Source organism: Parasteatoda tepidariorum, chromosome 10 (genome assembly GCF_982258835.1).
Source record: "Parasteatoda tepidariorum strain Cologne lab strain chromosome 10, Ptep-v5.0, whole genome shotgun sequence".
In the NCBI taxonomy this organism is placed as follows: domain Eukaryota; kingdom Metazoa; phylum Arthropoda; class Arachnida; order Araneae; family Theridiidae; genus Parasteatoda; species Parasteatoda tepidariorum.
Genome location: NC_141764.1, coordinates 24,268,741 through 24,340,829, shown reverse-complemented (window position 1 = coordinate 24,340,829; position 72,089 = coordinate 24,268,741). Strand labels below are relative to the sequence as shown.

The window sequence follows — 72,089 nt, the reverse complement described above, 5'->3', positions numbered from 1 at the left end:
GATCATGAAATGATCCTATAAAAAAGCTGTCAAAAAACAACGAGTAAGGGTTAGCGACCTCTAGTACATATTTAAAGTTTGTAGAAAATTATGATTAAAAACTGTACTCTAGAATTGTAAACTGTACTCTGGATTTTAGTAACATTATGTAACATTGTTTTGTTCACTATAAATTAAACAAATGTCTAAAAGACCTAATGCTCATGCATTGTTAATTTTAGGTACTAGTTTAGTTAGCTGGCATAAATATCAGTTTAACGAATGCCAGCCCAATTGTTATTTTAATTCCAGTTGAAACAGCATCCTTCGTGGAAAGTAAAATGTTCATCATTATGACACAATATTTTAATGAGCATAATCTAAACTATACGGGCTTAGTAACATTAAAAAAATTTCTTATTTAATCATATATTTTTGTTATCCTTTGTGATATGTGAGTATTTTCTAAGTTCTCGTATATGTAGTACTATAAAATGTCTTTCTCTGAAAAATAATTACGGACGTAATACAAAATTTAAAACTTCATACTTGCACTTTTGTTTAAAGTAAATACAGAAATTTGCACTAAAAAGCTAATAAAATAAATGAAGCAAAAAGTTAAGCTAGAATTCCTTAAAGCGTTTTTCTTTCTCTTCGTTTTTTTTTTTTTTTTTTTTGTTAATTCTCAAGGGCAATTTATTTTTTATGCCAAAGATATTGAAAAAGAAAAGATAGTACAGACCAAAAATAGCCACTAACTGTTTAAAAAGGTTCGAAAGCGCTTCATTACTAATGTGCTAACACGTAATTCTGCATTTTTTTTTTTTATTTAAGTTGAATTATTCTTTTTTGTTTCTGTTCATGTGACGGCAACATCCTTATATCCTGCCTGCATAAAAATGCTTAATTGCTACATGAAATAGGTTTTTAAAATGTCTAACGATGATTAAAGAACTTTTTAATGAAAATAAATATACATTCGTTTTTTCCTTTGGAAAACTATCCAGCCTGGGAAAAAAATCGATCGAAATTCATTCACTAATAATTACTCATGCGCTAATATTACAAGGATACATCTTAATAGAGCTACTCTTGAAAAGCAGAGGAGGCACTTTTTAACTTCCTATGTATTGCGTTGAGTAAAAAATCATCTCTTTTTATTCTTTATTTTTCAAAGTTATGTATTTATATGGAAGGTTAAAAGTTAGTAAATAATATATGTTCCCTTTTTTCGATGACCTTTTGCCATCATTTTACGACCTTCGTTCGTTAGTCGTTCATAAAAGAACCTGTAAAGTACCCGTTTTTATTTTCGTAAAACTGAACAAGGCGCTGATTTACAGCCTCATCTGAATTTAACGTTATTCCACGCAAGGAGCTTTGAAATGAACAAAACATGTTGAAGTCTGACGGTGTAAGATCAGGTGAGTATGGTGGGTGGAACACAATATCCCACCCATGTCCCAACAATTTTCGACCGGTCTCCAGATATGTATGTGGTCTCGCGTCGTCACGAGGTAACACTACTCCTTCAAAATTAATGAGCTCGGCTCCTTTCTGGATGACAGATTCGTACAAGATGTCCGATAGCCAACAGTTCACATCTAAATTTATTGTTCCGTTTCTTGGTTTGTTTTTTTTAAAAAAACACCACATCTTCCAATCTCACAACGCTAAGAATATTAACTTCCTCTCATGTTCTGGTGTTGAAGTCGTTGGTGGCGAATCTTCAACTCAGGACTAAAACCATATTCGCACCACATTGTTGTAAACAATCCACTTCTCACCAGTTATCATTCGTTTCAAAAAAGGTTTCTTCGTTCGTGAAAGGTCGATTTTTTTTCGTTTCATGAATCTATCGCAGATGTCTATTCATGCTGTCTAATGAACATCGTCGAATGCTTGAGAAACCAAATTTCGAGCTTGCTTAAGTATCCCAGTTTCTTTAAATGGACGCGTGCACTTTTTTTAACTGATCTTCAATGTGTTATCTCTCTGTCGTGTAATGTGGGTTTCAGTGGATCAATGTCTTTATTTTGTCTTCATCAATCCGTGTATGCATTCTTAAACGAAGAGCATCCTTCAATCAAAATAACTAGCTCTGAATTTCTGTCAGGTCGGTTTTTTTGCGTTTCATGAATCTATCGCAGATGTCTATTCATGCTGTCTAATGAACATCGTTGAATGCATGAGAAAACAAATTTCGAGCTTGCTTAAGTATCCCAGTTTCTTTAAATGGACGTGTACACTTTTTTTTAACTGATCTTCAATGTGTTATCTCTCTGTCGTGTAATGTGGGTTTCAGTGGATCAATGTCTTTATTTTGTCTTCATCAATCCGTGTATGCATTCTTAAACGAAGAGCATCCTTCAATCAAAATAACTAGCTCTGAATTTCTGTCAGGTCGATTTTTTTGCGTTTCATGAATCTATCGCAGATGTCTATTCATGCTGTCTAATGAACATCGTTGAATGCATGAGAAAACAAATTTCGAACTAGCTTAAGTATCCCAGTTTCTTTAAATGGACGTGTACACTTTTTTTTAACTGATCTTCAATGTGTTATATCTCTGTCGTGTAATGTGGGTTTCAGTGGATCAATGTCTTTATTTTGTCTTCATCAATCCGTGTATGCATTCTTAAACGAGGAGCATCCTTCAATCAAAATAACTAGCTCTGAATTTCTGTCAGGTCGATTTTTTTGCGTTTCATAAATCTATCGCAGATGTCTATTCATGCTGTCTAATGAACATCGTTGAATGCATGAGAAAACAAATTTCGAGCTTGCTTAAGTATCCCAGTTTCTTTAAATGGACGTGTACACTTTTTTTTAACTGATCTTCAATGTGTTATCTCTCTGTCGTGTAATGTGGGTTTCAGTGGATCAATGTCTTTATTTTGTCTTCATCAATCCGTGTATGCATTCTTAAACGAGGAGCATCCTTCAATCAAAATAACTAGCTTTGAATTTCTGTCAGGTCGATTTTTTTGCGTTTCATAAATCTATCGCAGATGTCTATTCATACTATCTAATGAACATCGTTGAATGCATGAGAAAACAAATTTCGAGCTTGCTTAAGTATCCCAGTTTCTTTAAATGGACGTGTACACTTTTTTTTAACTGATCTTCAATGTGTTATCTCTCTGTCGTGTAATGTGGGTTTCAGTGGATCAATGTCTTTATTTTGTCTTCATCAATCCGTGTATGCATTCTTAAACGAGGAGCATCCTTCAATCAAAATAACTAGCTCTGAATTTCTGTCAGGTCGATTTTTTTGCGTTTCATAAATCTATCGCAGATGTCTATTCATGCTGTCTAATGAACATCGTTGAATGCATGAGAAAACAAATTTCGAGCTTGCTTAAGTATCCCAGTTTCTTTAAATGGACGTGTACACTTTTTTTTAACTGATCTTCAATGTGTTATCTCTCTGTCGTGTAATGTGGGTTTCAGTGGATCAATGTCTTTATTTTGTCTTCATCAATCCGTGTATGCATTCTTAAACGAGGAGCATCCTTCAATCAAAATAACTAGCTCTGAATTTCTGTCAGGTCGATTTTTTTGCGTTTCATAAATCTATCGCAGATGTCTATTCATGCTGTCTAATGAACATCGTTGAATGCATGAGAAAACAAATTTCGAGCTTGCTTAAGTATCCCAGTTTCTTTAAATGGACGTGTACACTTTTTTTTAACTGATCTTCAATGTGTTATCTCTCTGTCGTGTAATGTGGGTTTCAGTGGATCAATGTCTTTATTTTGTCTTCATCAATCCGTGTATGCATTCTTAAACGAGGAGCATCCTTCAATCAAAATAACTAGCTCTGAATTTCTGTCAGGTCGATTTTTTTGCGTTTCATAAATCTATCGCAGATGTCTATTCATGCTGTTTAATGAACATCGTTGAATGCATGAGAAAACAAATTTCGAGCTTGCTTAAGTATCCCAGTTTCTTTAAATGGACGTGTACACTTTTTTTTAACTGATCTTCAATGTGTTATCTCTCTGTCGTGTAATGTGGGTTTCAGTGGATCAATGTCTTTATTTTGTCTTCATCAATCCGTGTATGCATTCTTAAACGAGGAGCATCCTTCAATCAAAATAACTAGCTCTGAATTTCTGTCAGGTCGATTTTTTTGCGTTTCATAAATCTATCGCAGATGTCTATTCATGCTGTCTAATGAACATCGTTGAATGCATGAGAAAACAAATTTCGAGCTTGCTTAAGTATCCCAGTTTCTTTAAATGGACGTGTACACTTTTTTTTAACTGATCTTCAATGTGTTATCTCTCTGTCGTGTAATGTGGGTTTCAGTGGATCAATGTCTTTATTTTGTCTTCATCAATCCGTGTATGCATTCTTAAACGAGGAGCATCCTTCAATCAAAATAACTAGCTCTGAATTTCTGTCAGGTCGATTTTTTTGCGTTTCATAAATCTATCGCAGATGTCTATTCATGCTGTCTAATGAACATCGTTGAATGCATGAGAAAACAAATTTCGAGCTTGCTTAAGTATCCCAGTTTCTTTAAATGGACGTGTACACTTTTTTTTAACTGATCTTCAATGTGTTATCTCTCTGTCGTGTAATGTGGGTTTCAGTGGATCAATGTCTTTATTTTGTCTTCATCAATCCGTGTATGCATTCTTAAACGAGGAGCATCCTTCAATCAAAATAACTAGCTCTGAATTTCTGTCAGGTCGATTTTTTTGCGTTTCATAAATCTATCGCAGATGTCTATTCATACTATCTAATGAACATCGTTGAATGCATGAGAAAACAAATTTCGAGCTTGCTTAAGTATCCCAGTTTCTTTAAATGGACGTGTACACTTTTTTAAACTGATCTTCAATGTGCTATTTCTCTGTCGTGTAATGTGGGTTTCAGTGGATCAATGTCTTTATTTTGTCTTCATCAATCCGTGTATGCATTCTTAAACGAAGAGCATCCTTCAATCAAAATAACTAGCTCTGAATTTCTGTCAGGTCGATTTTTTTGCGTTTCATAAATCTATCGCAGATGTCTATTCATACTGTCTAATGAACATCGTTGAATGCATGAGAAAACAAATTTCGAGCTTGCTTAAGTATCCCAGTTTCTTTAAATGGACGTGTACACTTTTTTAAACTGATCTTCAATGTGCTATTTCTCTGTCGTGTAATGTGGGTTTCAGTGGATCAATGTCTTTATTTTGTCTTCATCAATCCGTGTATGCATTCTTAAACGAGGAGCATCTTTCAATCAAAATAACTAGCTCTGAATTTCTGAAACCAGTTTTGGTATTGATATTCTTCTTGAGCATCGTCTATATGAACTTTACTCAATTTTTCATAAGATTGAAGCGCATTTTTCCCTTTACGGAAGTAAAATAGTAAAATGTGGCGAAAATGAACACTTCTATGTTCAACGTGTGCTGTTAGAACTCAACAAAATATCTTAATTTGTTTGTTTTTTACAATGAAGCTTAAACTGCCAGCTATCAATGACATAACAACTATTACTGCTGATGCTTCAAGTATTTCAGAAACTGCACAAACTGTTACCAAAAAGAAAGGAATGACTTTTTACTCAACTCAATAAAATTTGACCAAATTTTCGAGCGGTTTAATTGATTGTTATCAAATTTCAATTTATGACTGGATTAATTCGCGTATTTGAAGTATTGCCATACCTATCAGGAATGTTTTTTTTTACTATGACATTCTCTCCATGCTCAGCACAAAAGTCACGAGAAGCTCTTACGACCTTGGAACCTTGATTACAAACAAAAAGGAAAGAGGTATTGAAAATGGCCATTTTCCTCAACGTAATATTCCATTTTAATTGTGTGTATAATAACATAAATTTACTCGGGAAAAAAACAGATTCAAGTAGAGCAAAAACTTTTTATTCGAGTGATCTAAAACATTATTCAAAAAAAATTTCATGATATGCGGAATATTTTAATTTTTAAGAAAAACTGAGTGTTCTTGGTTGCCTGCAAAATAAGTACATACATTGTTAAAATTTTAATTCCAAAATTACGGGGAAATAAACGGCAGCAGTTTGTCCATTCAATTTACCATAATGTTTAGGCAAGAAACTTGTCTTTACCTTTACGATTTTTAAACCGTTTACAACTGGTGTGATCAAATACTATTTTCAACTTTTTTAACAGTAAAAATAAAATTTCGATGGACTTAGGAGTTAGGTTATCTGTTAGGTAATGGACATAAGAGTTACGTTCTGCTTGAAGTGTGTTTCCTCAAATGAATTATGGAATTTGCCTTAATTAGTTTTAATACTGGTGCTATCTGTAGAGATATTAGTTAAGTAGCTCTGTGATGCTGTAATCTATGCTTGAAAGAAAGTTTCGTGTTCCAATTGCCAAGGGTTACCAATTAACAGTAAATGAAGGAAGTATTGTTTTGTCAACGCTGTCATAAGATTGAGAGATTAAACCTCTTGGCAAAAGTATGAACCCAGCTCGAAGGAATTTAATGGCTTCATAAGGTTTTCATCACCCCCTTATTACTATAAGATTATTAAGCATCCCGATAATGGAAAATAAGAAAATAAGAATAGGAATTCCTAATCCTTTTCGCATGGTTTAGCTTCCAACTTCAATAGAACGTACGCTCAATTCTGATTGACGGTGGGCTTAGTTAGCACGGATAAAATTTTGGTTGTTATTGTTGTATAAACTGTTTATTGACTGTTTTCACCCAATACGGACATTATTAGGTGAAAACAGTGAATAAATAGTTTTTCCAGTTAATAGTTGGAAAACCATTATTTTTATTACTATTTGACGAATTTAGTTGAATATGGTAAGCTGACATTTAAATAAATTGTTTTTTAACCATTTTTTCCTAAAAATTTTAAAGAGTGTATAGTGAAGTTAATTTAGACAATTTCCAAGTAAATTTTGTAGCTCATGTGAAGGCGTGATGCTGTGGTAACTTATTTATAGTGGTTGATCTTCATGCAGTGCTACTGAGTTGTCTTGTAGCTCATTCAAGTTTTAATACCCCTTGCACTTCACCCACTAACTAGTTTTTTTTTCTTTTCATCATCTGTATATCCTCCTCATATTCTTAAAACTGCAGTTATTAATATTCTAGGATCATTACGTCTTGATTTCTTTAAATATTACAAAATTATCAATCATTTAAACAAAGATTAGAATATAAATGCTTGAAATTATCAGACCAGATCTTTTATGGTCTTTCATTGATCTTTTATACAATTCTACATCTTTTTTCAACTTTTTACTATTTGATGAAGACTGCCTACAGCGAATTATAACAAATTCTACTGAATGACAAAATGCGCCTTTTTAGTTGAGGCAAAATACATTTAAATTAGTTATTAATTTTCCAAAGAGAAATGCATTTAATTTTTCTATCAAGTCTGTTAAAAAATACTATGGGAATGAATATGCTATAAATGCAACCGGTCACTTTGTTTAGACTAAATATCTAAAAAGTCATCTGCTAAAGAACAGAATAACTATCTAAAAAAGTGTAGATTAATCATCCAAAAAAAATTTTAATAAATATCGTAAAACGAATATAGTTAATCATCTAAATAATAAAAGAATTAATACTATAAAAATTATTAGATTAATTATCTAAAAAGAAAATAATAATCATTCAAAAAAGAATAGAACTAATCATCCAAAAAAGAATAGAATTAATCGTTAAAAAAGAATAGAATAATCATCTAAAAAACAATAGATCAATCATCTAAAAAATAATATATTATCTATCTAAGGAAGACTAGAACTAATCATCGAAGAGAGAATAGAATTAATCATCTAAAGAAAAATAGAATTATTCATCGAAAAAGAAATAAATTAATCATCTAAAAAAGAATAGAATTATTCATCTAAAAGGAAATAAATGAACTATCTAAAAAAGACTAGATCAATTATCTGAAAAAGAATAGAACTAATCATCTAAAAAAGAAAAGAATTAATCGTCTAAAAATAACACATTAATGATCGAAGAAAGAATAGATTCGAAATGTATAGTACTATCAAAATACGACCTTTAACATTTTTCTTTTGTTAGTCAACTTGACAACAATTTAGCTTGACAACAATTTTATGAAAACTCTTAGCTGGCGGATTGAACCAATACCTCCTAGAAAGGAATCAAGCCTCACGACGGGTTACTATAGGCGATGATGACGTAGTAGAGTTAGGCCCAGAGGGAAACCAGTCAGGGTAGCTATTTTTACGAAAAACTCCGAATCTGATCAAACGAGCCATTGGCGATATTCTCAAGTATTATAACCTGTGTCGGCATTCAGCCAATTGGCGAATATTTTTGATTTGAATTTGTAAACAACCGTGTGTGTTCTGGTGTCAACGTTCTTCGTAAAATTTATATTTATTCAACAAATGTTGTAAATGTCAGCATTAATTTAATTCTTAGTGTTATGGATAATTGCCAATGAGTGCTGTGTACCAAACTGCAGAGGATTTTACAAAGTTGATGGTACAAAAGCATTAAATTTTGGATTTCCCAATACGTAAGAAATGGCTTGCCGCCATGCCAAGAGATTTTGAAGTTGCAAAGAATTCTAAAGTGAGTAATATTTGTTCTTATTTTTAAAAATTTAATTATGCTTCTTTATTATATTTTTACTAAGAGTAAATTATTTTAAATTGTGGATAAATTATTTATAATAATTAAGTTGTTCTTATCAATCATATCGCAAACTATTGTAATATATAGTTATTTTTATAGAGTTTTATTTTATAAAAATATTAATAATTTTAGTATTTTATTAAATTTTTGCTCAAACTTTAAACATTTTTGTTTGACCATAATATATTGTAATTTATTTGATTATGAAATTTAAATCTATTAATTTTTCTACAAAAATCTATTAATTTTTCATACATGAATATAGTATGTACTATTTATTTTAAATGCACATTTAAATATTGTATTCATTTTGTTATAGGTATGTGAGATGCATTTCAAGGAAAATGACATTAGAAAAGAGATATTAAATGACATTAGAATTATTTTTAAATGCTACTGAAAGTTAAACATATATCAGTAAAATTTATGTTTACATTTTATTTATCATTTTTTGAATTTGCTATTTAATAAAATATTTATTATCTAAGGTTGCTTACTTTATTTTAGTTTATCAGTGTGACGGGTAAAAATTATACTTTTTTAAATGTTACTGAAAGTTTAACATATTTCAGTAAAATTTGTGTTTACATTTTATTTATCGTTTTTTGAATTTGCTATTTAATAAAATATTTGTTATCTAAGGTTGCTTACTTTATTTTAGTTTATCAGTGTGATGGTAAAAATTATACTTTTTTAAATGTTACTGAAAGTTTTAACATATTTCAGTAAAATTTGTGTTTACATTTTATTTATCGTTTTTTGAATTTGCTATTTAATAAAATATTTGTTATCTACGGTTGCTTACTTTATTTTAGTTTATCAGTGTGATGGTAAAAATTATACTTTTTTAAATGTTACTGAAAGTTTTAACATATTTCAGTAAAATTTGTGTTTACATTTTATTTATCGTTTTTTGAATTTGCTATTTAATAAAATATTTGTTATCTACGGTTGCTTACTTTATTTTAGTTTATCAGTGTGATGGTAAAAATTATACTTTTTTAAATGTTACTGAAAGTTTTAACATATTTCAGTAAAATTTGTGTTTACATTTTATTTATCGTTTTTTGAATTTGCTATTTAATAAAATATTTGTTATCTAAGGTTGCTTACTTTAATTTTAGTTTATCACTTCTAACAATCACACTTCCACAGGAAAAAAATACAAATTATAATCATGCTTTTGATATGTTTTTTTTTACTATCTAAACCTTGTTTGAAGACTGCATTTGATTTTCTAAATTTTTTTAAGCTCATTTTATGTCATTGTTTATAAACAATTTCTATTTTATTTCGTATGCTCTAGTTCTAATAACATGCAAAACATAATCATTAAAATCCAAAATAATCATCTACTAAAAATGTAAGTATCATATTATAAAAATTAGACCCCTTTCTTAGTTTTATGTCAAAACTATAATAATAATAAATGTGTAAAATCCCTTTAAAAATATATTTCTTTGTTTTTAATCCATACATTTTATAACAAAAAGTTAGATAAAATTTTCCAATTTATAAAATAAAACTGATATTTAATGCTTAAAAATATATTTTTTTTCATTCACACAACAGTTATTTTTGTTAGAATTGATTTATTGTTAATCATTTCTGAAAACAAATAAATATATTAAGCATTTTTACACAATTTAAGAACATTTAATCTAGACAAAAAAAATAATAATAATAATTTGTAGAAAGTAAAAAATTAGTAGAAGAGTAACGAAAAAGTGTCGAGAAACAGAAGGGAAAAAGAGAAGCTTCGTCAGAAGTGATCAGCAAATCTGGGCCTAACTGTATGAGTCATCGTTTTCCGTCCTTTGGCTTTCTTCAATCTAGGAGGTATTGATTGAACGGCTTCTACTAGAACGACAAATTGAAACAAAACTCATTAAAATGAGTTAGTTTTAAATTAAAGAGTAATATATTCAAGTTTGGAAACAAATCTGGTGCAGATACTAAGTACTACAAACAAAGATATTTTATACAAGTTTTAAAGTGCTTAGTTATCTTAATGACTGCCCATTTTTAGAAATTAGAAACAAAATGGTTGAGTGCTTTCATTCTTTGCAAAAGAGAAATGGATTAACATGTGAATAAGAAGAAAGATTCTGACTAAAGAATGAATGAAATAATGAGAAAATAGGGAATTATCTATTCAAGCACTTTACGAACAACAACATCTACAAATCTTAAAGTTTAAATTTTCCTAACATAACAATCTGAATCTAGTATAATTGAATTTGTAAGTTATTAAAAACGTTAATTGGTCATAAGCACACAATAAAAGTATTTCCTTCCAATGATAAAGCATACCAAAAAGCATCGTCACCCCTTCTCCTCAAAGCGGAGATAAGCTATCATGCTTCTTCTAGCCCTAACAAATACAACTCCCCTCTGCGGCAGTAAATATAACTACTAGTTGGGCAAAATTGTTGTCTTTTCGTTTAATTTATATTTTAATTAAACTTATGTAAATCGTTGAAAATGTTTGGTTATTTTTTCCATATTAATTATAATGTATGTTTGAATGTTTTTCTTTTAGCCTTTTGCAGACGGTTGGTACAACATGTGGACCATTATGATGGTACAACATAAACTGTAACCGGTATACTGTAAGCAAAGGGTTAAAAATATCAAGTGTAAAAAAAATAACTTTTATTCTCATTGATGAATTTATCTAAATTATGTTTCTTAAATACAAAAAACACCACTCGCTCTGCAACATGCTGAAATGCAAAGTTTTTTGGAGAAAAAAATTCCTATTTTTTCAATAGTTATCGCGGTTTTTTTTAAAGCTCTAAATAATGGCTGTTTACTGTTTTAAGAAAATTTATTTATCTCACTCGAGATCTTTATTTTATAATATCGCGTTTGAAGTCGTCAAAAGTAGCAAAAAAAGATTAGAGAGAAATTAGAAGCTACAGATGTAAATTTTCTTCTAACAACATCTCTTCTGAACCTTTGACAATGACAAAATTGGAGGAAAATTGTATCGCAATATTTGAGAGGAAGATTTTGCGGGGTATACTTGGTGGTGTAAATGAAAACAATAACTCGAGAAGGAGATTTAACTTTGAACTGTACAAGATTTATAAACAACCTGATATTATTAAATACATAAAAATAAATTGAATGAATTGGATCGCCAAGGTGATTCGAATGAGTGAAAACAACACAATAAAAAAGATACTGCTTTTTAGACCCACTGGAAAAAGAAAGCGGGGAAGGCCTCTGTCGAGATGGGCTGATTCAGTGGAGTCTGATTTTCTCGCAATTAATGAAAAAAAATTGGAGATCAAAGATAAGTCGTCATGGAGAAATCTTCAGAGGAAGGCATTGGGCTGTCTAACCAACTATGATGATGATGATGAGATATAAATTTTAACAGTTATTTTCAAATTTTGCCGACCGGCCTGTGAAGGGGTTAGGGAACTGCCCTTGCATCAGAAAGGTTCTGGGTTCGAATCCCGGGCAAGGCATGGATGTTCTTTAACTTTCTCTCTCTGAGTTCTATATCCTTTTTTCTGTGTGAGTGTGTGAATGTGACCCGCCTTATAAACGGGTTGTGGCTGTATGACGTTTGCGACGCTGCTCCACTACAGTGGCTTAGCCACAGGTAAACACCGGGTAACGATAAGAGAGTAGATATTCTGGCATTTCTGAGGCCAATGGGAAATAGACTTAAGTGTCCACCATTGAAAAAAAATATTCACATTTTTAAAGACGTACGTAAACAAAGTTCATTAGAAGTTGCGAATGTGCTATTCAAAAATGAGTATTATCTATGTATATATATATATTTCTCTTACACGGCGACTAAAAAAGCCTCATTACAACTCCCCGAATGGTAACGCTAGAAAATTGACCAATGATTGCCGCTAAAAATGTCACATGCCAAATCTAGCTGAGGTGGCTCAACATATAGCGCTTTTAAAAACGGAAACTAAAATAACCAGAGAGAGCATTCTTACCAAATGTGATCTCTTCCGAAATTCACGCTATCAGCTTCGGCAATCTCATACTATTTAGCTAGGCAGAAGTGAATAGTCTTTGTCGATAGATCTCTATTTTAGTATTTTGTCGAAAGCGCTTTTTTTCGCGAATTTATATATTACGAATTTATTTGACGATTTTTGATTTATATCACGATTTATATAGCACATTTCTAATAGGTTTAACGAATTACATGTCATTTATTTGAATTCAAATTTATTTTAATGACTTAGTATTTACTAAAAAGATGTTTTTTTTTTAAAAAAAAAAAAGTTGTTATATGGATTTGAATGATTGTTTTGAATTCTTAGAATTTTGTGCATTTGCAATGTACCTAAATAGTAGCGAGCTTGGTTGGCGAAGCAAACCATATAAGATTGCGTAGCAATTTTCGGGGGTTGGCGAGCGTTAGCGAGCACTGGGCGCATCCCACTAGTATGATAAATATATCATGTAAACTAGCGGTTCCAATTTTTTTCGACTACGGAACCCTAAAGGATCAACCTTCTCTTTAAAAACCCCGACTATGTAAATAAAGATCATTAACAGTCGTGAATATGAAATTCAAAAAATAGTTTACTAAGTATTTTAAAAATATCTAAAATGTAAATAATGAACATTATCATCATTTTATGAACATTAAAAGTGAATAAAATTAGCTGAATGACTGTTTTTAAACAGAATTGTTGTAAACTTTAAAAATTAAAAGATTAAAAAAAACCTTCGAAAAGCTAAAAAGAAGCAAAAATTTTAATAATTCAAAGAAAACTAATTTTAAATTTTTTTTAAAAAAAAAAGAAGAGCTAATCAGACATTAGAATTCGTTGCCATTATATCTCCTCTCTAAATTACGGGAGGTAGGAACTCCTTTATTGCCAGGGTCCTGCAGTGGATTGATCGGAAAGACACGGTTCCCAGTAGAGCACCGAAGTCAAGCATGACTGGCTGCGGTAAGTAAGCGGGTGGGTGATCTCTTTGATCAGCCTGCGTAGGGACCGAGGGTAAGCGACATCTGTACTTATTAAACTGTTTTACCGTAAAGTGCTCGACTTTGCGTCCAGGTAGTCGGACTACCAACCAAAGCAAGGAAGCCATCCCCTCAGCAGAGAATCAAAATTGCGATGGCAGATCATCGAATCATCCTCGGGAATGTTTCCCAGATCGTCAGCGATAACCCATTGTACAGCTCTAGTGCGACGTAAATAAAGTGCCTACCTTCCTTTAATGCCAGGAAAGGAATAAAACTCTTAATTTGTTTTAGGAACATGGTAAAACCAGACGTACTCTTTACTTTCTTACATTGTACAACTGTGCGTTATTTTTGTTGTACTTTTGTTTCCAGCTCGTCAACTTTTTCGATTTTTTTCAATGTTTTATCACTCTGGTGACACCTTTGCTTGACAGTTGTCATATTTGTAGAACACTGTCGAGCAATGTCTCTTTGTTACTTTTACCCCAGTTATACTGGTGGTCAGGGTATGTATTATTTTGTACCTTCCTGTAACTGTCGCTATCCTTGCCAAGGGCAAAATGCTATGTAAAATAGGACAACTTTTTAAGGCTATAAGGGTCTGTTGACCTGTCATATAAGGGTCTGTTGACCTGATATTTTTAAACATTTTATTACTATGTTAATTTATGTAAATGGCCTGTTGCCATCCCGATTCCTCTGTACTTGTTGTCTCGTGGTTAATTGGCTATCGACACCGTGTTCCTGTGGTTTGCTAAATCTTGGTTCAGGTATATTTCTTGTATTTTATATTTAAGGGTATGTTGATCTATTTTAATGTTCCGTTGATCCAATGCATTTGGCGTATGGGGCTATTGGCCTAGGCCGCTGTAAAATTTTCAATACTCTTTATTGGAAAGCAAAAGGGAACAACGCAACGGAATGGAATAAACTCTTCTGACAAGATGAATGGCGACTTTTAGACATTAAAAAGCATTGATTAGTTATATCAAAAGCATTTTATGACTTTAATTCATTTACGTTCCGAACATTTTTTAATCATTTATTTTGTTAGCACATTTAATTTTCTATGTACAGGGTAACAAAAAAATATAGGGATCATTTTTGAATGCTTATATTTCCAAAATTTATTACATAAATTCAGTGATGCTTCTCAATATGTCGACCTCCGGCATAATAAATTTGTCTACAACGCTTCGGCTAGGATTTTAAAGTCCGCAAAATGATTTCCTGGGGGATTTTCTTCACCTCTTCTCTAATAGCTCTTTGAAGGCCTCTCAATGTAGAAATTCTTCGCTTATTCAGTTTGCTTTTCAGATGTCCCCATAGGAAATAGTCGCATGGTGCAGCATCAGGACTGTTTGGAATCCATTGTTCTGGTCTCAGGAATTGCACTTGCTGATCTGTTAGGAATTTCTGGGTGACCTTAGATGCATGCGATGGGGCAGAGTCCTGATGGAACACAGCATCACCATTAGGGTACAATATGCAGTAATCATCCTTAAGAAAGGGCTTTAATATCTTCTGTATATAATACTCAGAATTTATTTTGTCCCCAGGTTTCACAAACCGAGGTTTGGTCACACCATGGGCGGATATGCCCATCCAAACCATTACGCCTTTGGGATGAGGCACCGTGGATGATGGTGTCAAGTCTCGCCTGTTCTGCCCGCGACTAAGGTATTGAACTTTAGATTTAGTATTGGTATCAGATAGATAGATCCAAGCTTCATCAGTTGTAATGAACTTTCGCCATCTGTCCTTACGGAGAGGCTTGTAGAGGGGCCATGAACGATGTCTCCTAATCTGCACCGATCTCTCACTTAAACGATGACATTTAGGTTTTTTATGGCATTTTTTCTTCAACTTTTGTTTTAGTTGATAGCTTACAACTTGCTGACTCACGTTAAGAGCTTTAGCCATGCTTGTCTGTGTTGGTGGATACGGTTTTGATGTCATCTTATCAAGCTTCTGCAAATCTGATTTCTTCAGTTTGCTTGGCGTCCACTTCTTTTGGGTTTTGCATTATTTTGCATCGATTCGAGTTTTGAATTCTTGATGCGACTGATATGGCTGAGTGAAATCGCAATACCTTTCCTTTAAAAATGGGTTTGTATAATCCTGTGGCTCCAGCGAAGTTCTAAAAATGCTTGTATTTGACCAATTAGCTTTTTGTCAAATTTCTTCAAAGGCATTTTTGTGATTTTATGAAATAGTATTGGAATTGAAAGTCTAATAGCAGAGCTTTAGATCAGTAAGCTATATATGCAAAAAGGTTTTAAAACTTAAGTGGTAGATAGCCACAAAAGTGATCCCTATACTTTTTTGTTACCCTGTACAGCTGTTTTTAGAAATAATAAAGAATTATGTACTTTTTTTAATTGTTCTAGCGACGGAAATGTTTGGATTGTTTCTCTTGTTAGCTTCAGTTACTTATACAATTGCTTATACAATACTTCATATAACTGTACAAGCAATATTCAAAAAACAGCATCCAGTCTTCCCCTTTACTAAACTCTCTCCCTTAGAAGATTTTTTTCGCAACGAATTTCACACTAATGGTAGATTAGGAAAAAAAACCTTAATCTTTGAAAAGAAGAAGAAGAAAACACTTTAGTGTGGGAAATACCGATTAACAGCCCTTAAGGGTGTTTTTTGAATCTCCATCGCCAAGGAAAATAGAAAAGCCGTAGTTTAGGTGCCTTACATTTGAAGCAATGCGATCATTTTTAACTACGTGCATCTGACACAACTAAACTCCCCCGGAAAGCCTGGACGGACTGATGTTGTCCATGACAGCTATGATTATTCAGGAAGTGATTCAAAAAGAAATTCCCTGTGACTTTCCCGTTCTGAACTTTCAGGAGGAGCTGGAAGGTGTGCCTCTCCATTGTAAAATTGCCACTCCATCTCTCCTGCCATGCAATCAATTTTTGGCGTTCCAAAGTTCTTGCAGTCCGCCTGTTGGGATCTTCAAACAGGTCGACTGCCGATCTCTTACAGGCTAATTTTGTAAACTTATCATCCTCCTCCTTACCCATTATGGCCTGCATGTGCTTTTATCCAATAAAAAACGATATTGCTCGTGAATTCTTGTTTCATTAAGTGGACTAAATATTCTTTAGAGTTGCATGCAGACTAGACGGGGCGGTATAAATTAAAATTTTATCTGTAATTTTTTTTTCTTTAAGCCAACGAATCGAATGGAGGATGACCCATAATACAGCCTCGTACACGGACACGTGATTGGTAATACGAAAGATAGACCACGGAAGGGCATCCCATCTTAAATTCATTGTTAACTAAAAGTTTCGATCCATCTGTGAGTAATTCTAATCCTTTACAAGTAGGTAGTTGTGGTTGATATTTAAGTATTTACGACTACTAATGTTGAGCTCCGTAGCCTTGTAATTTCAAACCCATTTTAGAAGACAACTAAGACGTATTTGCGTTACATGGAGAGGAAAACCAAGAAAACCTTTCACGGTTAGCCTGATAGCAAGAGGACTCTTTAATACCTACTGGCAAAATCTGATTAAAAAAAATCAGTTACAAGTAGCTAATAATGATCGCCCTGTTCTTCGATCCCGGAATGAGAGATTTGGCACGAATTATAGACTAATTATCTTATCACTTTCTCTCCCTTTCAACACTGTGAGTGTGAAAACACAAGCATTGATTGTGGTTGGAATGGGCTTACCTAAATATCTTTACTTGTCTCATAGTTCTGGAAAGGAAAGCGAATTTTTGGATGATAATGCACTTTCTGATAATTATGAAATTGTTTTCTCATAAAATATTTGTTTTCTCGATGAATTCTGCCCGTCAAACAGGAAAAACCAAAACCAAAACCAAAAAAATTAAATGAGATTTGATGGTATAAACCATTTTTTTGGAAGTGAATATAAACAAACGAGATACAATAATTAATTTTACATTTAAAATTGGATACTTTAAAATAATGTGAAAGATAGTACATTTTACAATTTAAAATCTTTCCGGCTATTATTAAATAAAATAATAGAGGAATAGTAATAGTTGAAGTCACTCCTTCAAACTATTAAGACTAAGTCCTAGAACGCGGAGACCCGATCATTAAATTAAAAGTTATTCAGAGAAATCCCTTTTTTTTTCTTTTTTTTTTTTGGTGAACTGTACATAATAGTGCAGGATTTTTCAACCCACAGCTGAAAAATCGAAGGGGTTAGGAGAAAAATCTGACTATGTTTACGTACCAATCGGAGACAAAGTTTCCGTTTTCAAAAACAAAAAAAATTTTTATATATATATATATATATATATATATATATATATATATATATATATATATATATATATATATATATATATATATATATATAATTAAATTAATTTATTTTTAGTGCGAAATCTTTTATTCTGCTTTACATTACCAAATGCAATAATTCTGAATAGTTCAAAAATAATATTGTCATTTGACAAAATCTAGTGGGTAGATCTGAAAATAACAACTAGCCACGTGGCGAGTCTACAAAAATATATGGCGACATAAATAAAATACGCAATTTGACACTAATTGCGATCTTTTTCTTCTTGGAAAAATATTTCTGTATTTCGTATCGAATTTTCTTGGACGGTGAAGCCAAGTCAGTATGTTTAACTAAATATTGTCATATATTTATATTGTTTATGCTGTTGAATTAATTTCTAATAACCTTAGATTATTTGTAATATGAATTTTTTAAAAAAAAACATATAGTTCAATCCAAGCAAAAAAGTGGGCTAAAGGACCTATCAGCATTGGTAATCGGTGCAGTAGGTTCGAGGAGAAAGTGGTTACTAAGTTATTAGAGTCTACCGGACACTGGTTACTAACTGAAAATTTAAATGGGTTTAGGAAAAAAAATTGTTGCTTATAACTATAATTTCTGACTTGAAATAATGACAGTTAAATATTTGTTTTAACATAAGCATATATTCAAACCTACATTACTTTAATATTTTAAATTTAACATAAAAAACTTCAAACGGATTATCTAATATTCACATTTAAATTTTTGATAGTTCTTAATGTTTTCATAAGTTTTTGACGATTGTCATGCCAAAAACCGAAAATCGGTTTCAGTGGAATCTAATCTTAGATTAGATGGAAAATCGCAGTACAATTGCACGCCCTATTAAAATAGCTATTAAATTTTAGCTGTTACTGGCTTCAGGCACAGAACTCCAGCTAAAATTAATTTCCATTAAAAAATTTCTAAATATCTTTAATTAAATCTGTTTACAGTTCCCAATCCCAACAATTAAAAATAGATATATGTCAACAATGATGTGTTTACTAAAAGAAAACAATTGACGATATATAATTGTTAACAATGGTAATGGTTTTTATTCATTCTAACAATGCTAACAAATAACATCAATTGTTACAATAGTTATGTTCCAAAAAAAAAGTATCATTCTTGATTGAACTGCTATAAAAAAAGGTTTGATTAAGTGCTTTGAGATATTTCAAAATGCCTTTTGGTGTGAAAAAGTGGATAAGAAAACAAATGTAAGTCAACTTACTTCATACTTAAACATTTTTTAATATATTAATTTGAATTAAAGTCAAATAAGTAAATAATAAAAAATAAACAAATATTATAAAGTTAAACAGTACATGTTTTATGAGTGTTTAGTACCTATTATAGTTAACATAATTTTGCTCTACAATATTACATCTGTGATTTGGATTTCGAGTTACCTTTATTTTGCAACTAAAAGCAAAGTATAAAAAATGGTTTAATTTAAATATGTTTTCTTATAAAAATTATTTTCGAAAATTTGCGTATTAACTCTCCAAAAATAATTAAATTACGATCATATTAATGAAATTTATTTTTAATCGCAGTATCTGATTTTCATAAATGTAGCAGCGAAATAACAATGGTTAAGGTGTAAAGTCAGGGACTGTTTAATTAAGTGTCAAATTTTGGTAATAGTTTACAATCGTTTTTGGCGATTTGCAAATAAACGAATATATATGTAAATCACATAAAGATTAACAAAAGTTGAGTTAAGCCGTAAGCGACGTCATTAAAAGCAAAGATTGCGAAGTATATGTGGTAACAAGAAATGTGATTTCAGCAAAACTGAATGAAAATTATCGCCAAACCAAGGAGCCTCCGATTCTACACTACAGCTCAATTTTCGTTCAATTTTAGTGAAGCCCCTTTTTCTGGTTACTATGATATTCTTTGCTGTCTTTACTTTCCCTGACGTCACCATCGGGTTTCCGCTTGTTTTATTTACCGTTATGTGATTGGTTCTTGTTCTATTTTTATTGGTTTATTTTTATTCACAAAATATAAGGTATTTGAAAATATTGAATAGTGAGTAATCCTTAAAACTCGGCTCAGTTGTTAAATGTTTTTTCAATTTTTTTTCTTTGGATTATTCTTATACTCTCTGCGTAAAATTTATTTTAGATAGGACGGAGTGAAATCATAGTTTTATCGGATAAAACGGATGATAAAAGCCCGTTTTTAGCCATTTTAATTTTCCTTTTAGAGTCAACGTCAAAAGATCTGGCGTCAAAAAGTATGACTATTTGAAGGAGGATGGCGTGGTTGAAAAAAAGAAGGGAAAGCCCTTCAACCACAAATCTTTTTTTAAAGATGTTGTGTTGGACAACTATGATGTGATTAAACCCTTCGTGGGTAGAATTGGATCAGAATACCTGGATCTCAATTTGGCTCAGGTAATTTAATATTGCTTGCTTGTATCATTAATGCTTATTTTATAAGTAATTTATTTTTATTTCTCGATTCTATTTTTATAAATCCAAATAAATAATGGCAAATTTTTCTTATTCTACTCTAAGTAATGTAACCAACCATCTCTAAGCCAGCTTAAATCGTATCATTAGGCATTAAAAAACATAAGTCTTCTTGGGACTAGTGTCAAAACATGGTAATGAGGCTTGTGTGGATTGTTTGATTTAAATGTTAGAAACTTCGGCTTTTTTTTCTTTTTTTTTTTTCATTTTCAAATCGCAATGATACCAGATTGATATAAATGAATTGAAGGTTCTTGATAACACTGACTAAGAGTTAGATTTTGTGCTAGTCAATTTTAGGCAGTCTAGAAGTTTTTTTAATAAATTTTGAGGTTATGATGTTAAATTTTTAAGCAATAGAAGAGGATGTAGCTTTTCTAATCATAAATCTTTCATTTTCATTCAGAAAAACGTGTTTTTCAAATCTCAAGAGATAAAATAGTTCCAAAATTTTTTCGTCAGTATCTAGCTTAACTACCTGGACTACATTTCACTACATATCTAAAGCTGACATTTCTATTTTCAAAAAAAAAATTAAAAATAAAATTCAAAAAAATTATCAAATAAACCAAAATGAGTATCAAACGTATCAAAATCATGCACTCAAAATGGCCTTTTTGGTATAGTGAAGTAGTACACTTTTAAAACATTCTTCTATTACAATTTAGAATTTTATTTAGTGTATGTCAATATTTATTCTTCCATAAGGCTTATACAGAAATTAATTTCATTTCAGCCAACCTTTTATTAATAATTCAGTTAAAAGTTTAATATAGATTTTTTTAGAGGAAATAGTATAAATATTGTTAGCCTGACCTATGGGGGGGTCAACACAAAATTCTTTTAAAATTCCTCACTAGCAAAATGATTTTCAGAAAAATTAGTTGAAATTTCATAACTATTTACAATTCCCTCAACACTAAAAATCAAGTTTTAAAGCAATGATAAAGTGCCTATTTCTATTCTATAAATAGACCAATAGGTAAAGAGAGTCTATTGGAAATATACAGACAAAAACTATTGAGTTTTAAAAAATTTTCTTTTTTTGAATTTGCTTACATAGTTTTTGCATTTTAAAAATCTACTATTAACTGAATTTAATTTTTTTAATTAACGTAGATCTACTTCGAACTGAATTTTATTTCTTTCTAAATTTATGCAGATGTACTTAGATTTATATTTTTGTGACAACTAGGCTATATTCAGAGAATACGAAAATGTTATATGCTGTTACATTTTGTTTTGTTTTCAATGTCTTGTTTCGGAGCTTCTTCATTTCAGTCATTTTTTCATTATATTAGTAATATATGATCTGTGAATTGACGTTCAGCAATTTTATTTTATTATTTATTTTTTGACAGTCAGAAAATCTGGATGCAGCCTTCTCCGGTGATCCTAATGACACTGGCAATTCCGAGATCAGAAATGATCCAAATAATTGTAAGGACTAAAGTGTCCATACTTTGAGCGTCTCTACTTTCTGGACATTTTCAACAGAAATGTGAAGAATTTGACGCATAATTTTTGAGTGACATGAGCCCCTTAGTGAATGGACTCTCTATTTGAAATGAAAAACTTTCCCGACTGTGCCAGAAAAACTTAAAGTTATTGAAGGACTGGTGATTACAGTGTGAAATGAGCCCCTGAAAGGGTGGACTCTCTGTGTGATATGAGCCCCTGAAAGGGTGGACTCTTTGTGTGATATGAGCCCCTGAAAGGGTGGACTCTTAGTGTGATATGAGCCCCTAAAAGGGTGGACTCTTTGTGTGATATGAGCCCCTAAAAGGGTGGACTCTTTTTGTGTGATATGAGCCCCTAAAAGGGTGGACTCCTCTTTGTGTGACATGAGCCCCTTAAAGAGTGGACTCTTTTTGTGTGACATGAGCCCCTAAAAGGGTGGACTCTTTTTTTTTAAACTGAAAACTTTCCCGACTATGTCATAAAAACTCAAAGATATTGTACGACTATTGACCATTATGTGATATGAGCCCTGAAAGGATGGACTCTTTTTTCGAAACTGAGAACTTTCCCGACTATGTCATAAAAACTCAAAGATATTGTACGACTATTGATTATAATGTGATATAAACATAATAATGATAAGAAAAAAATTTTAAAAAAAATAAAAACAAAAAAAAACAAAAACAATGTTTCATTATTGATCTGCTTTATGTATTGCTTCACATAACATAAAACCCTAATATTTTCCTTAGACATTCTTTTAAAGTAAAAAAAAATTACTCCAGTATTTAATACTTGTGTTGAATTCTCAAAATTATATCTTTAAAATTGTATAAAAACAATTGCAAGCATTTTAAGGTTATTAGTATTTTGTGGATTAACCCATTTCTACACTGGCCGCAAACTGATGTCATGTCTGTTAGCATAAATTTTTCATATTTTTTATACTACATTATTGAAATTTGTGTATGATACTTATAGTAGATTCGTATTATGTATTAGACTTTTTTGTACATGTTTTTACTTTTTTATTTTTAAGGAGCAAAAAAAATTTATAAAATATTTCTAAACGTATTAAACTGGATACTTTACCTCAATAATTTTTTAGTTTAAATCAATTAGAATTATTCAGTTTCCAGAATTTCGGTTAAATTGGCTGGTCTCTTACATTATCTGATAATGACATAACAAATTTAATAACAGATATGATAAATTAGATAACAGACATGACATTATTAACAGAATTGTTTTTTTTATAATTTAAATTTGCATACTATTAACAACAAATTCATTTTCTAAATAAAACCAGATTTTGATTATGACCCTAATCAATCAAGTTTCAATCCAGTACAAAAGGAAACACCTATAAAATTAATAAAAAAAGGAATATGATAACATTGTGCACGATTAAAGTAGTTTGAATAAGATCAGCTCTCAATTCCTCTCGGAAAACAGTCTCAGCAAAAGGATAAATATATGATCAGATCCCGGAGAGATTCCCTTTTTCGAAGCAATCTATGTATAAAATGTATCAATCGAAAGTTCAATCATAAAAGAAAACACTTTCGAAAAGTTTTAAATTAGAGTTTTAACAAATAGGGACAATATTAAATATGAAATCCAGAAAACAACGTTGCTTAGAAATGAACTAAATACAAACAAACATTACAATGAATATAAACAATATCAAACAGAAGAGATATTGATGTCGGCCCTTCAGTAGGGGTACAAAGTCAAATAAAAAGAAGCAATTATCCATGGTTAAATAGAAGACGTTTGTAACTCAGAATACAATCACAGCCGACAGAACAGTACGTAAGATATCAAATTCTAGGAAAAGATTTTTTTTCAGACACAATCAAAAAGAACATAAAAATATGCAAGTAAAACTTTGAGTATGTGCATTAAAAGTCAGATGAATAATTTATGACGCATGGATCAAACCAGAACAGAGAAATCAATTAGAAATTTACAAAATGTGTTTCCCAGCAACAGGTAGCAAGAAGTCATCAAGTTTCGAGGAGGTGCCTTGCTATTAAACTCAATTTTCTCACCGTTTCCTCAATTCTCTTTTTTGTTTGTAGGTTTGACCAGTGTTGTCTAATGAGCTCATAACGTTTTTTAATTCAAAAATTTCTCTCGAATTTGTTTAAAATTAGAACAATGGATTAATTACCAAACAATTAATTATTTTCAAATTTTGCCGACCGGCCTGTGTAGGGGGGCAGGGAACTGTCCTTGCATCAGAAAGGTCCTGGGTTCGAATCCCGGTCAAGGCATGAATGTTTCTTTCCCTCTCTCTGTGTTCTATGTCCCTTCTCTTTTATGGGTGAATGTGACCTGCCCTATAAACGGGTTGTGGTTGTGTGAATGGCGGGGTAGAAGTCGAATTCCTGGCCATAGATGGCGCCACTGAAAACCGGAACAATTGCACCCACACTGCCTAAACAGGCAAAAAAATGATATGAAACCGTTCCCGACTTGAATTGCCTATCATTTGTTTGTTCTTAGAAAGTCACACAATTTAAATTCCTTAGGTTAAATTTTAAGAATGATAAAAAGCTTCACTTCCGAGTTTCTAGTAGACAAAAATGCATTATTAATTCCTGAGGTTAAATGTTTTTCAAGTAGGGGAGAGTGGGGTCAATTGTAACATTTTTTACTTATCTATTTTTAACTAACAAAAAATCCAATATATTATTAGTAGTAATTGATAGACGAGTAAAGTAGACTATCCTCTACTAGAAAAAAAATACCTTATTTTAAATGTTATTATATTAGTTATTAACAACTTTTGACAGTCGTGCACTTGTTACAATTGTCCCCAATTACGGGGTCAATTGTAACAATTCATAAATTATACTAAAACATAGTAAATTATACATATTATCATAGTTGTGATATATTTTGTTATTGATCAAAATAGTAGTGATATTTTAGGAGTAAAAATAACAATGAGCAGAGACCTAAAGGGTTAAACTTTTAACTTTAAGGGGTTAAAATTTTTAATTTATGTTGTGAAAGGTGACAAATAAAATAATGCACACGCAACATAATATAAATGATATAGGAAACTATTTGCGGTTCTTAAAGAGTTAATTAATGGTTTGCAAACATAAGATTATTTATTTTCAGCTGTTACAATCGTCCCTTTACTTATTGTTACAATCGTCCCCAAGACGCCATTGCAGCTTCATTTGTTAAAAACAGTGCTAGTTAATTAACAAAACTAATCTGTCTTTTTTGAAATGTTAATGAAGGTGTCCACTTACATATTCGGTTAATAATTTTTATTTGTTTAAAGAAAATTACTTTGTTACAATATAATATTCTAATACCAAAAAAAGTACTTACGTAGCATGAAAATATCTTTTGCGATGTAACTCTTTCAAAAGTACATAAAAATGGTTGCCAGCAGGGGTGTACAAGTAGATTTATTAAATACACCTTGTGCGCCACCTTGGAACCAAATCTAGAACCCGACACTGGAAATTTTTGCTCTGTTACAATCGTGCCCTGTTACAATTGACCCCACTCTCCCCTACAGTTGATGATTTTTCACAACCATGTATTCGCTCATTTCGGTACGATTGATGAACTAGCAAAATGTTAATAGCTAAAACTACAATGATTGTATACGTAATTAACAAGATAGTTTTAACTTTTGTGGAAAATATCGACTTTTAAAAACACGATGATGAATGTGAGCAAAGAAATTATTGGTAGTTGATACACAGAGCATCCTATTTTTTAAAACATCATAAATATGTTTTAATATCTAATAATCAATAACTTTCCTTCATAAATTTCGTATTTCTTCTAAAATAATAAATTTAAAATACGTCATTTAATTTTCGAGGAAAAACTCATAACAGGGATTTGAAAAGAAAAATATCATTTCATGTTTCCAGTAAACAAAAACTCATTTCTAAACATTTTTCTCCTTTTTTTCGGTTTAAATTTTAGAAGTATTTCTTAAACAGCTTCATCAACACTTTTCTTTCTTACTTCGCACCACTTTTTTTCCTCTCTCTAAAAGAAGCAAAAAGGAATAAATAGGAGGCAAAGTTATTTACATAATCTCTCTTTTTTCAAAAGTTCAAAATAAACCACATTAGTTATTTCTCGCCTGCAGTTCGCCTAATTTTGAAAATAAAATACGGAAGAAAATTTTATGAAACTTCAGTTACTATACTTTTGAAACTATGTGGGAGGTAACAAACGAAAGAAAAAAAAGTTGTTATTGAGTTCTGGGAATTTTTTTTTTAATTCTTCTAAGAAATGAAACTTATTCTTTGGAGTTAGGGGGAAATGATAATTAAACTTGGGATATATTCCGTAAGGAATAATAAAAAATTTATTGATTGTCTTTGCAGAAAAATGACGTTTTCATTGCGTGGGTGCGAAATTATTTTTTGTAAAACTTTATAAACATTAGTTTTTATTGTGAAAGTTTACTTAAATTTAGTCCGATAATGATAAAACTTAAATAAAAGTAAAGTTTCTGTAATTAGCTTTTAATTTATTTTTTTGTGAAAAATTTGCTCTAATTCCATAATAATTTCATTCAATATGAAATTAGTACTATTCTTAAATTTATTTTTATTGAAATGCATTTGCTTCAATTTAGTGCTAAAAACACATATTTGCTTCTATTTAGTGTTAAAAACACACATTTACTTCTATTTGGAGTTAAAGAACACACATTTGCTTCTATTTATTCTTAAGAACACACATTTGCTTCTATTTAGAGTTGAAGAACACAAATTTGCTTCTATTTAGAGTTAAATAACACACATTTGCTTCTATTTAGTGTTAAAAACACACATTTGCTTCTATTTAGTGTTAAAAACATACATTTGCTTCGATTTAGTGTTAAAAACACACATTTTAATGATTTGAAACACATTTCAGTTGAAGTTCCTTCTTCATTAGCCTAACTTTCAAGAAAAAATTTTAAAAAAAGGAACTAAATTGCCTCGGTGTTTTTCAAACAATTGATTTTTTTTCTAAATATAAAGGAAAGGAAAATGTTAAATCAAAGGTCTTTCAAATAGTTCTATTGAAAAAAAAATTTTTAAAAAATAATTTTATGTATATAAATTAAGAAGATCAACCCTCTGTTCGCTTTGCTTGCTACTCCGCTTTCCGATTGTTCGCAATCATTTTTTGTTTCTTGAGAACAAATTATCACATCAAAATTAATGATTATTCAATCAAAAGATCTCAAATGCTTCGTCGCATTTACTCAGATTTAATAGTTTCTCATTTTATTTGTTTCAGATTTAAATCAAATGAATTTGCTCGGATGCCATCGCAACTTAATCCAAATCGCAACTTGCTAAATATTTTTTGCCAATTGAAAATATTATTGAATTCTTAATATTATTTAACAGTTTTGAGAAATTATTTTATATATTTATGTTTTTAATTGTACTAAAACTAAACTAAACTCAGTGGGGCCTCAGTCCTTAGAGGGCCAAGGCCTACTGGGCGCATCTCAGTTTTCTTGACCTTGGACTCTGGGATGCAGGAGCAGACGTTCCGTTTAGGTGGTCAACCAAACACAAAACCCCCAGTGTACAGTTCCCCAGCATGCCTGGTACTCATTTATCGATCCACTGAAGGGATGAAAGGCTGAGTCAACCTTTCATTAAATGTTAATTTTAACTCCATTAAAAAATCTGAAATGAAGATCAAGGAGAAAGAATAGTTTGTCCATTTTTCGCAAAAAGTATCAATTGACTCACTACTGTTGCCTTTTGAGTATTACTAAGTTCTGACTAATCAACAACGTGGAAAATCGAGTTACTCCGAGAGTTATTACATCGTGAAAACGGGTCATGCTGTGGAAAAACACTTATTGTTGGAGCGCTTTCTTTTTTTTTTTTTCATTCATAATCAGTTTTGATAGATCTAAACCTTTCTTACCTCTTGATCTTCAAATTAATTGTTTAAAAAATACTTTTAATTTGAAGGATTCTCGCGAGCCTTAATGCAAACATTTGTACTTCAATAATCAGTAATTCCTATTTTATAATACTAGTGGGCCGTGCCCCCTGCTCGCTAACGCTCGGCAGCCCCCGAAAATTGCTACGCTATCTTATATGGTTTGCTTCGCAAACCAAGCTTGCTTCTCTCGCTACTAACTTAGGTACATTGCAAATACACAAAATTCTAAGAGCGACGAGGTTGGCGAGCGTTAGCTTGCAGGGGGTGCATCCCACTAGTTAATATTATTATCATGATTGCAAAGCAAGATAACTTCCTCGGGGTAAATATTATTAAACAAAATTTTAAAATTTTGAAAACTTAAGATAACTAACTCATCAATGAATTTAAAAACAAATACACACACACACTCACATATATATATATAATATATATATATATATATATATATATATATATATATATATATATATATATATATATATATATATATTCAATATATATATATATATATATATATATATATATATATATATATATATATATATATATATATATATATATATATATATATATATATATATATATATATATATATATATATATATATATATATATATATATATATATATTGAAAAAATAATTCGATTGCGGAACCAAGGAAAATAATAAAAAATTATCTATTTTATGATAAGGTTATATAAATGAAATATTCCTTTATTCCATAGCTCCACTTAATATTAACCTAATAAACCTATAATTTTGAAATTTTGTCAAATATTATAGACCTAACTGGATTATTAACATAATAAATCCGCATCATCATAGTAATAATAGCCAATTCTACGATTAAAAATACTTATTAATCACATTGACTTATATTATATTCACTTCCGCAGCATTCTCTATTCTAATGTTTGTTTGAATGCTGAAAGTCATTATCCGGTATTCCTTACTCAAATGCATTTTTAAACTCTTTTTTTTTTGCACTCTGTACACTTACTCCTTTTATTTCCTTTTTTTCTACTTTTTCGATCATAATATACTTTACATTATTTCATTTAAATTATAAAATCATTTAAGAAGAAAAGAAATATAAATTAATGATCTAATCAAGACTTTTAAATATATTTGGAATATATTCTCGAATCACTCTTTAAAATAATTTTTCCCTTTAATTTTTCCCTATAATAATTTTTCCCTTAACACATGGAACAGGGAAAAACAATGCGTAAGAGAAAGTAATGTTATCAAATGTTTATTTCCAAGTTTATGAGTTTTCGTTGCCTCTAAGCAAATTAGTCCTTTCACACCCATTCCTTGCACACCTCGGACGAAAAGTAACTTCATTTTGGAGATTTCGTACCTTAAACAGATAATGTAAGCATATTTCTTTACAAATATTTTTAAACTACTTTCCCAAGTTCAGATCTAATAATTTTTCAAGTATTAAACTTAGCCAGAAATAAGGATTCTGTTTCAAGAATTTTATGGTGTTTCCTAAATTTAAGACGAGCTAACTTCAAAATATTTTCACTGGTAATAGCCACTGCTTAATTAAGTTAAGGCAGTTTATATTTCTTGGGAAAAGAATTAAACGTTTTTAATTTTTCTCCTGTTTATATATTGCGAGGTGAGGTAAAATATTTTTGCTAAGTATTTGAGATACGGAGGTCGTTAAAATGTTACATAAATTCCATCTCAAATTTAAATATTAACTTTAAAATACATGATTAAAATAATGGATACTATTTACCCATATTGTGGAGTTTGTACTTTCAAGCGTAAGGGAAGAGCTGGGAGTCATGAGTTCGATCCTGGCTGTCAATTAACAACCGACTTGTACAGGGCCTTATTATCAATGCGGACTGCGGAACCAGGTCTACCTATAAATGTCTGTCTAAATATTTATTTTGCATGTTGTTATTTTCCTACTTATTAATCAATTAATATCTCTACTTACTATATCAATTATTATCTCTACTTATTAATCAATCAATGATTGATCATTTTTTTTTATTTTGCATGCTTGTATTATTAGTTTGCCAGTGTATTATTAGTTTAATTTATTAATAATCACTTTAAAGAACAAAATTCTTACAGTATCTATGTTTATGTTATACTTATTTAGAAAATATAATCAGAATTCAATATTCTTATCTATTTCTAAAAACTGTTATTTATAGTATTGTAGACAAGTAACATAAGTTAGAATTAGACTGAAATGTTTTACATTAATACACAGGTTTTACTATTATGTTCGAAAATTTTGACTTCTTTTATTTGAGAATATTTGATTTTAAAAATTAATACAGTGCCTTTCTAAAGAAGGTATTAAGCCGAAGTTCAAGCCCTGGGCACAAGTTCTTCATAATCGGACCCTAGGCATATATATATATATATACTCAGCAAGGTTCATGTTGAATCTATCATAGCTGGAAGTACTCTCATTGGTTGCGACGTGGAAGTTTTAAGAGAGGGTTACCAACTCAGGCACCGTCCACGTTGTTTCAAAATTATGCAATCTCCTTTCAATGGTCGAGTAAAGACAAAACCATAAAAAAAGAGAGATATTGCTTTGTCTGGGCTGGGATATGTAAATGTTGGTGGTATTACTTGTTTTTACGCATACTCAGGAGAGTTTTGGGTAATTTAAGCTTACTTCTTAAACACATGTGATATATTATTCAAAATTGACTTGAACTTTTCAAGAGTGCCCAAAGCATAGACTAGAAGATTTCGACTACAATTCAAGACAAAACAATAAAAATAAGCCTAAATATCAATTATTATTGGTATTATTATTATTATTATTATTATTATTAATTTGCTTAACTATCCTTGCTTAATTATTGGCTAAACATGTTTTTTATTCATTTGCACTGTCATTTTGTTGTTATGCTTCAATTTAATACAACAGTTGTCGTAAAACCGAAAAAGTTATTTTGCGCAATCTGCTTTTGCAGCTCTCATAAGCAGGTGAGATTGTAGTTAATAATAACTACAATTAAATCGTAATAATTGAGTAAATTCGTACGCAATCGTAAAAACGTAAAATCGTAATAAATGTCATTATCGAAAACATTTTATACAAATATCGAATATTTGGAGTTAATTAAATAAATTATCCCAAGAAACTTAAACGGTAAGATATTACTTGATTAAAAACTTCATTCGCTTTCACGTCTGACAAGTTTTGATAATGGGTGCCTGTTTTTCAGTGCTTGAAACATGTCGACTATTTTTTTTCTTATTTATATATTTTTGAAGTGAATGAATTTTTTAATCAAGTTATTAGGAATGAATATTTCAACTTAATGATTAAAAATTTTGAAAGAAGAATTAAAAAGAGTTAAAGAATTTAAATTGCACAAACAATTAAAGAATCACAAAAATTTCGTTTTGAGGAAATGGAATCCTTGAATTTCGGCCATACTTTGTCTGTTTCATATTCTCCTACTCTGAGTGCCATTAATCTCTGTAATTATATAGAAAATAGGCATCATCTATCGTAAGTAGTTTTCCTGTTTCGGATTGGGTGGAAAATTATTTAAAAATGACCATTTCAAGATAGAAACGTTTGTATGTGTGACCAAAATAAAAAAGCGAACACCCTGAATATTTTTTGATCCAACTACCGGATTTTCAAGAAACAAAACTGAATCTTAAAGGTTCGAAGGTCTAACCTTAAATATTTTTATTAATTAGTGCAAACGATATTTTAAGTTATGAAATCAGATACAGAAACGAATATTCACTGAATAAACATGCCAATATATATTTATGAAAAACAACAACCTAACTATTTTATTACATAAGTAAAAAAGTTATTTCAATTATGCCACTGAATTCTTAAAAAATAAATTGAAAAGTCGCCAGATTAATGAAAAAAAAATTATAATTCTTTAATTTCTGAGGACAAACAATTAATTTCTCAACTCTTTTATTCTATTATAAAATTCTGTAATGACTGTATCCATTATGAGTTCTTCTTTGACATCGAATTAATTATCCTATTGTTATATATAATACTGACAAAATAAGAAAATTTCATTCCAAATATCATCTCAATGATAAGAAACATCAAAGAAGAAGAAAAAGAGCAGATTACAAGAAACATTAATTAATATTCCCGTTCCTAAACAAAAGTTCCATTGTTTTGATTTTTCTTTTTCTACGAAATAGATACTTTTCATTTTTTTTTTATCTTTGTCCATGTTTTCTTTTATATTGTTTATTTTTCTTTTCATTTAAAAAAGTGGATTTTTTGTTGGTGTTTTTTTTAATTATCCATACAATTACATAAAAACAATGCACTTTAAAAAAATAAGAAACAAAAACTTTATCGTTTTATTCTATACAAAGGGCGATAAAAAGCGAACACCCGGAATAACTTTTGATTAAATGATCTGATTTTCGCATACTATGATCTTCAATCTTTATGGTTCAATGGATTTTTCCTGACTGTGCTTTTTAATTTAAGCAGGCGATATTTTAATTTACAAAATAAAATAAAAAAAACGTGAGTACACTTTAAAAAAAGAAAAAAAAACTTTTTTTGCGACGGATTTGGAGTATTGACCCGCAAAACTTGGGGAGGGGGTAGACTCGGAAAAAATATAGTTTCTATAACTTAGGCTAGGAAGCAATCGGAAGATTACTCTAAGTCTCCGAGGTCCTTCATTAATCTGAATTAAGACAACTCGCAGCTTTACTATAAACTTTGAAAGATCTATCTTTTTGAAATTTTATAGTGTTAAAAGCCTCAAACATTTATTTGTTATCTGTAAGAAGTCCGCATTTAATTTTAATTTATTTTTCAGACATATTACTTATCAAATATCACTTATTTAACGTAAATAAATTTCTTAATCAAACTCTTAAACAAAATAAACCTATCCTCGCACAGATTCGCTGTGCTAAAATGGTTAACAAAAAAATGTCCAACAAATTAAACGGGTAAGACTTCTCAAACAATTAATTGTTACATTTACTTATTCTATCGTTAACCCTGTCAATTTTTCTACACACCTTGATAAATTCAAGTTTCTCAGTCTTATAGTTTTTGAGCAGAAGAACAAAATGCGAAGTTGAACCCCAAATCAGCGGTAGTGTCGTCGACCTTACAATTTTTTAATATCGGCAGTTATTAAAAAAAAACAGTTTGAGAAAAATATTCAAAATTCATTTAAAATACTTTTTTTTAAGGCTAAGATAAACCAATATATATATTATTATATCTAAAGCTCCTTCATTTTAAAATAAATAAATAAATGAAAATGTTATTTGTTCTTTGTTTCTGAAACCGTTGGTGCTAAATATAGGTTTACTAGTCAATTACATTCCTTTTTATCACTTTTTGAATTTTAAATATTCTTTTAATTGAAAAAAATACGCATTGCTTTGAATATTTCATACATTATATTAAAATTTGCATTAATTCAAAAAGAAAAACAAAAACAAAAAATTCTTATCTTATAATGATTAATTGAAAATTAAAATTTGCATTAATTCAGAAAATATACTAAGAGAAATAAGAAATTCTTATCCTATAATAATTAATTTAGATTAATGATACATTGCCTTGAATATCTCATGCATCATATTAAAATTTGGATTAATTCAAAAAATATACTAAGAAAAATAAGAAATTCTTATCCTATAATAATTAATTTAGATTAATGATACATTGCCTTGAATATCTCATGCATCATATTAAAATTTGGATTAATTCAAAAAATATACTAAGAGAAATAAGAAATTCTTATCCTATAATAATTAATTTAGATTAATGATACATTGCCTTGAATATCTCATGCATCATATTAAAATTTGGATTAATTCAAAAAATATACTAAGAAAAATAAGAAATTCTTATCCTATAATAATTAATTTAGATTAATAATACATTGTTTTCAATATCTCATGCATTATTTTAAAATTAGCATTAGTTCACAAAATAATAAGAAAAACAAGAAATTCTTATCTCATAATAATTAATTGAGATTAATGATACATATTGTATACTGATATATGAATAAAAATGTATCGTATTTTTATACATAAGGACAATAAAGGGAGAAACAAACTTTTACTTTCGCTACTAAATTAACACTTATGCATTAAATGCATATTTACATGCTGAGTGGAGTTGTAAAGCAACAACCAAGCATATGTAAAAGTTTTAGTTAATGTACTGTATCATATCCGATTTGATATTATTATATTCGATATTTTATTACCTACCGAGAATAGATAAGGAGAAACATCAGTGTTCAGAGTACCGGGGAAATATTTAAAGAAACATCAGTGTAGGGTATATCGGGCACACGATTATATTCACAAAAGAAAGTGCTTTCTAATATTGTATCAATATAGTCAGAGCAAAATATATCATTACAATAGTGTGAGGAGAGTCCAAAAAAATTGAAACTAAAATAGAACATATTAAGTAAAAAAAATATACTAAATGAAACATATCAAGCAAAAAATGGAAAATAAAGTTCAAGAAAAATACAGAATATAAGATGAGCGAGTAGCAAATTCAAATGAATTTACACGCTCCAGAATCTTTCAAAACTGATTTTAAATATTTTCGTAATAAGTTTGCCACATTACAAAATATGAAAAAAGAAGCGTAAATAGAGGTTAGAACAATAAATAGAGGGATCTTTTTATGGCGCGTTCTTACTGCAGTACCGAAGCGCGTTTAATTTGTTAGTTGCCTTGAAGAGGCCCAAAAATTGATGTAAGCTAGGTAATAATATTATACTGATTAATTTAAAGTCTAAAATTAACAATTTTTTACAATGAATTTCTTTAAATAGTTTTAATAATATTTTATTTATAATTTTGTAAATTATTCCTATAATTTATTATCTATTTTTCCGGCAGACTGAAACTTTTTCCTTTACTCTCCCACTTACTTAAAAATTACCCATTGATGCTTTTCATTTCGGAAATGCATTTTTGTTACATTTTACACAATAATGAATATTTAATAAAAAAATATTTGTTTCAAAATAGATATTCGATTTCTGATTCCGTGGACAAGTTCTAAATAATAAAGGAGTAACAATTTACGAATTAAACTGAATTAAATCGAGTACTGAGTGAAAGAAGTTTTTTTTAGTTAACAATTCCACTAGAAATGAAAATTAACTCCTCGGTTTCAACAAAATAATGTACTTGGAATTTCAATTCCGTTTTCGAAAATCTCGTATTAACTTGCTCAGCCACCGTGAAATTGCAACATTTTATTCTACAAAAGATTTCTACATTTACTCAAAACTGTATTCAAGATAAAATTAAAATAAATTCATTTAGTATTTCTGCGAGGGCTAATTGCTTTTAAATTTGTGAAGGAAAATTTTTAATTGAAACTGAGAAAACTTTGATATCTTTTTCAAAGAGATGCAACCTGGTAATAAAACTATCACAATGACTCAAGCAGCTAAATGAAGTTCGTTCTTTTTTCATCATAAGGTGCTATTTTTTCTTAATGTTTTTCATTATTGATGGTTTTTTAATTGGAAAAGCTTATTTAAGGAACTGATAAAGCTCAATTCTCTATACCTAAAAAGACTTAAAAAATTCCGAGAAAAAATTAATTTTACTCAAATTTATCTTGTAAAGACAGAGGGGGATTAGAATTTTCCTGTAGAAAGTTTTCGTGTGCTTTATTTACAGCTAAATCTGTTGGAAAAATAGCAGTAAACTTTTAGATCCCTTAAATAGTTACACGACCACCCAACTACCATTTTATTTTATTTTATAACCGTCGTTGAACAACCGACCCAATTTTTGGGTATACAACTACTAATGTTCGACTCCGTAGCCTTGTAGTTTTAAACCCAATCCAGAAGACAAGGAAACTCCTAGATCAAGTATTGGAAGAAATTTGCCTTCGAGGAGAACTTTCTGATGGAACTAACCCGCACTTGCGTTACATGGATAGAAAAGCCATGAGAACCTCCCACGGTTAGCCTGACGGCAAGGGGACCCAGACACCCATTTGAAGAAGGAAAGCCTTCGCACGGGTTACCATAAACGAGAAATCCAGTGTATAGTTTGTCTAAAGTAAGAATTCCCCTAGCCATTCGTCTAGACCCGTGGCGGTGACTATGGTTACGAGTTATAACTATTTCAAGTAGGGGTGTAGGGTCAAGTTTAGAACAGGTTTGGCTCGGATCAGAGTGAGAAATGGAATATTTTCCTTCGGTCTATAGTGTTAGGCCTAGAGTGAAGAGAATATACCCTTCTCGAAATGGGCTATTCTTGTTTAGATTAGAAGACAGCCTCAGACTTTGTGGCGGGGGGGGGGTTCTTACCGTAGACAAACTATAGTCCAAACGTTGCGACATCTTTCTTATTTTCCCGCAATGCACAGCTAAAAGGCACGGATATTGTGACATTCTTCTATTTCCCCCCCCCACCTCACAGTTTATGTTCGTTACGCCTGACTACAAAATTGATCCGTGCCGAGACCTTTTCTCTTCTAGGTGGTGTTCAACGCATTATAAACATACAATCTTTTAGTATCCTTCATTCTGGCAGTTACTTAAGAATTTCCTGTAATAACGGACTTCTCGTAACATGCCGGATTTGTTACATCAAGCTATTATTGTACAATAGAAGGAGTACGAGTACGGTATATTAAAAGAAGTCAGCCATTACAATATTTTTTAAGCCACCAACAAAATGCCATTATTAAGGATACAAAAGATAGATGCGTGTAGGGGGCAGGGAACTGTCCTTGCATCAGAAGGGTCCTGGGTTCGAATCCCGGGCAAGGCATGGATGTTTCTTTCTCTCTCTCTGTGTTCTTTGTCCTTTCTCCTTTGTGTGTGAATATGACCCACCCTATGACCCGCCCGGGTTGGGGTTGTGAATGGCGTGGCAGAAGTCGAATTCCAACCCATAGATGGCGCCACTGAAAAACAGGAACAATCGCACCCTCACTACCTAAACAGGCATACGACAAAAAAAAGATAGATGCTAATTTCTAGTTTTAAAAAAAATTACTAGCCTTCGTTATTTTTTCAGGTATATCTATTTTGCGCTGTTTAATACAGTAACGCTATACGAAAAAGAACAAAATGAAAATCATTTTTACGTTATCCTGGAATCAATACAGAAAAGTATAAACGAATATCATTTCACCTCATTTCCTTCCTCTACTCTTTACTCTTTAAGTTTATGAAGCAAACATTTATGGGCGGCAACCGTAAAGTTATCTTCCTCCTTTCAATATAGAAATTCTTAGATAACCTGACGCACACAACAAAGATAAATAAATGAACACTGTTTTTTAAAACTCATGTCTACCATAACTCTAATTTTCTCTTCTTGATAGTTTGCAATAAAATTCAGTGGTATCCGTGATGCCTGATGCCCATGTTCTGCATTTCATATTTCAATTTCTTATATTGCTATTTTAACATTAAATGTATATTTTTTCTTATAATGACGAGATCGTAATAACGACAATTCGATTTGATACCGTGAATTGGCATTATAACGGACTTTTACTTTATAAGATATTTGATGAAAATATTAAATCTTCTTCTTCTTCAGCACGACAGCCCCTTACAGGTCTTGGCTGCCTCAACCACACGTAGCCTCCAACGCCTGGCGACTATTTTCCAGTTGCTTATCTTTAATACTTTTAGATCTTTAGCAGTGCATCCAGCCATCTAGTTGGAGGTCTTCCTCTAATTCGAGATCCCGAATGATTTTTAAAGGCGGCGATTCGGACTGCATTATTTTCTGGACCTCTCCAGATATGGCCAAGCCATCTTAATCTATTGCTTCGGATGACCTGCACTATTTATGGCTGTCCATAGAGTCTATATGATTCGAAGTTGTATCTGATTCGCCAACAGCCTCTTTCCTGTACTGGGCCAAAAATATTTCTAAGGGTTTTCCTTTCAAAAACACCAAGAGTACGCTGAGTGTCTGCGTTTAGTGTCCATGTTTCACTTGCATCGAGCAACACAGTTAGAATAGGAGTCTTATAAATTTTAATTTCAGTTTTTCGACTGATTAGGCTTGATCTCAATTGCTTTCTTAGTCCAAAGAAACACTTGTTTGCCATTTTAATTCTGTTGTCTGCTTCTGTTTGTATGCTGTTTTGGTCATTGATAATTGTTCCAAGGTATTTGAATTCATTAACCTTTTCAAAGGTGTAACCATTTATGAATAAAGGATCATAAATATAAAATATTGTTAAGATATTTGAGAGCTTTTAAATTACTGGGCGAGTTTACGCTGCAATTTCTATTTAAATAATTTCATTTAAAAAATACGAATAACAAATTCCATTAACAACAAATTTAAAATTAGATGTTTTTAAAGATATGCAATGCTGGCAAAAAAAAAACATCTTGGCGAGTTCATTACACAAGAAAGACAAATATATGTAGCAAAGAATTAAAGATATTATTGCCCAAACTAAGGAAGAAAAAAAATATACTGCTAAGTGAGAAAAATGCATATTTATACGTTATCGTTCAATTTTTAAGCGTGCAGCACAAAGACACCCTTTTTTTAAGAGTCTACAGTTTAATGTAATTTTTACTAGAACAATTTTAACTGAATCACTATTTTAATTAATTCAGTTTCAACTAAGTATAGTCTTTGAAAAGAAAATCAATCATTAAGTCGAGCATACTTAATTATCAAAAATATGTCATTAAAGTTTTATTTCATTTCAATTAAGCTCTTTTATTTCATTTTAATTAAGCTTAAAATGAAATAAAAGAACTTCAAAATTTTTATTTAAATTTATTATCGAGTTAAAACAAACAACATTAACATTGAATTACCAAATAATTATTATAAAAGCGAAGACCAAAGAGGAACAACTACGTTTCTTGAAACTTTTGGTAGCTTGAAACGAAAAAAAGACTGTTCCTAATGATGCTGCCATCTAGTGACAATTATGAGACGTACGAGAGTCTAGTTTTCCTCTATATTTAAGCCAAATAATTTGGCGAAGTTAGAACATTATAGACTAATACAACAGCAAAATATAGGCCTATATGTGTATGCAAAGAGCAAATATAAGACCTTCTGATATTTTTCATACTGCTCCGCCACTTTCTTTATAATGGGCAATATAGAGAGCGATAATATAGCGGGCGATAATTTAAAATATTTCATTACATTTACCATACTGTAAAAGAAAGTTGGAAAAAAAATATTTTTAATTCTGCAATAAAAAGAAAATGTTTTTTGCCTTTTTTATTGCACACGATAAAATGGACCATGATTCGAATTCGTGCTATTGGTATTATCAACATTATACTACCATAGCCATCTACCCGTTAACTAAGAACCCGTGTGACCAAGGTCATACGGGACCATGGTAATCTGGCTGCCTAACGAGAATTAAGATTCTAAGTCATTTTCGTGGTTTTACGAAAAGCTCCCAATGGAACCAAATTATACCTCATTGAGTGCCTTCTAATACATCTGTAATTTGGCATCTTGGTATCATTTATTAGTACATTATAACAATGCATCGGTCCTACGTTCAAAATTATAGTGGAATAATAGAAGAATATATCATCGATTATGTTTACGTAAAAAAATGAGTTGCATTCATCTATTATCAAGGGAATAGTGACATTACAGTAAGACACCTTTGTGTCTTAACTAATTTGTCTATCATTTTGCGGCTTTGCCCGTGTTCATTTATTTAGAAATAATTAGTGGGGCAAATTACAAATTATAGGTTTACAAATTATAGGTGAATATAAAAGCAAAATATAAGCTTTTATGTAAATGTAGACCAGGGATGTCAAACTCAAAAGCTAACTTGGGCCAAATAAACAATGCTTAACTTCAGGTGGGCCGCAAAAAAAAAATTCAATGTTCATAGAAACAAATATTTTTATTTTGAGTTGTAATAAACATATATAAAGCTAAATTATTGTTTACGTCCTGATACTTGACATCTCTTCTCTGCTATTATCTTTTCTATTTCGGGAGAAAATTTTTTGGCCGAGACTACTTTCAAAATTGACCCAACGTGAGTGTTATTAATACGGTTTCGGACAGGAGATTTATTTCCATTCGTAACAGAAAATAATTGCTCTCACTGATAAGTACTTCCAAACTTGGAAATAATTTCATAAGCGAATTTTCGAGTATTTTCAAACATTGCTGGTAAATATTCGTAAAATTTAGGCACACCCACTTCAATGAATTTTGCCTTCAAATTTGAGTCGCACTGAATCTCAATCACTTCCATTTGCATATAACTGGGTACTGAGTCTATATTTATTGAGAAAATCGAAGAAAACAAACAAAATTTGTCTTTCAAAGAATTAAAATCTTTAAACCTTGTTTCAAATTCTGTTCTAAAATTTGAAATTTTTTTCTGCGTATTTTTGATACGATGCAGTATCATCTAAACTAGATTTGTTCTTGTTGCACGTTGGGAAGTGCGTTAAATCTTCATTTTTCAGTTGCCTTTCCCAAAGAAATAGTTTACATTTGAATGCTTTTTTAATTATGTCAAACATGTTCGTAATGATCTGATCCTTGCCTTGTAACAATAAATTTAAATCGGATAAGTGTTTGGTTATATCAACCATAAAAGATAAATCTTGCAACCATATTTGATCGGAGAACAAGCTTGTATCATGATTTATAGTTTGTAAAAACTTACATATTTTTTCTTTCAAATCCCAGAATTGATTGAGAACCTTGGAGCAACATAACCAACTTACCTCGATATAATAGGATAAACCTGATTATGTACATCTAATTGATAGCTTAGTGTGAAACGGACTTCATTTCAGCCAATTCGAATTTTACATTTTCGAGCTGCCAATTTAAAATGATCCGTATAGTTTATAAATAAAGTATATTATAATTTTATATGCTGGTTTCGTTTCTAATTCACATTTCTATTTTATTTTTACTATACTTCGGATATTTTGACTGGGCCATAAAAATGTTCATCTCGGGCCGCATGCGGCCCTCGGGCTGCGAGTTTGACACCCCTGATGTAGACAATACACACCAAAACGAAAAAAAGATGGACATTACAAATAGGTCCCCTTTTGCTGAAATAACTCGTCTATAGTTTTGCGGCGTGGCTTCCTTTAAATTGATATTGAAATGACAAATAGGACAAATATCAAAAATTATAGTTTTATATAGAAGCAAAATATAGACTTTTACGTATGAGTAGAGAAGTGTGGTCTTGGAATTAGCGTTTTGGCACTTTAAACCATAGCATGGAGCCATGAACATCTGGCTGCTTAACAGGAATCAAACTTCTAAGTTTAGTATGTCATAAAATTATTTCCGATCAGAATCCAAATTACAGGTTGTTATTAAAAGTAGACATAGGCCATTATGTATATCTAGATCATTTGCCATATTCTTCAGTTATAAAGGAAATATTGACATTCTTATCAGGCTCCTTGTCCAAAAACTAATTCGTCTAAGATTTTTTGGTTATAGGTTTTGTGTTTGCATATCTTAAATTTATAAATGGTACAAAGTTTATAAATTATTGATTAATATGATAGCAAAGTATAGGCATTTGTGTGTACGCAGAGAATATCCAAACAATAAAAAACTGATACTACAATTAGGTCCATTTGTGCCTAAATTAAGACGTCTATACTTTTGCAACGTGGCCGTTTGTTTACTTACATCGAAACAATATCGATTAAGAGCGATAATATAAAATATTTTTTTTTAAGTACCATACTGTAAAAAAGAATATTTTTAATTTTGTAATAAGAAAAAAAAATTAGTAGCCAAAAATTGGACTTTTTATTAATATACGATATAGTAAACCTCACTGGGATTAGCATTTTTGCGTTTGATATTATTCAACGGAGCCACGGTCATATGACTGCTTTTCGAGAATCAAGCTAAGTCTTTTTCATGATTTTTCATTGAGCGTATGATTGAAAAATATTATACCTCACGTTGGGCCCCTATTCTGTCTATATTTTGTAACGTGATGTCTTAGATTCTTGCTCTATAACAGCATAACAGACACAGTTTAAAATTAAAGGTTAATATTGAAAAAAGATACAGGCCATTGTGTATATTTAGTAAAATGTTCTACATTCTTCTTTCATAAAGGGAACACTAACATTACAGTTAGGCCTTCTTGTGACTGAACTAATTTATATATAATTTTGAAGCTAGGCCTCGCGTTGAAATAGTAAACTTATATTGAAATAGTAAATATGGCAAAATCTGAAAAATAGAGGTTAATATAAAAGCAAAATATAGAAATTTATGTATAAGCTGAAAGCATAAAAAAATTAGTTTATTATTACAACTTGACCCCCTTGCTCTGGATCAAATTTGTCAATGATTTTGCGGCTTCCTCTCGTATTTACTGTCTTTGAAGTAATAAACGAGAAAAGTTTTAAAATCATAGGTTAATATTAAAGCAATATATTGACCTTTATGTATATGCAGAGAAACCAAGAGATCTTCAGAAATGTTTCATTGTTTCCCTACTTTCGTGAAAAAGAGGAATTAGAGCGCTAATTTAAACTATTTTATTGAAACTCCATACTGTAAAAATAAGTAAAAAACGAAGGAATTCATTAATAAAATGAAGAAAAAAATTCTAATAAATGCTCTTTTTTATTTACATATGATACGGCAGGGTTTCATGCTTAAGCGCTTGGAAATAACAGCTTAGCACTACATAGGATAACACTGGTCAATGTTCATCTGGCTGCTTAATGAGAATCAAACTTCTACCAAATTTACACAACTATAAACCACACTAACTATATTTTTGTAATACGGCTAATTATGTACGTTTTCAACCACTTATTTTTGTTTATTAACGTCATAATTGGCGGTCGCAAAGCTCGAATACGCCATCCGGGAAGAGACGATTTTATGACTTTGGCCCTTCTCCCTTCCTTCTCCTCCTCTTTGCAGTTGTATAGGAATGTACTACTACATTTTCCCTTTTCTTAATATTTTTCCTTCCTATTTAATAAAAATATTTTTTTAAATTTCCGTGATACTTTTCTTTAGAACTATGTTTAATGTAGTTTTTAGTTCCATATAATTTTCCAACTTGAAAGATTTTAATCTATATGAAAATCGAGAGAGAAACTTATGTTCTTCCGCGTTCCTTCCTCTATAACTCTCCACACGCTAATGGGGAAAGCTTGCGAAGTGTTGCCATAGGTAGAGAGTTCTACTCTACGCCACCTGCAGCCCATTTTGATCGCCAATATTAGCGAACTTAAGATAATTTATTTTTTTAATAAAGTTAGGCTCAAGCGACAACAATCAGCTATATCAAACTAAACTTGCGGAAAATGATGTTGAATTTTTGAATTTTTCTAGCGCAACATTTTACTTAATAAAAAAATGCCGCAAGAATTTCAGGTACTTCGTTGCTTTAATTGTGAAAAATTTCAAGTACATCAGACTAAAAAAGCTAAAAAATGGATTTGCAAAGTTTGTGGAGAGAAGCAAAGTTACATTCGTGTAGGAATTGAGTTCGAATTTTATTTTTCTTATTAAGACTTCCATATATTTATAATGATATTCCCCATGTTTCAACTATTTTATGATTATCTTTTTAAAAGTTTAATGGTAAATTATTTTTACACGGCATATGTCTATAATATTGCATTTTGTAGGTAAACACTAGGAGAAATTATGCTCTTTGATACTTTGGAGTTGTGAAACTGTTTATCGAAACCTAAAAAGAATATAATTAGAATTAACTACCGTATTTTTTAACCTATTATGTAAAGATTTCTTGTAAAAAAATATTGTTCTTATTTGTCAATTAAAATTTCGTAATTATCGGATTTCTAACATGTGAAAATTCTATAAGTACCTACTTGACTAAATCTATAGGGCTTGATTTAAGGACTTTTGTCTTTATTATTTAATGCATCAGTATAAATGATTAAATTTACTTTTGTTGTGCTTAGAAATTATCAGTCTAATATAATTTCAGTTTTTGGTTCTATTAATTAAAAGAATTTTAAATTACTTCTAGAACAGAAATTGATTTTGCCTTTTAGAATATTTTTGTTTCCTAGAATGCTGTGTTTCATTTAATTTTGGTTATATTTCAGGGCTGAACTTCACTGTAAAATTATTTTTGAAAAATTAAAGCTTCAGTGGCATATTTAGATTGAAATTTCAAGAGAGATTAAATTGCTTTTTCAGAATTTGTATTTTTTAGTCATTTTAAAGACTATAGAATTTGTTAACCTTATATAAGTTAAATTATTGTTGGTGTTTTACTTTAAATACTCATTTGGGCAATTACATGATATAAAGGACAATGTAATAAAATAAGTAAAAATTTCATTAACGAATTCCTTAGTTTTTTATTGACTATTTTAAATATGAAATCAAAAATTACAGTGTTTATTCTGAAATGTTGTCGACTTGAGTACTGGGGAAATTATGATTCCTCCTGCAAAATAAAAAAAATTAGTCCCAGATATTTTAAGTCAGAAGCATGTTATTTAATGAAATATATGTATATACATACTCTATATTTGCAAATGAAAACAGATTTATTTATTAATCACAATTATGTACACATACAAATTACAAGCTAACTCTTTTTTTTTTTTTTTTTTTTTTAATTTTATGTTTGCATTGGATAAAACATGAGAGGCGTCTTTTAAATTTGACCCCTCTTATGAAAACATCGTAAAATTCCTTTTTTTTTTGCGAATCTGTTTCGTACACTTGTTTTAACTCTTTTCAAACATTCAGCACCTCGCCGAATAGGACGAAATTGTAAAATCTGCAAAACAATCTGTGTTTTAGAAAAACTATCAGCAAATGATTTCCTAACTGTAACTCTAAAATACCCAGAAATTCATCAGTACTCCAGGTCCTCCTCAAACACATTGGGTTTACATGAAAAGTAAACTCTACAGCTATTTTCATCCTATCCTGCTGATGAAGTGATGTTATCGTATTTCAGCTTTTGCGCATTGCTCGTGTGAAGTTGATTTTTTTTTTCTCCCAATGGATAGCAGTGTTTTTCAGCCTTCACTGTTTGCATTTTATGTATTCTACTGAAGTCACATAACCTGCATAGCTAATAAATATTAAGTGACCCACGATCTTTTCCCTTGCGTAAGTAACTTCCATGTGGCTAAATTGTATACTTTTCCCCTTCAAAATATCCTGAGGGCTTGAAAGGTTGCCCAAGTTATAATTTGTCTATGGTACGAACCCACCATAAAATTTGAGGCCGTCTGCTGCTATGGGAATAGCGCATTTCAGGTAGGGTAGCTTCTCTTTACTCTAAGATTAACACAGACCAAAAAAAAAGATTTTCTTTTTTTCACCGACCCGAACAAAAACCTGTTTTAAACAATGACCCCACACCCCTACTTGAAATGGTTATACCTCGTTACCATGGTCACCACCATGGGTCCAGACAAATGGCTAGGGGAGTTCTTATTTTCGACAAACTATGCGTCCGAATTTTACAAATAGAAAAACCTGCTGTAATGTCTTAACATGAGCACTAAATTATAATTTTTAAGTCTAATAATAACAAAATATTATAGAAATTTTGATATAATTAGCTTTCATAACATCAGGCGCAAGCTTTTTCTCTCTTTTTATATGTTTCATGTGCTAATTTAAAAAGTTTTTTTTTTTAAATGAAATTTCAAAAATAATCTTATTATTGCTTATGATGGAAGAAGAAGAATTTGTATGCATATCATATATGCATGATAATTTTAGGGTATTGAAAAGCATCCTACATAATTTTTAAAAATTTATTAAATATTTATCACTGAAAAAAATTAAAAATAAGAGAATTTATCTAATTTTTAATACAAAATTATTTCGATTTAAAATAAACTAATTCTCTTTTGTTGGATTTTATTTCCATCTTTATATCAAATCAGTACAAAATATAAGAAAGTTTTTAAATAATACATAAGTTGAGTCATAAAGAAGCTCTTAAAATTATAATGTTTAACACTGAAATTATGGAAGTTTACACTAAATTTGTAAGGACTAGATTTATTGTACTTTTGAAGTTTATTTTTATACTATTTCATTTATCAAATGATGTGTGTTTATTGTATTGTTATTGGATTTGGGAATAAGTATATCAAACTTATTTTTCAATATTTTCAACTAGATTTATTTCACTGGATCTGCACCACAATGTCGTTCTATTGTTCAAGAAAACAACTTCAAGGCAGGTGAAATGGAAATTTCACGAATATTAGCAGAAAGTCCGAATTATTTTCCGGAAAATAATGTAAGAATTTTTTAGTCTTTCTTCCTTTGTGCAAATTTATCACTTAATGGGCAAACTAAATATGAAAGTCTGCAAGTTGATTACTTAAGTTTTGTTTATTGTTGAATCTTCTATATTTAGATTCTGTACTTTTCAATCATTACGATTAAAAAGATGTAGGTATTAGGAAATTTTTTAAAAAACTTTTCTTATCGAAATTAGATTATCACAGAACTTAATTATAACCATGGTTTGGATCTTTCCCAGGAGTCTAGGGAAAAAAAACTAAAAATGACAAATATTATTTAAATGAATAATATCAAAAAATCAAGTGAAAAGATTAACTTGATTATAGAAAAATTTCATCAACTTCAAAAACTATTAACGTTTAAAAAAATTTTATTGTTTTGAGTTTTCTATGTAGATGCCCATTATAACAAGTCTTGATAATAGGTATCTGTTCTGAGTGCTTTAAACACCACTTTTTCAACTATAATGTATTTTGAAGTTAATGAAGGATCCACATTATCAAGTAGAACCATGTAATTTAGCTATAAATATATTACGAAAAACTTAAAGTTTATTTCATAAGTTTAAATTAAATAATTTTATGAATGTTCAAAATAAATCTGTTTTAAAAATATATATTTAAAAACACTCTGAGAAATTATTTATGAGTTGTTTTGTTTTTTTTTCTTTTTTCTAAAAAACAGAATTAAAGTATAAAATCTGTATGCTATTTGTTATTGCGATTATAATTGAGATTTGTAATTAATATGTGATAATATAATATTCAATATGTGATTTGTAATAGAGTTATAACAATAGTTTTATTTCTACTATGCAATATTTCTATTCTCATTATTTTATTGTAGTATAAAAAATATATTGCCATAGCTGTTTCAGCTAGAATCACTAATTTATTGTAGTTATTTTTTTCGCACTTATTTTCTGTAGTCTTAGAGAAAATAGAAACAAATATCTTTGCCCTACTTTTTCAGAGTTTATATGTGCAGGCTTACTAATAACATATATTAAATTGAAAATGTTCTGCTCAATGTTTAGTTCATTTTAAAAGCAAAGTGTTCATATATTATTTTTCCCAAATATTTTCTGTTGCTCTTATATTTTAGCTGTTAAATGTATTTCATGAGAATTCAAAAACAAATATTTTCTTTTATGACTTAATAATAGTCTATTTACAAAATCATCCTAAAAATATTTCTATTTGTTTAGCGAGACATTCAATCATATAGTTCAATTCATGTAGTCATCAATGCACGAAGGTAAATTTAACTGTGATTGATATTTTTAATTTATATGTAGTAGATGTTAATGACATGAAAGCTGTACAATAAATTTAATTGTAATTATAGTATATAAATGCAACTTAGTATCTACTTTGTACCTTTGCTCGACGCAAAAATATTTAAAACATTTTATTTAGTATATAAACTCTGATCTTAAAAAACAATTTCTTAAAAAAACATGAAAAGTCAAATTCATATGTATATATATAAATTAAAATATATAAATGAAAAATACATAAAAGTGCAAATGTATCTATAATTAACTTGGAATCTACCTAATAGGTAGATTCAAAGTTTTTAAATAACTGTCTTGTGTTCACTGGAGTGCTTTTGAATTACGGACAAACAATATTATAGAATTGCGTTGAGCTGCACCTTATTTAAGTTCACATAAAATTGTTGTGACAATTACATTCATAGCTTGTTCTTTGATGGTTATTAATTACTTGATTTACAACTACCACTGTGGGTAAAAGTTCTAATTACAGGCTGGCCACCCACCTGGAAAACCTGGAATTATCAGGGAATTTTTTTTATACTGGAAAAAACCTGGAAACATGGGTGCAAGTCTTCCGTCTTTCGAAAATGTCCGCGGACGGAAGTAAGACGGAAACCAAGACTGACTAGAAGACGGAAATCTGAATTTTTTTTTTCTGTCCTTAAAAATATTTTTTAGGTCTACGTTATTGGTTTACTTTCTTATGTCCTGTTGTTATTTTATCAAAAGACAGATGAATAAATATTTTTTGTACAGTATTTAAACTTGATGTATTATGGTAAAGCTTCTTTATTTAAACTTGATGTATTATGGTAAAGCTTTCTTAGAAAGTTTGCATATGTCGAGGGGGTATTGCGTATGTTAGGTATTTCAGTCAAAAAATTTTCAGTCTTGGCCTTTTTTCCAACTTGCACCCATGCCTGGAAATATCAGGAAAATTTGGATAAAAGCCTGGAAAAATCAGGGAGTTTTAAAGAAAAACTGGAAATTTTTTCTTTGATAATGTTTTTAATTTCGCTAATTTAAATTATTTACTAATTTTCTTAATTTAAATTATTTCATCCATTATACCCACTTTTTTTAAACTGAAATGTATCACCAAACAGTTGAAATATCATCAACTTATCGATACTTTGCTTACATCAAAATTTGTTAAACTAGAATGTAACATAAAATGCTCCCACGGTTGCTGAACGAATGTAGAAATCTTTGATCGCTGTGGGACTGTGCAATTTAGGAAAGATTCTGGTGGAGGTGGAAAAAGGGATTAGGATGTTAGCTTCTGTTTTTAAATTCTGTCCTTGGGCTGAATCCATTTATGGCTCAAGTTTGTTCCGATGCTTTGGAAGTAATTTTATTTTTCTATTTTGACAAAATGTTTTTGTATTTTTAACTTTATAAAATTCTCCAAAAATTAGTTGGTTATAATTGAATAATAATAGATTTTATAAAGAACCAACTATATATTAATATTTAATTTTACTCTTTTGTTGGCCAATATATGATTTTTGATTCAAAATTTTGCACCAAAACATTAAAAAATAAATAAAAAATCTTGCCAAATTGTCAAAAGAATTTTTTTTTCAAGATATGTTTAAAAAAAATAGCATTTTGAATAAAATATTTTTTAATATAGACACTTTTCTTGTACACATCCTATACTTTATAAGAAAAAAGAAACAAAAACCTGGAAATTTTAAGATTTATATTTGGAAAACCTGGAAAAATCAGGGAAATTTGAAATCTGATTTGAGTGGCCACCCTGAATTAAGACACCTTCGATAGCAGACAAATATTATGCACTCTACGCACGAGCAGTCAGAGAATTGAAACTGTCAGAGAACTAGAATTTTCATGATTGACACTTTCAGGAATATTCTAAGAATACACCAATGCTGGAGAAGAAACTTGTAACTTGGCAAACTGTAAAGGATAAATGATCTTGAAGAAACTTGGTCTGAGATGTTTCAATCATATTGTATGCGACCATCAAAGTCAAACATTAGATAGATTTTGCTTAGCATTTGTCTTATGTTAACCTTAACGGTAACATTATTTTCTGCTCCTCAGTAATTCTGCAATATTTCAGCAATATGAAATTCAAATAACTGTAGCAATAGATTTAGTGGAAAACTGTAATGCAATTCAATATGTCCCTATTAGCTCAAATTACTCCCCATTGTTTAATAATAATCACCGTAACTTACACAATTGCCACAGCAACCTAATGTGTATATAAATGAGGTGCAGTGCTATGTAATTTGCATAGCATTGTCTATCCTTAGTTCAATAGCATTTCAGTGTATTTGTTAATTATGTAACATTTGTTATTTATGTAATACTTTTTATTTATAAAACACTTTTTATTTACCAATATAAGTAAAAGTATGTATACATTTCATATTTATTTCAGCAAATTGAAAATGAATTTGATGATGAGCTAAATCCTTATAATCATGCTTCTAAAAAGTTGAAATCTGAAATGGAAACGTCTATTGCAACAGAATATTTCCAATTGGATTTAGCTTGTTTTTCTGAGGAGGAAAATTCTTTTATCAATGAAAGGTTTGCTTTTTTTTAATCAGTTTTTTGTCTTTAAAAAATAACTCAACAATTTACTTATTTTATAACTTTTGTATATTTACAGTGCTAAATTTACAGCAAAATATCTTTTAGCATTTATTTATACATTTTAAATTTTTACATGTGGGTTAGGAAAATGCGAATTAGTTAGCTACTGTTGTTTGACTACAGATAAATAGTACTGAATAGAAATTGGGATGCCAGGATAAGATGATCTCCCAAAAGTTTTATTTATTTGGAAAAATTCTATGAGCATTTTCCGAATTTTGACAATTGCAGAGATGATTGTGCTCCAGAAAAATTCCGGATTTTTTGCAAACCGCGATCCGGAAATCCAAGGTCCAGAACTTTCAAGAAATCATCAATCACACTTATGTATTAAAATTCTTGTATATTTTATTTAAAAAAAATAGGACAAGAATTTATACTTGGCATCTCTTTCATTTGTAAATATTTTTTCTGGTAGAATAATAAATGTGGTTAGAGATAAAAGTAAACTTATACATAAGTAAGCTTACTATACTTATTATTAATATAGTTATACTTACTATACTTATACTTACTATACTTATACTTACTATACTATACTATACTTATACTTACTATACTTATATTTACTTGCTATTACTTATTAAGTTTACTTATACATAAGTAAACTTAAACATATTTAAATTATGCTGCATATAATTTACTTAGAATTTCATGTTGTGAAATTATCAATGATTCAAATTTATAAAGACAGTAATTTTTTGAAATGTGTAATTAATGATTTTACTCAAGAAATTTTCAGGATTTTTTAGTTGGGCTTGCAATCACCCCTGCAATTGTCTATTTTAATAAATTTTTGACTAAAAGATCCCATATTTAGTTTGTTTTTTTTTAAGCTTTCTGAAAGACATTAGCTGAAATGAAATGCATCAAAAAATTACGAAAACTCATTTAAACACTTCATCAACAACTGTTTCTTGCACTGCTACCATATATGTGCTTTTATTTAGCAAATTTTAAAAATTGTTTAAAAAAAATCCTTTTAAACACATGAAAAACTAAACAAATTGATGCAGTATTTTAAAGCAAAAAATCATAAGGTTTGGCTGAAAATAGAATTCATTTGATAAAATGGGAATTTACCAACACAAAAAAATATATAAGCTCAACACTAAGAAAAAAAATTTTGAACACTATAAAAATGCTGGTGAGTGATAGCAAGCAGGAGGTTGAGCTCTTAGTGTCACAAATTAAAAGTATTTTATAGTTGTGTTTAATTGCTAAGCTATATTCATTATTAAATATAACAACAAAAAATAATTCTATTTTATTTTTATAAAAATATTTATTCATATTTCTGTGAAATAAAAAAAAATGTGTTTTTACAGAAATCTAGCAATATATATTTATCGTGTTTCTATAAGGTTTAGAATTGTCTAAAATGTTGTAGCTGTTTCTGTCATTGTAAAAATCTCTATATTTACCATTTATTCTGACTTAAAAATATTAGAACAAGAATATTAATACTGTTTATTCTATTTAAATATATATTCCTCAACTTTAGTTGATTTTCAGAGCTTATGAAGAAGTTTAATTGGTTCTGTTACCTAATGAGCTCTGCATGTTTGTGTATGTGAAAAAAGCAAGCACGCTTCAAAAACGGTTTTTAATTAAATTTGCAACAAAGTTGAGACAAACATTTACTTGTTTACTATAAGCTTTATTAACTGTTGACCACCTTAGATAAAATTAAAAACTTTCTTTGAACGCAAAATCTCATTTAAGTATTCTGCACGCAATGATTAACTCGTGTAAATAGTTTCAACCGGCTCATTGTTACCTCTTTTTGGCAAATCTATTTAAAAATCACATTTTTTTAAAAAATGTTCAATTTTTCTAAAACTTTATATAGATTCATATGACAGGAAAGAGTTTGGTAAAAAACAAAAAATAAATAAATAAAAATCCAAAATTGTTTTGTGCCAAAACTCTTTTTAAACAATTCAAAAATTCCAGAATTTTAAGAAAGAAAAAAGTGTATGTTGGAAACATTTATCCACAGAATGTTATCAAAGTTTCGATAAAAATATAGATGTGATATTTTATACATTTATTTAAATTGTGTAAATATAAATCTCAATGTGTGACTTTTTAAATCACACTAATACTAATTTTGACATTTATTTTTTTAAATTGCGCTAATACGTATGTCAATGCTTAATTTTGAAATGGTGTTAATACGAATCTCGATGTTTGATTTTAAAATTGCGTGAATACGAATTCTGGTGTATAATTTTTAAGTCATTTGAACACAAATTATTAAAGTGGCTTTTAAATTGCATGAATAAAAAATGCTATATTTGATCTAAAATCCAGAAAATATGAACATTGATGAGCGTTCTTAAACCTCAAAAATTGGAAACATGACGTGTGGCTCTAAATCATGTGAATCTGAAAAAGAATTTAAAAACGTCAAACTTTCTTTGAAGAGATGGATTAATTTTTTCTTTTTTAGTACAATAAAAAAATATTCCGATAACAAATTTTCCGCAAACGGGGTCCATGTATATTATATGGGACTTGGCTGTGTCACAAAATGAAGCATAATGTGTTCTTCATGCTTTAAGTTTTTTATTTTGTTTATTTCAATTATTTGTTATTTTTTATATTTTTATTTATATTTAAAATCAAAAACATTTCATTAAAATATTTTGAAGATAATAAATATTTTTTTTAATCCTGTTTATGTTGTACAAATTTTTGAAAATTATGAGATTCTATGCATAGGCATACCAATTATCAGGTGTCCCAAAAATGACCAACAATTTGAAAACTCAGTTAAAGAAAAATGGAGAAACAAGGAAATGTGCTGCTTACTGCGTCCAGTTTACTAATCTTTTTATTTACTCTCAATAGTTTAAAAAATAGTTACAAATTTCATCAACAGATTAACATTTCTAACTGAAAAAAGTGATGTAACACTTTTTGGAAAATAATTACTATTTGCCACAAAATCATGGCAGTCTAAAGACTAAATAACCCCCCCCCCCCATGAAAATATTTTTGTTAAAATAATCTGTCATGGAGCTGAAAACATTGTTTATTACTTTTCCGTGAGAGTGCTATCTATTGCTGAACTTTGTAACTAATTTTTAAAATTTAGATGCTAAAACTTGCCTTCTTATGCAGAATACAGCAAATTATAATATATTAATTGCTTTCCATGTAATTTTTAAATACAGTTTTTGAATCACCAGTGTTTTTTTGATTCATCTAATATGGATAGTCATAATAAAATAAGAATTCTACAACTTCAATAATATTTTTTATCTAAAGATTGTTTACAATTAAGTATGTATTAAAATTAATTAAATATGTTAGATTTAATTATTTTGATTTAAAAGCAATTTTTTTTTCAGCTGTGGAACAGGTGATTATTACAAACAAATAAATGTAAATCAAGTACTCCCGAAAAAACTGGACTTAATACAAAAACAGCCATTGGCTACTGAAAATAGTAATTCGAAAGAGCTTCTTCCACGTAGTACCTGTAACAAAAGTGACTCCTATCTAAAGCCAGAAATACCAAAAATTAAACCACAATTAGTAAAAAATCGAGGGTTTCAAAAAATATTAAAAGCAGCTGAAAAGTTCAATTAACATTTGTTTCTTTTTGTTCTAATCAACAATTAAAGCTTTGTATAAAACTTTTTGTTTTTCCAGTGAATTTCATGTTCAGTTTCATTTATAATTTACTTATTTCTTGTTTGCATAATAAACAAAGCTATATTTGGTATTATGTACATTTATTTTGTATTCATTTATCATGCTGAAAGAACAGGTACAGGTTATATCTTACTTTTCAAAACCTCATTTTTTCATCTATCAACTTGCTAATATCTTGTGTATTATGTAAATAATAATGAACATACATATCAATAAATTTCGGGGATCTATGCAGTATTTCCTGACGAGATCTCATATATGGGATTTTATGAAAAATATTTTGTCAAAAAGAACTATTTCTATGAAAATATTATTTTATTTATAATATTTTAATTTTTTTATATTTTAAAGATATATATGTGTGTGTTATGAAAAATTGCATTTATGAACTTTTTATAATCGGAACAATTACTTTTGAAATAGAAAAGCTAATAATAAAGCATTGTCAAAATGTAGATTAGCTCAATGATAAAGTGTGTTTTTATTAATAATTCACTCAGAAGTATAAATTTTCTTGTGTAGGAGAATGAACTTTTCATGTTTAATTGTAAAAAAGCAAACAAAATTATTAAAAAATTCATTCTTCATTTAAAAAATAGGTTTTATGAAATAATCGTCTCAAAGAATTGAGAATTGTGCAAAGGGTCTGTTTTTCAGGCTTGTACCATTTTTTGAAATTTTAAAAAAAAAATATTTTGTTTAAAATTTGCTTATAAATTGCCGTCATTTTAGGTATAGTAGGTTGCAGTCCATATAACCAAAAACTCGAAAACAAAAATACGCTTTTTATTTTCTTTGTTTTACTTTTCATTTTTCAACAATAGCTAAGATTTTTAATTAGTAACTGTATATTTGTACACAATATATCAAGGATAATTAAGGTGAAATTATTGCACTAACTGAATCTTTCTTCAAATTTTAGTCCATGGTCATGGAAAAATTCTGACATCATTGGACACAAGCTCTTTTATTCATAAATTACTGGAAAATCACATACTTTAAAATTTACTTGAATACAGTCTTTATGAATACATATCAATATCCTTATCAATAAAGATAGTTATTTGTTCTAGATCAAATACTAGGGCAGCTGTCATAAACTTTGCACTAGTTTACAAAAATTATGATTGCACAGAATAAGTTGCTAAAAAGATTCTTAGAATTGGAGAAACAAAATTAGACAAGTATATAATGGCACTTAACTGAAATTATACTTTCGATTGTTAATTATGTGATTTTCATCATTTAAGTACAATTTAGAAAGTGTATTGCCAATAATTTTTCATAAAAATTCAGCCATTTAATAACATTTTTGAATTCTGAGTACTCTAAGAGGATATTCAATATAATGTAAGTACAAATTTATTTAAAATATATAATGCAATACCAATTTTTAATAACTAATAATCATAAATTAATGTACAAAAATTTTAAAGTGGTTACTTTTGATGTCACTTTAGAGGGATTAGAAAATTTAAAAAATAATAATAAGTTTATCCTTTCTTAAGATATAAATAATCTTGACATATTGTACTTTAATCTATACCGTGATTATGCTTTATTCTTACTGCAGTAATAAATATTTATCAAATGAGTAACACCAAGAGAAGCATATATTACATTAAAAACAATTTAACACACTACAAAAGTATTAAAATTATAAAACAAACAGCAATTAATAAAATTACCAAACTCATAAACTTAGTATCTGTAATTACCATACATAAGCCCATGTACATGTTAAAACTGAATGGCACGCTTTTTATTTGGAAATTTATGCCAAATGTGAAACCCTTGTATAATCCGTAAGAATAAAAATAAAGCATGCTACACTTGGAAATAAAAATGCACCCCTTAGTAATAATGGTTGCACAGTATGTAAAAGAAGTAAGGACCTTCTGATTTCATAAATAATTCGAAGATTAAATAATTATAGTATTCCATTCAAATTGTCATTACGTTTATTTTTATATACAGGCATTCAATTTTCATCTATTTTATGTTTTGTATGCAAGTTTCACAACTTGTTTCATAAATAATGTCCATTTTTTCTCTAATGAGTTTTTTTTTTTTTTTTTCAAACAGGGTGCAAAGTGCTTCTGTACTCTCACAATATAAGTAATAAGTTAAGTAAGGGTTTAAAATCATTACAAACAATTCCTTTAATGAAAGAATGTTAATGTATCAGACTTTAAGCTTCCTCCTCTAATGACTGGTTTTTTAATACTCAGTTTTTATTGAACTCAAGAGTGATTATGCAGTTTAAAAATGTTTGTAATTTCTTACTTAATTTGCAACCCTCAATGTGCCTATTTACAAATATATATTAAGGGTAGTCATGGCTGAATACCCTCTACTGTAATTTATCATGCCATATTATGAAATGTTAGATTTTTACTTGAAAGTTCTTTTGTACTAACATTCCTTAGCTATACAATCTTAGGTTGTCTTTTTCTGAAATAAAAAAAAAACATTATATAATTACTACTCCTCTTCTATGCTGCTTCATTCTCTATGAGGCTGTCCAAATCAGTTTCTGCGATCTGGCCCTATTCAATTTTTATTCTAACATTATTAATTGCATTTGCTCAAAGTGATTTGCACATAGCACAAAGTGAAGGCTATTTGTTAGTGCTGAAGGTCATGGGTTCATTCTTCATCTCTAGCTGATCAGTTCATCCAACTATGATTGGCAGTTGATAGTATTTGGAGCTGGCAATGATACTAACTTGCATTCCTTCTTTGCTTACATTGACTATCTTAATCATGTCTAACAAAAGTTGGACTTTTAAGGTGTATATTGTGATATTATTAAAGTGAATTAATTATTTAAATGCTGTTTACATAATATAATTGAATATGTGGTAAACACAGTTCATAAATTAGTGCTTTGCATACTGAGATTTAACTAGGGTTTAATACATTAACACCCCCTCACAATATACCAGATTTAACAGTCACTTGTTTCCAAGGTCTATGTGCATTAGGTTAAGTAAAAACTGAATTGTTTAGTGTATTTTTGGTTTAAAAAAATAAAACAATATATATTTTTAAAAACTTACTTAGAAGATATGTTTGAATAACAGAAAAAAAACTCTTGCAAGAATACATATAAAAATGTTCTTAAGTGTAAAAATTATTTTATAGTTTTGTACATTCTATGTCATTCTATATTGAACTATTCTCCTAGTAAATTTCAAATAAATTTATCTTTCAATAAAATTGTCAACATTTTTAAATAGTAATTCTGTGAAAAGTAAGAAATACCACATAAATGTTAGAAAAGTATTTTCATTTGCCAATTGTTTACAACAGATATTAAATTAAAAGTAAATAACATATATTTATTATCATAAGAGTTTCGGGAAAGCAGAATTAGTTAGATAGGATATACATTTATTCTTTATATATATATACATTACATATTACACTTTAGTCTTGAATTCATTTCTTAATTATGGTTTGTATTAGTGTATTTAGATTCATTTTATTCTGGAATTCATTTGAAATCATGTAATAAAAATTCGGTTCTCTTCTAAGGTAGCATCGATGAACAGGTGTCCCTACTAGACACCTGAGTTTCTCCAATGACGAATTTTTAAGATAAATTAATTACAAAGTGTTTGAGCTTTCCCCAGAAGGTTTGCAATATATATATATATATTGACCTTTTATGTTTAATTAGATTTACAAAATTTATCTACAGTTGACATTCCAACCAATTTTCAATTTTTCTCAAGTTATCTGTAATTTTATAAAATACGTTAATCTATGTCTAAAAGATAAGAAATATAAAGCAGATGAAAATACACATAATTTTAAGACATAAGAATTTATTACAAATACATTCAATTAATTATGTAACATCTCTTAACAAATTAAAGCTTCAGATCTTTATTAATAAATTTTTTGATATGGGTTTTTTTTTTCAAGATTAATCTCAACATTTTACAAGTTCCTGAAGACGACAAATGTGGTGAACGGTGAAGAAACCAAAAAAGAGCAAGCTGTAATAGCTCATCATTTAATTTGCAAGTTCTTTCCAAGATAGATCTTGACATTTTAGAAACTTGCTAAAGACAACAATATGGTAAATGTGAAGAAGCAACATTTCAAAAGTTCCTGAAAACGAAAAATATGGTGGACTGTGAAGAAACCAAAAAAGAGCAAGCTGTAATAGTTCATCATTTGATTTTCAAATTCTTTCCAAGATACAAGTTCTTTCCTTGACATTTTACCAACTTGCTAAAGACGACAATATGGTAAACGTGAAGAAGCAACATTTCAAAAGTTCTTGAAGACGCATATGGTGAACAGTGAAGAAACCAAAAAAGAGCAAGCTGTAATAGTTAATTTGATTTGCAAGTTCTTTCTAAGATAGATCTTGCTAAAGACGACAATATGGTAAACGTGAAGAAGCAACATTTCAAAAGTTCCTGAAGACGAATATGGTGAACAGTGAAGAAACCAAAAAAGAGCAAGCTGCAATAGTTCATTTGATTAGCAAGTTCTTTCTAAGATAGATCTTGCTAGAGACGACAATATGGTAAACGTGAAGAAGCAACATTTCAAAAGTTCATGAAGACGAATATGGTGAACAGTGAAGAAACCAAAAAAGAGCAAACTGTAATAGTTCATTTGATTTGCAAGTTCTTTCCAAGATAGATCTTGCTAGAGACGACAATATGGTAAACGTGAAGAAGCAAAATTTCAAAAGTTCCTGAAGACGAATATGGTGAACAGTGAAGAAACCAAAAAAGAGCAAGCTGTAATAGTTCATTTGATTTGCAAGTTCTTTCCAAGATAGATCTTGCTAGAGACGACAATATAGTAAACGTGAAGAAGCAACATTTCAAAAGTTCCTGAAGACGAATATGGTGAACAGTGAAGAAACCAAAAAAGAGCAAGCTGTAATAGTTCATTTGATTTGCAAGTTCTTTCCAAGATAGATCTTGCTAGAGACGACAATATGGTAAACGTGAAAAAGCAACATTTCAAAAGTTCCTGAAGACGAATATGGTGAACAGTGAAGAAACCAAAAAAGAGCAAGCTGTAACAGTTCATTTGATTTGCAAGTTCTTTCCAAGATAGATCTTGCTAAAGACGACAATATGGTAAACATGAAGAAGCAACATTTCAAAAGTTCCTGAAGACGAATATGGTGAACAGTGAAGAAACCAAAAAAGAGCAAGCTGTAATAGTTCATCATTTGATTTACAAGTTCTTTCCAAGATACAAGTTCTTTCCTTGACATTTTACATACTTGCTAAAGACGACAATATGGTAAACGTGAAGAAGCAACATTTCAAAAGTTCCTGAAGACGACAAATATGGTGGACGGTGAAGAAACCAAAAAAGAGCAAGCTGTAATAGTTCATCATTTGATTTACAAGTTCCTTCCAAGATAGATCTTGACATTTTACCAACTTGTAAAAGACGTCAATATGGTAAATGTGAAGAAGCAACATTTCAAAAGTTCCTGAAGACGACAAATATGGTGAACGGTGAAGAAACCAAATAAGAGCAAGGTACGAATAAACAACATTTCACAAGTTCCTGTAGACGATAAATATGGTGGATGGTAAAGAAATCAAAAAAGAGCAAGCTGTAATAGTTCATCATTTGATTTACAAGTTCTTTCCAAGATAGATCTTGACATTTTACCAACTTGCTAAAGACGACAATATGGTAAACGTGAAGAAGCAACATTTCACAAGTTCCTGAAGACGACAAATATGGTGAACAGTGAAGAAACCAAATAAGAGCAGAGTACAATGGTTCATCATATGATTTAAGAGTTCTCTCCAAGATAGATCTTGACATTTTACTAACTTGCTGAAGACGACAATATGGTGAATGTGAAGAAACAAACGCATAACTAAAGATTTGGAATGGCATTCCATTTCTTTCCTTCTAATGACCTAATATTTCTGGTATCCAAAGCCCTATACAAAAAAGAAAACAAAATAAATTTTTTTGCAAAAATTAAAAAAAAATAACACTAACTCTTCACCAATCAAAAAATTTATTTAAACAAAAAAAGCAGCTATTCAACTTTATCAAACAAATACAATATTTTTTAAGACTCAAAGATACAGCTGACATTTAAATTACAGTAAAGCAGCAGTTATCATGCACATATTGAACGTGATACAATTATTTACACAACTACATTTTTACTCGCAATTACATCTAACATCATATGATACAGTTAGATAACCACGAGGTTTCAAAGCCACCTAAGTTTTTTCTAACTCTACAACTGAATATTTATTGCTCATATCCTGTATTTTATCATGTTATTTCTAATATCCAATACTCTAGCTGTATGTTTATGTTTTTCAAGAGAAATTATCCTTCCAAAAATTTTAGCCCCAATAGCTCTAGAAAATGATTTATCAAGTCTCTTAATAACACGCCCAGCACCTTCTAAAACTAGGCTGTAAAGTATGAACTTTACAACCTACATGCCACTTTTCCAATTTTATATTAACATTTATCGTACAATCAACTCAATAATAATACACCCGGTGCTTTGTCCTGCACATGTTGAATTATGCACAGATATTGTGAGCATCTTTCTTATCAATTAATGATAGCTGCATAGTTCGATCATACATGAGCTATTTGATTTGATATTCCCTGCTCCATCTGAATAGCTAAAAGCTTATGTTCATTCAAACTGAGAGGAAATCTAGCAGCTTCATGTTCATGACCAACGTGTACAGATTGAGGCTCAGCAGAAATATTACCACGATCAGAATGTTTAATTACTTTCACAACTATTATTAATTTTATTAGTCCCCATAGTCTTAACGTTTTCTTTCCTCGTCGCTGACGTCAAGACGGCTTTTCCACTACGATGACATGCATAATTCTTAACTATGGATAAGTCAGACAATTTTTTAATGGATCTTTATATAAAATGAGATACTGTCTCATTTTCAAAACTTTTCTTCCTAATGGCAAACGAATTTTGATTATCAAAAGACTTACTTTCAAATGTAAGATTCCTTTCAAAATGTTCTCTCTGATAATGGTTTTGCAAAAAATAATAATTAAAAAACATTTGATTATACAAAGCGCATCCTAACTTGCTGAACATATCAACGGGCTAGTTGTCCTGCAAGCTCCTCATGCGGGCGTATAAATTTTTGCCTCATAGCAAATTCAAGTCCATATTCTTTGCATTTCACATTTTCAGGCCCTACTATTCTGTTGACAGACATATCTTATAAAGTTAAAACTGAAAGCTTAAAACAAGTAATGTTACTAGGCTTAGCTAAGTTACGTGGAAATCTATAACTACCTTAATACAGATAATTAATATTTTAAAAAAGGTAAAAGTTTTAAAAACACCTTGTTGCAATAAACAAAAAAAATTCTTCAAAACATACCCTTATTTACTGAATCGTAAATAAAGAGCTTAAAATGACAACAATCAACCAAACAATACTTGTACAAACTTCTACAAAGATTAGATCCGGCATGCCCTCTAAAGAAAAAGTCAGCTTTCCCAATCGTTGTCGGGAGGAAAATGCTGCACCAAACAGACTGCTCAATTCTACTTTTAACATGTAAAGTCTATGGCGGTCTGAATCAATTTTTTTTGTTTAAGAATCGGAGTGATCAATTTTGAAAAAAATACCATTAATTTTTCAATCTTAGCAATCCACGAAAGTGTGGGTCAATTATTATTATTTTTTTTTATCTTTATTACTTTTTGGTCCCGCAGTGGACTGATCATTAAGACACGGTTCCCAGCAGATCACCGAAGTCAAGCATCACTGGCTACGGTCAGTGTGCGGGTGGGTGACCGCTTGGATCGGTCTGCGTAGGGACCGAGGGTGTGCGGTATTGGTCCTCGTTAAACTGTGCTACCGTAAAGTGCTCGATTTTGAGCGCAGGTCGTCGGGCTACCGAAGCGGGGGTGCTATCCCCTCCGCAGAGGATCAAAATTGTGATGGCATGTCTTCCAAGAGTGGCGCTAGACTTAGCCCGACAGGGGGTCAGCAATGCCCCGACAGGGGGGCTAAGATAATTTTGAAAATAAGCAATAATTTTTAATATACGAAAAATAATTATGACATAGACATATTTGTTCTGTCATGATTCAAATATTAACAAAGAAAAAATATAAAAGTGATATCTGAATAAATAAACAATATATGCACATCCATCATAAGATTCTACAGTGTTCTCAATTAAATATTCTACTCAAACAATGCAACTCAAACAATAAAAAATTTATGCACAACTAGAAAAAATTCCAAAAATTCGAGCTTACTACTACTAATGCTTAATTCCGTAGCCTTGTAATTTTGAACCTAATCCAGCAGACAAGAGAACTCCAGGATCAAGTAGTGGAAGAAATTTTTGCATTCGTGGAGGAAGTTTTGATAGCCCGCATTTGAGTTACATGGAGAGGAAAACCACGAAATCCTCCTACGGTTAGTCTGATACCAAGGGAACTCTAAGAAATGATCCGCTTACCACTGAGGATATTTCACGTCAGCACTGTGGTCGGTAAAAGCTGGGTGTGGAATTCATATCACTCAGCCATCACTGGGATTCGAACTCGGTGCACCTCATTCGGAGGAGAATGCTCTATCCCTTGAGTCCAACTTTATTGAGTAATAACTCTGCGGCAGGTACCAATTTTCCAATTTTATTGATTGGTACCAATTTTATTGATTTACTTAAATTTAATCACCTTCAAAATGTAAATGGTAATTCAATCGTAATTTTTGTAGAAAAAAAGGGAAATAAACCATTTTTCCTCTAAACCTGCAATGAATGCAGAAGCAACCACGAGGGTTAGTGAGCAAAATGAACAGGTAGCGGAGCCTTCCAGTTCTTTAAATAATTGTTAAATTACTAGTTATTAACATGTATAATTAAAAAAAATACGAAAAACATTTTTCAGTATTAAGAAATAATAATTAAAAACTGCCATCAGCTGGAATAGAACCCCCGATCTCACAGTTTTGTGTTAGATTTCATAATCATCAGCCCCAAATATACAAACCTGCCTTGCGGATATTTTTTAAAATTTTTTTTTAAATTCAATAAATTAAGTCATTTGGATACTTAACATTCTTGAAAAATGCTTTCCAAATTGATCAGTTCATTTAGAAGTAAACCATAATTCGGCTTATCTTATTCATTTTCAGCTTATGTATATACACCAAAAATTATTCAAAACTAGATTAGATATAACACAAGGACTGCAAACTTAACTGTCGGATATAAAACCTTATTTAAGATAGAAAATGGCAAAACGAGGAAAAATCTACATTCCTCGAATTAAATATTTTAAAAATAGTCTGTTTTTAGGTTATAATATTCGTAATTACCTTAATAAACTTTAATCGTAATGTCGGGGTTCCGCCGATGGAAGACATTTAATATATACACACTAACGCTTTATATCAATTAGTTTTAGAATTACAATTATAGAATAATTATTATAAGATTATTATAGAATTAATAATTATTATAGAGTGAAAGGTTTTAAAAGACAAATATTTGTTAATGTTTAATATTTAATCTATGAAAAAACATAACACATATTGAAATCTAACGAATAGCCCCTGATAAATTTCGTGACAAAAAAAAGAAGAAAAAAAATGAAGCTTGATTGATTTCCGGATTTTAGAAACACCTTCTAGTTTTACTATTCAATCAAATTGGTTTTGATGTCGTTCATCCCACCTGTCTCACTAGTGATTCAGCATATATTGATATCATTTTTGTTTCGTTCTTACTTAATATTAATTTGCTTGCGACAATTATTTTTTTACGTATTAATTGTTTAAATATTAATTGATTTCTGAATTGACAATTTCAATAATCTCTTAGGTATTTAAAACTGCAGCATATCACATGAAAATATTAAGTATATATCATTTTTACAATAAAGTAAAATGAAAAAGAATTCTGATCCTTAGGAACAGATATTAAATAGTCTCATGATCGAATGATGGAGCATAATTACCTTTTAAACAAATCAAATTTTTTTTTTACCTTTTAAACTAAAAATTTGCTTATTTTTATATAACTTATTAATACTCAAATTATTCAAAAGATGATATGACAACGAAGTTTTTTTTTTTTTATTCAGTCATTTATTTAAATTTTTTCCACTTCTTTATTTACTTTTATTTCATTAAATTAAATGCACACGGTTAAAATAAAAACAAAGCTGTCAAATTTTTATATATAGTTTCGATTTATAACTTTAAGAAATTGCTTCGACTTTGATTAGGAAATTTAAAAGCCTTATTAATGAAAAAATTGAGAAGCCTTATTAACTTTAAACACATAATAACAACAAAAAGGAGTTAAAAATAGAATGATCAATAAACAATAAAATCGTAAGCTAACTAAATTAATTAATTTCGTGTACGAACTATAATATTACAAATTAAACATATTTCATATTTAGGGGAAACATGGAAAATTTGATCATACAGGAGTTTTAGACAATTTTTTTCTCATGTTGTAACATTTTTTTAGCTGATGATCATTTGATTTCAATGCTTTATTAAACAAAATCATATGTTGTTTCTGTCTATTAGCAGTAAGTAAAATTAAAATTAAATTACATTTGTTATATCAATTTTATCCGGAACCGACCAAATCAAGAGTTTTGGCAAACAGGCCAGTCAAAGAGGGAATTGAATAGTGGCCCGCCATTTAAATAAATAAACAAAACAAAAAAATCTCAAAGTATATATAAAAAACTGCTCAAATCTTTCACGTTTTGATTGATTTACCAAAATTGATTTAATAGAAACATTTGCTTACCTCCATGTGAAAGATTTATGTCTTCTTAATATCCTACAAAAAGTTGATATAGAAATTTCTATTTCATTCTCTTACGATTGATTTGAAAAATAACAGAATTAAATCAACTACAATAATTAAATAAAGTAAACAATTATGCTAGTTGAAACATTTAGGATGATTAAAGGAAAGAAAAGCTTTTATAATAAATTAGAAAAAATATCTTCTAAATTTTGTAAGAGAGAAAAATTCGAATTGAACGAGTCCCAATTTAAGGACAGTATGGAAATCTCAAGACAGATTCTAACAAGACCCTCCCCCTATCTACAGCCCTAGAAATGTTTTCTTCTTAGAAATTTATGACCAGAAATCAAACAAAAGGGTGTTTCTGTGGATATCTGATATTTCCGAAGTTAGGAGAAAAGAGCCCCTAGGCAATATCAAGAAGCTAAAAACATATTCTCACAGTGTAAAGTGAGGAGGCTATTTAACAACTCTGTGGGTGGTAGCTACGAAAGTGGGGATATTTTCATCAGTAGGAAAAGCGTTTTATTGCTCTTTTGGTTAGAAAAGTGAAGAATAACAATTATTTTATGTTTGTAAGCACTTCGATTAGATTTTGAAAAGCATCCAACTACGTAAAAAAGAAAAAATAATCTGAATAAATCTCTGAATAAAACTTTAAAAAAAGAAGAAAAAAGTGGGATCTGGTAGCCCTCTTGAGTTATAAATAATAAATGAGTTAGAATTTTAAAAAAAAAAAAAAAAAAAAAAAGGAAAACAATTAATGCAATGAGATTTTAGACTTTTCGGGGGCCCCATCAGAACTCGGGGCCCTGGGCCAGGGCCCAATGAGCCCATCCTTAAAAATGGCTCTGGTTCAAAATTACAAGGCTACGGAGTGAAACTTTAGTAGTCGTAAACCCGAAAATTAGGTCAGCTGTTCAACGGATTCTAGGAAAAAAAGGTACCGGAAAAAAAGGTACGGAAAAAAAGGTCCCGGAAAAAAAGGTACCTGGAAAAAAAGGTACCGGAAAAAAAGGTACGGAAAAAAAGGTCCCCGGAAAAAAAGGTCCCGGTAAAAAAGGTACCTGTGTAGGGAAAATTCTGTAGGGGAAAATATTTTAAATGAGAAGATTGGATTGAAGCGCTTTTTGCTGTTCCGTGCATGTTTTTTTGCGTGTCGCGCGTGTTCAAAGAGCTTTTTATCCAACTTTTGTTTCTTATTTATGCATTTATTCTTAAAAAGCTAATTAAATATGAAAATGTTCAATAAAATTGTTTATTTATTTTCTAAGATCATGATTCTACCGGGAATCTTGACTCTTATCTATTGAAAAAGTGTTATCAGGCTACATGAAACTTTTAGGGGAGGGGGAGTAAAATTAATGTGTTTCGCTTATAACGCTTCTAATAGAAATTTTTTGACAGGTATTTTTTGACAGGTGTCATTTTCTTTCATTTTTCGCTTTTTTTTATTTTGTAATAAGTTACAATTGATAACATAGCACAGAACCGTTTCAGTTAACCAATGGCATGTTTGGGAATCGGTTTATGCATTGACGGTCTTACTTGACCCACTGTTTGCCACCTCTTGTTTACAATATTGGGGGAAAAAATGAAGTTTAGAAAAAGTTTTTGATTTAAATTTTTTTTTAAGTTTTTGATTTATTAAAACATAATATCCCCTAACTATTGAATTCATAATTTAAACCCTAAAATATGACAAAATTATAATTTATCTAAAAAGATATTGCAATAAACAAGGCAGAGCATTCTATATCCACTATCTGGTTAATGTTTAAATATCATTTGCTATCGAATTCGAGAGCATATTTTTCTTTTTTATATTTTGGGTTTTAAAAACTTCAATTTTCGGTGCCATTTCTCTTAAAGATTTTTTCTCTGTTAGTGACTTTTTATTTTCATTATTTTAGTGAATAAATCTAAAAATTATTTTCGATTATTTTTTAAAATTTGTTAAAAATTATAAATATTTGTAATGTCTTAATTGCTTTTAAAAGGCTACTAATGTTCAATTACGTAGTCTTATAAAAGTGAACTCAACCCAGAAGACAAAGAGAACTCCTAGATCAAGCATTGGGAGAAATCTGCCTTCGTGGGGACTTTTCAATGGAACTTAAAAGCATGTGCGTTACATATAGTGTAAACCACGAAAACCATCCACGGTTAGACTGACGGCAAGTAAACTCTAACCCATAATCTGTCTTCCACAGAGGATATTTTACATTAGTATTGTGATCAGTGCGAACTGAGTGCATCTTCATATTGACCCGCCGGCTCTGGCATTCGAACCCGGTGCGGCTCTTGAGCATTTGATTGGTGGTAATGGTGGTGTTATTCGCTTATTTCTCTCTTTAAATAGATAATAATTCTTATTTATTTAATTGGCAATAAGAACAACTTAAAAAATTATCTAAACAGTAACAACTATCATTTTAATTACTTTACATCTTTAGTAATTAATTTACTAATTGAAGCGTAAAAGGTTATTTAACGTTGCATTACAACGTAGTATTATAATTAATGAATTTTTTTCACATTTATTTACATTCACAATTAACATTTATTCAATGTACTATATTTAAGAGCAAATTAGAATCAAAATGCTGGAAACTTATCAGAAGCAAACCTTATTGAATATTTTTAGCAGGATTTCATTGATTTAATCATGATTTAAGTCAGCTGGTTTTTTTAAAAATATCATTGTTTCGTATTGAATCGAATGTTATTTTAATACTTAAATATATATTAGTCATTTAATGTATATATGTATTATAATATCTGGTCTTTTACATATTTTAATTTGTAATTATGAAATTTCCAGAAAAAAAGAAACCATTCATTAAAGTAGGATTGCTTTTTTAATAAGTAAATAAAAAAAATTAGTATGCTTGATTTGTTTTTTGTTTTTTTTTCCATGTATTTTTCTTTATTTTTTTTATGATTCATTTATATTCAATTTCCAATTAGTTTGAACAAAAATTGTGCATCCATTATGCATTTGCTAGAAAGTAATTTATAATACAGTAATATTGCCTGAAATATGTAATTATTTTTATTACATTTTCATCGGATTTAAATTATTTTAATATTTATAAAGTTGAATTAAATAAGATGTGTTTTATAAGTAGATCAGTTTTTTCAATTTAAAATAAAATATATCACAAACCTTTTATGACGTAGTTGACAACTTTTTTAACTATTCCTCTAAAAACTTCAGCTTAGACGTATATGGAGAACTTTGTTTCTGCTTACAACAATATATTTATAAACATCATTTTTTATGACATTATTTTTTGAAAACACAAGAAAATTAAAAAATAACTTGATTGGAATACATTAGAGGAAAATTTTTTATTTTTTTGTAAAATAATGACGATTTCGATGTTTAAAATATACAAATTCACAAATATACAATATACAAAAACATAAATAGTTCATTGCTATGAAACTCTGCAAAAAAGGTATTACATATCATCGTTAAAATATCTTATAAATTTTTTAAATGGTATATCTTTTAGATGTTAAAGAAAATTAAAAACTTACATTTAGGAATATTTAAATATAAAATTTGCTTTATTTAAAACTGCCATGTAGTATCATTTTTAGCTATTCAAAAAAATTTATAAACTAAAGTAATGAATACAGATTTTAATATGAAATTGGAAATGAATGAAAATTTTGTATGTTGACAATTTTGAGTTTTTAGGGGTTTTAAATTTAGTTAGTTTTTAAATTTACATGTTTTTCTTTCTTAGATTATTAGCTATTGAACTTAAAAATTCTGGGATGTTTAGATTTTGGTTTAAAAACTTAACGCAAAGTGTTTTCAACCTTTTTTGAAGAGTTTCATAGCTCCTCTTTTTCCTATGTGCGATATGCACTCCAGCTTTGATTTGCTGGAAACTGAAATACAAAGAATGACAAAGAATGAAAAACTGAAATACAAAGAATGGCTGAAACATTCTTAGAAAAAGGTTGAAAGGGTTGTTAGAGTGAAACCCCCTCTTATTCTTGTAGGTGTATTCAAGAAACCTCAAGGACATCCATTTGCAGAACACTAATGTACACATACGTCAAAGTAATTGCTATCTTCAGAAATTTACAAGATTAATGAAATGTACTGATTCTAGCAGTAGACTCACAAAAAAGTACATAAACATCTTTCCTTTTTTATAACACCAATTTCCTTTTGTTTGCAAAAATTTTAATATAGTCACAAATGCTTGTTTTTTGGTAAAGGCACACTTCAGTGCATCTAACATGATTCAATCTGTAACATACCTTATTGAATTTGATAATCATTGATTTATAATATATATTATTCACTTTGTTAAAATGATATTTGTTTTAGACCAGGGGTTTCCAACTGGCAGCCCGGGGGCCGCATCCGGCCCACGAAGCCTTTTTTTGTGGCCCGCGGACTAAACTTTACTAGTTGTCATTTTTTTGCGGACAATTTTCGTAAAGAATCAATATGGGTTTAAAATGCTTTTCTCGTTAATAAAAACCTAATTTCTTCGTATCTTTGAAATTTAACATACCAATTGTGCAAAAAAATTTATTTCTCAGGTTTTACACCCAGGAAAATATTTATTCAAATGCAAAAATAATCATGTATGTAGCTCTATTTTATTTCATTTCTTTTTGTATTTTGTTAATATAATTTAGCATGTGCGTATCAGAAATTTTCTCGAAGAAATTATCCGATTTAACTTTTTGAGACCACTCATTTTGGACGAAAATATTTGCACACACATTTGTAAATTTTAAATGCAAATATCTATTCTCTGGTGGTTGTAGCAGACAAATCTCAATTTTCTCATTGAATATTTTGTGTGCTACTATGTAAGTTTTAATAAAAACCTAAGTTATTGTAGCCCGAATTTTTATTATTTATTTAATATTTTTAAAAATATTATTAATAAGAATTAAATATTTCTAAAAATCTACTTCTTATTTTAATTTGTAATTCAATACTTTTGTTTTGTACAACTTATTAAAAATCTGACAATAATATTTCATGTTCTTTCAAACATGAAAAAGTCCTTCATAAAATTTTGATAAAGTTGTGGCCCCACCATTTGATTTGAATTTTTAATTGTGGCCCGCGGCCTCATGTAAGTTGGAAACCCCTGTTTTAGACCATTATAACAGAATCGTCCTTTTAAAAACTTTTCTCTGATAATGAAAGTGCATAGAGAAAGTGATTTTTTATTAAAAAATGTAGTTTCATGAATGCTGTTTTTAAAAAGAATTAAAAATAAAACCGTCGTTAATGAAATAAAAAAAAATATTTAAAACTGAATAAAAATAGACATAACAGAACAGAAATGTCTATTATTTATTATTATTTCTTAACAGAAATAATAATAAATAATAGATTTTAAACAAAGCGAAATTTACTTATATATTTCCTAAAAATAGCTGAGAAATGTGTTACAGGCTATTTAATGTAATTTATCAGCGCAAAATAATGCGTGTTTGAATAAGTTCTTTGAAATTAAATTTTTTTTATGCCGAAATCTTAAATTAAATCTTAACCGTGTTAAAATGAAATGTATTAACAAAAAAATATTCTTAATAAAATTCAGTATTAAAATAATCCCTTAAAAGACTACCTATCTGGTAAAAGATTCCTCATTTTACCAAAATAAATTAATCATAACTGTTAAAATAGGGTGAAAACAATTTTGCAGAGAATTGTATCTCCACTAATTACTTAAAAACTGGCATATGTTTTAAAAAAATCCTTGTTTAATTAAGAAAAGAAATATATTTAACAAAAAAATATCTAGTTTAAGAAACTCCTTCTTAGAAATGAAAAAAATTTCTTGCATCAAATCCCTCCTCCTCCTACTTGCACTAATTAACGAATCTGAATCAAAATTATGAAACGGCAAGAAAACTATTCATAACGTTAGCGTCGTGTCAACTACTTCTATAAACTATTAGTTAAATAAAGAATAACACACATTCTGTAACAGAAACAACAAAAAAATTTTAAATAGTCTTTTTATCATATAAAGGAAGGGGAAAAAAGTAACATTGTGCTTAAATGTTCTTTCTCCTTTACCTCAATTAGCAAAACTAAATATCAATTAATATGAACTTAAAATATTTCCATGACACCAACCATCCGAATCAGAATTTTCGACAATAAAATAAGTTAATAGAGATAAACGTATCTCTTATAAGAAATAAAAAACCTATAAATAAATAAATAAAAGACGAAACCTCTTATAACAATTTAAAATCTTATAAAAAGAAAGAAAAAATGCATCCGACACAAAAGTCCTCCTACCTTCCTCAATCGGCTAATATGAATATCTATACCCTCTTTCCAATTTATCATTTAAAATAAAAAAAATAACATCTTTTACATTAAACATATTAAAATGCATCTTCCCCTTAGAAAAATAAAATAAATAAATTAATTAAATACATCCAGCTTCTAAGAAAAGAAATACCGTGACTCTAATTAAAAAAGAGCAATACTTTCCTTTCTCCACAATTAAAGAATAAACATCCAATACAGAAATCCACCCACCTTCCTTAATCGGCTCATATAAATATCAACACCCTTTTCAAAAAATATCATTTAAAATGAAAAAAAAATAGCATATTTTATATTAAATCTTGCCCTAAAAAAATAAAATAAATAGAGAAATTAAACATACCCAGCTTATAAAAAAAAGAAATACCGCTACTCTAATTAAAAGGCACCAATACTTACACCTCCAATCACGAATAACCATCCAACACATAAATCCTCCCAACTTCCCCGATTGGCTACTTTAAGCCCCACATTAGCAACTTCTTCACAAAATATAATTTAAAATAGAAAATAACACATTTTTCGCTTAAAAAAATTTTTAAAAAAAGTAAAATATTATTGAAAAATTTAAATTGTACATTCCTGCTTTAAAAAATAATCAAAGAAGAATAAATAAGTGAAATAAAATTTAAAAAAAAGCGTAATACAACCAACCTATAAGTGCCCCCCCCCCCCCCCCGCTTACCCTTCTCGTTACCTCAATGATCTAATCTGAATTATTACAGATAAAAAGAATATTCATTGAAACAGCGAGAAGCATTCATGTTGCCCAGAAAGCGAGAGGTGAAATATCCCTACAGATTTTCCCTATGGAGGTACCTTTTTTACCGGGACCTTTTTTTCCGGGACCTTTTTTTCCAGGGACCCTTTTTTCCGTACCTTTTTTTCCAGGTACCTTTTTTTCCGGGACCTTTTTTTCCGTACCTTTATTTCCGGGACCTTTTTTTCCGTCTACCGTTCAACGACGGATAGAAGAAAATAAAATAGCAAGATATACAAATTTTTATATTATTTTGTGGAAGGTAATTTTAAATTGTAAAATACAAAATTTGAATAAAATTGATTGAATAATTAAAGATAAATGAAATTTAAACAAACCGACGTTTTTAAAATTTGAACTCAGAAACTAATCGATCGATTGCTCTGAAAGTTTGTGTTTTGAAATTAAAAGGATGTAAAAATATGTAGAACATGCAATTCAATATATTTTATTATTATTTAATAAACTAGTAAAAAATAACAAATAATTATTTAAAATTATTTTTGCTTAAAAATTTGTGCATAATTTTTTT

At 29.6% G+C, this 72,089-nt stretch overlaps 1 protein-coding gene and 2 long non-coding RNA genes across 4 annotated transcripts; 2 read left to right on the top strand and 1 right to left on the bottom strand.

Moving 5' to 3' along the window:
- Positions 1-8,268: 8,268 nt before the first annotated feature.
- On the top strand, positions 8,269-9,718 carry LOC147802448 (uncharacterized). Its single transcript, XR_015429792.1, has 2 exons — positions 8,269-8,552; positions 8,935-9,718. It is a non-coding gene; the product is annotated as an uncharacterized LOC147802448 (long non-coding RNA).
- A 33,352-nt stretch (positions 9,719-43,070) lies between these two features.
- LOC107446752 (uncharacterized) lies at positions 43,071-53,718 on the top strand. Of its 2 annotated transcripts, none has more exons than XM_016061495.4 (4): positions 43,071-43,288; positions 45,942-46,064; positions 49,765-49,916; positions 53,342-53,718. In XM_016061495.4, exons 1-4 carry the CDS (start codon positions 43,169-43,171, stop codon positions 53,580-53,582), a joined length of 636 nt encoding a protein of 211 aa, XP_015916981.3. In that variant the 5' UTR covers positions 43,071-43,168; the 3' UTR covers positions 53,583-53,718. The 2 variants fall into 2 exon arrangements, with proteins under 2 accessions (XP_015916981.3, XP_015916982.3); XM_016061496.4 differs by having other exon boundaries at positions 43,078-43,186.
- Positions 53,719-57,464: 3,746 nt separating this feature from the next.
- Positions 57,465-61,080, bottom strand: LOC139426243 (uncharacterized). The gene is made up of 2 exons (XR_011637474.2): positions 60,645-61,080; positions 57,465-59,593 (listed from the first exon to the last, which is right to left on the bottom strand). It is a non-coding gene; the product is annotated as an uncharacterized LOC139426243 (long non-coding RNA).
- Between the last annotated feature and the right edge of the window lie 11,009 nt (positions 61,081-72,089).

What these genes read in the sequence shown, in the direction of transcription:
- LOC107446752 (XM_016061495.4), top strand. Translation starts at nt 43,169, where the DNA reads ATGCCGCAAGAATTTCAGGTACTTCGTTGCTTTAATTGTGAAAAATTT. An exon ending in AGAAGCAAAGTTACATTCGT is followed by an intron (nt 43,289 to 45,941) that starts GTAGGAATTGAG and finishes ATTTTCAACTAG; the next exon opens with ATTTATTTCACTGGATCTGC. An exon ending in AATTCTTTTATCAATGAAAG is followed by an intron (nt 49,917 to 53,341) that starts GTTTGCTTTTTT and finishes TTTTTTTTTCAG; the next exon opens with CTGTGGAACAGGTGATTATT.